Genomic DNA, 72,089 nt, shown 5'->3' on the forward strand with positions numbered 1-72,089 from the left:
GTGGTATGTTGGGAGTTGATTTAGGAAATATCATCTTGTAATAAATTCTAATAAATGAATGTAGGCTTAGTGGGCTTTCTAATGAATGGTTCATAGGATACAACACTTGTTCAAGATTTTGCAAATGAGGTTAGAAGTAATGGATTTTAACCAAGGAGGAAACTTTGTAGTTAAACATACTCAAGCTATAATAGTATTGGGATGGGTGACATCCCAAGAAGTCTCAGTATTTCACCTTTGTTAGCATAACTGAAATACAATGAGCACCAAGTGTTCTATTCATTTTCATGAGAGATGGGTTTGTATGAACTGCTACTCACAAAGCACAAGTCAATGAGTTTGACTCAGATTACTACAATAGCATAATCACAATTAATATTTTTGTTAAAACATAAAATAAAGACATTAAAATAATCAAAAAGTCCTAAAAACTTAATATGATAAGTAGTCAAATTATAAGCGTATATAGAACATATGACTTAAACATCACACACTAAGACTTAATTCCTAGATTAAAAGTTTAAATTAGTCAAAGTTGACTCATTTTTCCAAACTTAATTTCCTCTTAATGTGAAATACCTTCATCACATTCCCAAAACATCTAAACAACAAATTAAAACGTATATCTTACTGAGATAGACACACAGTTTTTTCAAAATCTTTCTTTATTTTTTCACGTTTTAGTTTGCTATATAGCCACTACCTCACATTCCAGTCCATCCTCAAGAACAAAAACAATGATCTCAACCCCCAAAAGTGCAACGAGGCACAGTTACATTTGAAGAAAAAAATATCGTAATTTTTTTTGATGAATAGTGTCCTTTTCTATTAATAAAATATACTTAGATTACAATTCACAAAAATAGGGCTGAGGGATACAAGATCACCCTGCGAGCGAGTTCACACGACCGAAGCCGGACTAAAAACACGGCCACAGCAGGAAACATAAATTATTCATAAAAAAAAAAACAATATAAGGCAACCTCAGGCTGCCAAAGCAGTCCTAGCCGAGGGTGGTGGATCATCTTTGTCTTGAAAATCCCAATCATCTTTAGGATTGGGGGGCGGGCTAGGAACAATCCAACCATTATCAACAACAACAGTAACAGTGACAACCTTCGCATCTTTAACCTCTAGCCGTGGAGGAGAGATCGCCAGGTCTAAGTGAGGCCATTTCCCAAAATGCACACGATGAGTACCAGGAGGAGCCGCCGGTGACCAACTAGAACCACCACGGAGGGGGTGGGGGGAGGCTGAGCGGTACCTCCTTCCGCCATCACCACTACTGGGAGAGTAGTGGCAGGAACCTGGGAGCGCAGGGTGTGCGAGTGGCGGCCGGAGGAGTGGTGCTGAGGATGGCGGCCACGAAGCGTCAGGTCTCCGCTAAGGCATCAGAAGGAACTCTGACAACAGTGCATGGAGCATTGCCCCAGTGATTCAGCTGCAAGTGAGCTAGCTTGAATGCAACTTTGTTAGCTTGCACTTGAATCTGCATAATTACATTAGTACAAATGAATGTCTTAGTGTACATAACAATGTTAACATCCAAAAAACTATGTGTGAATAGAACAACGTGCAGCTTAAATTTAACTCTAGGCTCAGGGAAAATGGGGGAAACATTCCTATTCCGCGATCTGATCCCCGTTTCCGACATTCAAAACAAAAAAATGAAAAGCTTCCGAACAAAAATTGCACGCAAAAAAATAATCTGAACACAAAGCTTCCTAATCAGGTACAGTCTACGAGGCGGAAAACCAGCACGATTTCAAAAGTTGTGTCATTAATCATAAGATTCTTCCCTTTTGAATGTGTTTCAGTCCAAGAAGAAGACGAACTCACGTCTCGTCAGAGGTGACCAAGCTTAAAGCGGAAGCAAAAGGATTTGCATGAATTGTCCCTGCTGCATTCTGACTCTGCGCTTGAAAAGCATGCGGACGGAATTCGATCTTTTCGCCACCGCCATTCGGAACCCTAAGGACACCGCGTGTACATGTACGGCTTTCATTTTCTTCGGTCTGAAATTAGGGTTTGCTCTTGTTTTCTTCTCCTCCTGCGCAATTTTGATTCCTGACAGCGGCGCGGAGCAAAGCGTCAAGGACGTTAATGGCCGTCCGCATGAACATATTTTATTTAGACAAATTTAACCTGATGTGTAGTAAAAATGTGAAATTGGAGAGACTGTGTCTAAAATTGTACAAGATTACAGTTTGTAATGTTCTTCTGTGTGGCAGGAATGTCTCCTTGTCCTTCGCCTGCCCTACTGTCAATGGAAAATGATAAGACGAGTAGACTGTCAAATTTATCTTGCTTCCCCATCAACGATCGGTGCAGTAATCAGAGTTATTCCTGATATTCATATCACAATTTGACTAGCTGTGGAAATTATCTCCTACTTATCAATCAGAGTTATATTTTTAGTAGTACTAACCAATTTAACATTAAAGATATCATGTTTTTACAATTCATAAAAGATTATTTGCTATTTTTTGAGGACACTGCAAGAAATGTTTCTTATCAATATTTTGGATTTGGATCACATTCGGGAATCTATTATCAGCATAATATTAGAGATTAGAAAGCTGCTAACAACTATGGAAGAAAGAAGAAAGGGTCATCTAAGAACCATAACTCAATTTAACATTATATATATATAGATTGAGAATTGTATTCATCTACTAAAAAATAATTTCATCTATCTTAATAAATTAACCATCAATCTAACATTAAGTTTTATTAAATCATAAGTAGAAATTGAATTCTTACCTTAAAATAATTGAATTTTCAATACCTTCTAAAATCTTTTCCAATAAATTAAACTTTGAACCTTACTCTAATACTTAGACAAAACCAAATTGAATTCTAATCTATTTAAAGTCTAAATAAATTAATCCTAATCCGACATCATTTTTTGTGTACCATAGCTCTAATTCTAAATGATATTAAAAATTTAAGATTATTTGAATCATAATCCTAACTTCAATCTTATCCAACTTGAAACCTAACCTCAAAATTTACTCTAACTCTAATTAAACATAATATTAAATTGAAAACTTAATCTAATTATAATTTTATAATTAACCATAATACTTCTCCTTTTCCTTTCATTCAATTACACAAATCACTTCTACTTATATTGCTTGTTGCACAACACTAGTTATTTATTTGTTGATTGTGTATTGGGGATAGGTACTAGTGGTTGCTCTAGTTGATTTGGAACATAAGTATGTAAGGATATATCATATTTTGATAGTTTGTTGTGCTTCTTTGTTGTTATTTCAGATTTAAGAACTTTTAAGTATTGTTTTGGCTTCTAGATAATTACGTCAAACACAAAAAAAAGGTGTATAGATCAATCAACACGTTTAATTTCCAATCAAAACTATACATTATATCTTATGATGAAAGTTCAATATGTATTTAGGTAAGACAATGCAATATTCTTCAAGTTTCTATTATAAATGCACTTCTATTTTTAGTTGTTGGAAATTTAAAAAATTAGAATTTCAATTAAAGCTATACAATGTCTTATGATGAAATTTCAATATGTGTTTAGTTAAGAAAGTCTCTATCTTTGTCTTTCTATTATTAATGCACATTTATTTTTAGTAGTTGGAAATTAAAAAAAATAGATGGATACGACAATCTATGATCATATATAGATATCAATTTATTCATCTCCCATTTCATACTTAAAATTGAATATGTATTTAACAAGTGCTATATAGTGACTTGTATTTGTCGTATAGTTTAATTAAGTAGAGTAGTTAAAATAAAAATTAAATACTTATAGGATAAAAAAGGATTAAAAAAATGTAATAGTTATATAAGAGAAAAAATGAATTAATTTTAACGATAAAACTTAATATTATTTAATTAATATTTTAATATTTGATTAATTTTCATATTCTTACATGAAACTTTTAAATAAGTTTTTAAAAAAGATTATAAAATTATATATATATATATATATATATATATATATATATATATATATATATATATATATATATATATATATTTGAAAAATATATATGTTTTAAAGTATATATATATAAATATTTGAAAAATAACATTTTTTTAATATAAAAATATTTATAATTAAAAATAATTTCTAACTTAATTTCTAATCTATTGACTATTATAACTTAGTTTTATTTTAGTGTGTTGATTATTAAAAGTTATTTAATATGTTTAATGTGCTTGTTATTTTAATATATGTGTGAATCCTAGAATTTCATACCAATCAAATTGATGTAAAATAATTTTAATGATTTTAAAACTTAAAAATTGACATATAAACACTAGAAAAATTAAAAAGTAAAAAGAAAAAAGAAAAATACTTATTTTTGATTAATTGAAATAGGAAATATTAATCACATGTTAAGAGAAAGTGATAAACAATAGTATTATAGTATTAGCCTATAGAAAATACAATAAAACATTGAACAAAGTTATTATTATTATTTTTCTACTCAATGATAACTACCTACAAAATACATCTAAAATATGATGTAAGAGATTATGATAAATATTTAGTAGAGCAAATTTCTTTCTACACTCTAAATAAAGACATGTTATCATCTTGTTGCTTATCAATCTTGACCCAAGTTGTTTATGCATATCAAATGTTTTTTTGACAAATAAAGATGTATCAACGGTAGTGTAAGTCATGAGTAATAAAGAACCTTCTTTGTATCTTACTAATTAAAATTAAATAATATTTTTTTTCAGAATTTTAGTAGGTTGATGGTTCTATTTTTTAGATTAATGTTTTAGCAAATTATGTAATCTTTTAATTGATTCCAAGGAGGATCTAATTCATGATTAAATGATAAAATATTAATTTTAATAACAAGGTTTACTCATTTTTTTTCTTAAATACTATAGGTGCAAATTTCTAAGATTAATAAAATTTAATATAGATACTTAATTTTGGATTTTTTTTTTATTTGAACATAACATAATAGTTTTTGTACTTTGAATTATTTTATTTGTAATTTCTTTAAAGATTTTAATCTTCTTATTTTTCCTATGCTTATATTAAATTTATTTAAAAATTCTTAAGAGGAATATACTTGACACTAGAAAGAAAGTTTCTTACTATGAAAGTTATTTTATTTGTCTATATTAATAGTTTAAACTTTATGTCAATTTTTTTTTTTGTTTCATTTTCTATTGGATTTTTTAGATTATTACGAAAAAGAAGAAATTGGGATATTTTCTAAGACAAAAGAAGACATCTTATTGAGTTTTACAATGTAATCATATTTTATAATATTATTGACTAGATTACTATGATGTTAGAGACCTTCAAAGAAAGGTTTATGAAGGTCATCGATGAAGGTTCAATAATGATGTATTTATATGTGTACTAAATTTTCTCAAATTAGTTCACGATGCAAGAAAAATTGATTGAATTTTTTCTTAACTAAACTACATGAAATTTGAACAATACATTGGCAATGACATACTTATTATTGAATTATGGATAAAGATAATGACATTGAAGTTAAAATCAATACATTAATAAGTGACAATAAAAAGATATATTTTCCCTATATATTGGAACATTTGAGTTAAATGACTACAATGAGAGCAACAACCAAATATGATCCTAAGAATAGTGTTGTATGTGGTTTACTAATATTTTTTATTTATATCACAATGAAGTAACAACAAGAACAATTAAACTTTTAAACAATGTTTTTTTCTCTTCTATATTTCTTTATATCTTTAAATTTGTTCTTAAGGTCACCTTTCTCACACCCCTCTTTTTTCCTTTGGCCCTCTTATTTTTTTTACCTCATAGCACTCTCAATCTTTATCTTGCTTGGTTTGCTAACATTTTCACATTCTCTTGTCTTATCTTGCTCTATTTTTGATGAACTTGTGGTAAAAGTATAAAGTTGTGTCACCTTTCAGGCTGACTTATAATTTGAGTATTTCTATATAAAATCAATTTTGTCCAAACATATGATCTAGATAAATTCATTCTAGCTAAGTTATAAATGGTCTCACACTTTTCCAATTGGAAATGTCTATTAAATGCATGTTTTATACTAGTTTGTATACAATTACTAAAGAAATACAATTATTTCAAAAAAGTGGTGTTTCAATAACTTTTACTATTTTTTTATGAATTTTTTTAATAACATATAAACACCATTTTATAGTTTTCAGAGTCAAGAATATTTTCATATAGCGTTTATAGTGTTTTTAATTATATATAGTATATTGTAATTAAAAAATTCTACAAGCATGTATTTTAACACTCGAAAAGATGTCAATTTTGAGAAAGAAAAAAATATTAAATCATTTCAAAAAAAATTAAAATTTATATGACGTTCTAGAGGAGAGAGTCCTCTTTTAGAATGTATAATTTTTCTCATGGTTAGAATAGGTTTGTTTTAAAAAATGTGGTGGGAGATGAAAACTATTGATTTTAGGTGAGTTGAAATTTGAATAATTACAAAAGAGAAAATATAGATCTAAAGCTAATTTTTATTTTTGATTTTTCTAGCTATATATGTTATCTATAACCGAGTTTGAGATCAAAGGGAAATAAGTTTATTTCCATCTAGTTTTGTGGTGGGAACTAGACCCCTAATTATGAGCATTTTTCAACAGCTAAAAAATTATCTATAAAATTTAGGAAAATATATCAATTCTTATTCCAAATAATTATTAAAAATTATAATACTAAAATTCATCAATTTCTACACATTTCATTAGTTTACTTCATTTTCAAATTCAAAATAATAATACCAATTTTATGTCATTAAAGGTGAACAGTTATACTTTTGTTAGTCTTTTCCTTTACAAAAGGGTGACACAAGTTTGTGCTTTTACCCCTTGATCCAAAACATCAAAAGAAATAAACTATAGCAATGAAACTGCTTGATACATTACCCTCATTGACTTCACAATGGGAAAGAGGGAACTACCAAACCATAAATGGCATGCTTGTAATAATAAAGATAACATTTAATCAAATTTGACTAAAGCAAAAAATTATAATCCTTGCCAAAGATTACAAAAGAATAAAATTCAAAAAAGATAGTCTACCAAACTATAATGATATGCCCACAATAGTAAAAATGATATTTTAGTACTTTTTCAATGTAGGTATCAAGATGAAGTAACTACAACATTTTATGTATTATTTCTATGTCATAGGAGATAAGTTATGTGATCTTCATTTGTAGTACAATTAAGGGCTTCCATTGAGAGATATGGAGATAGTTCTAAATTACTTTAAACTATTTGTTGATCAATATACATTTTCCATGATATCATGGATTAAAAATGTATTTTTCTTTCTTTAATTTGAATTGGAATAGGGGTAAATAATTTATACTTTTGAAAGAGATGTCACAAATTCAAAATCTAGAAGAGTAAAGTATATACTCCTTATTAATAGTACAATTAGATACCTTGCACAAGATGCAACAGTTCTATATCTTTATCGCCATATATGGACCTTGAAACAAATCAATGATATCTTAAACTATAAAACTTCTCCCCTTGTTATTTTTAAATGTTTCTAGAAAATGTACACTTTGGATGTAGTCCACAAAAGTGTGAAATCTTTGAACAACCACATTATTTATGAATTACTATATTTGAAACATTTTAATTGGTTAACATTGTTAATGTGGATTTGTTAACCAATGACTAACCTACCAGATGGTGATGGCATCTGGATGACTGGCTCAACTAAACCACCTTTAGGATTCATTGCATATCCCATAGGATGAATCTAGCTTTTGGAATAAAACCAAGTGAACACCATCTCAAGGAAGAATTCCTCCCATCCTCCAACATGGCACCTTTTGAAAAAAGAAAGAACAAGCCAAGGTGAAGATGCACCAATCTAAGAACACAAGCACCAAAATCAATGTGACAAAAAAGACTTGAACAAGCTTATATTATAAGGAGAAAGAAATCACATGATAAAAATTGTCATTTCCAACACATGCCATACATCCAAGCAACCATAATCCTAGGTATAAATAACATTATTAAACTCATGCCAACATATCAACCATAAACTATAATCAAACTTCCTATTAGATAACTTGTAATAAAGTACAAACATATCCAAAGATTCTTGATACATGGGTCATAATAAATCTGAAAATGAATCTCAAACCATATTGCATCTACCAACAAATGCTTATATCAATGTATATATGATAAGTATATCAAAATATGAAGTACCAAGAATAGACACAATGATCCACATGTGAAAATAAAATGCTACATATTCTATCAAAATATGTCACCATTCTCCAAAATCAAATGAACATAAATATCACCAAATAAACCATAGAATAAAGAGAGATATCCTAGAAACCATAACCTATCTTTCTACCAATACCTCAAGGAAATGACACTATAAAGTATGATCTCAAATAATACCCAAATGCAAATCCATAAAAATACCCAAACTCATACAATCTCCTAGATAAAACAACATATACATCATGTAACACCATCATGGATGTAGGCCTGTCATCACCAAGAATATTAAACTCATAATAACCATTCCCAAAGAAAAAAAAAATGCCAAATGTTATCTTCTAATATCCTCATCGGGATATCAAACTAACAAACCATATGCACAAGGAAATAACCAATGCTAGACATCTCTCAAATTGAAACCTCCATAGCTAACCACTTATGCATAGCTCAAGATCCATGTCTATAAAAGGTAAAGCATAAAACATAATGAAATTGAAAGTAACAATGGGAAATAACTCTCAAGTAGAAAATTATTTACACCAAAAGTGGGAGATGAGAATGTTACCCAAGAAATCCAAGTCATCATAACTCACTTTAAAAAGAATATTTTCTTGAGTCCCTACAAGGTGAAATATCCTCATTTCTTGCTAAAACTATCAACCATCCCAACACAACTCTCTAATCACAAGAGAAATCCAACCTCATCAAAGATTCCATGTATCCACAAGAACCTATAGTTGACCATCCATGCCAAATTCCAAAATCAACATAACACAGTCATGAAGTAACCAAGAAAATGATCTTGTACTAAATACATAGAGAAACAAACCAAAATCAATGCCACTGGAATCAAGAACATACATGACAACATGATCTAACCATCTCCTCTTGGGATATGATACGCTCCATATGAACATATTAAATAACTATATCATGCCAAAAATCTAATGCACAACCAAGAGTTTACTATGACATTTAATAAAAGCATGATAACATCTCAAATAAAAAATTATAAAACCACACCTCAACCAAAGACTCCAAGAGTCCTCCATGGCTCCAAGATGTTAACATGTCTAATCTCATGAAGATAACGATCTCCTACTAATGCATCAAAAAATGTGAAAGACCCTTCTATAGAAACAAGATCTAAGGACTCCTCCAATATTTGAAACACTAAAGAAGACTGTCCAATTGTGAATGCACATCAATATCAACAACTCCCACTAAATGATGATATTGAGTTGTGCATGGAATCATGATAACCATCTCCAAAATAAAGATCCATTAGGACTACACATACAAAACTAAAATGTCTATAACATTAAGTCAAACCAAGATCTCAAAGCCAAGAAGGTTTTGTAGTTCATTGGAAGAAACCACAACTATCTTAGAATTGATGAAAAATGTGATGATGGGTACATAAAATAATGATAAATGTAGATTGATGATATAATTTTATACGGGTAATAGCATAGAGAAGATACCAAATATAATGGTTTTGATATATGACTATCTTTTATTCTATCATTATTGAACTAGATATATATCCAATATAGATGCTAAAATCATTGCACACTCTTTTTAGGTGCTTTCTCATTGTGTCTAAACCCTTCATTGAATCGATATAATAAGATTAGTAGTTAGTGTTGTTCTTATCTTCAAGTTGTTATGAGGGCATGGTTGTGCTTGGTGCTTATGTAATCTATTGTAATCCTTAACATGTTATAGTCTAGTAGAAAAATAGTAGTAGCAACATCCTAGGCAAGTCCTTGCCATAGTTTTCTATATATAGGGCTTATAAATTAGATGCTTTTATTTTTTCTTTTGAAGATCTTTTCTATTATTGTACACATATTGTTTTCACTATACATATGTGTGTACACACACAAAGAGACATGTATGTGTACATGTCTATATAGAGTCTATCTATATATGTATATGTATGTCTATGTCTGTATCTATGTGCATATGCACATACACATACACATACACATACATATGTGTGCGCGCGTAATAAGAACCAACCAAATAAAATACCAAATAGATGAATTACGTATATATAAATACTCCTCATGGATGCATGACTCAAGGAGATAACATGTCTAAAGATTGAGGAAAATGAAATATTTAGTGGTCTGCCAAGTGTTTGATTTCAAAATGAAGATAATTATAATTTTTGGTATATTTAGAAAGGGGTGACGTAGAAAGAGCTTTTTGTTTAATGGTGTAGATGTGATTAAGATTTGTGATGGTAGATATCCCTCATTAAGAAATCTCTTTCACAACTCCATCACACCTTAAGTTGTGTGACAATATTGCTCATGAAGACATTTCCATCCATTCACCAATAAGTAATGATACTCACTCTATTTAACTACCATCACTCAGCTAAGTCTAACTAAGGTCAAGAGTTTAAGTACATTGAATGTATCAGTTGACCCAAATTGACTAAGATAGAAGTGACCTTGACTAAATATAGGTGTTACCTACCATCAATCAAGGATCAAACCAGTGACAATTACGTACTTAAGTCAAGGTAGAACATAATATGAATAGGTACATATATGAAGATAATTAAAAATTCCTAATTTAATCCTAACTAAAATGATTAATTAGGTGTAATGTTATACTTCAGAAAAATCCTAAGGGGAAGTAGGACTATTACACCAACAAAATCCTAAATTACAAGGGCTAACACAAAACTTTTCTTTTTGAGACTTGGAGATCCCTTTCAAGGAATATTTTACAATTATGCATGAGGTAAGCACCACACTTAAAAGAGAAAAACATAAATTCAACTTGTACCAATATATGCTTTGACAACGTTCAATAGTTTTGTGGCATGATTCATCCTCATAAACCCCATTATATGAAACTTCTATTGAGCATTACGTGTAGTATTTATTAGTAGATGTGTTTCATTATAATTTTGAATCAAATGATTGAATTGTGTAATAAATAAAAAATTGAATGTCCCTTGATTAATCTTACTTTAAGGTGAGATGAATCATGTTGAAAAAAATTATTGGTGGTGATAAGTTAACATTAAATAATACATTTTGTATGATTGATATTGTTGACTTTATGTTATGGTAAGAGTAAATTTATAATGCTTTATTTTATAATTATATTATCTATTTACTACAAGTGTTCAATTTTTTTTAGAAGATAAAAATTATTTATATTTATACATTCTGACATTTAACATATGTGATAGTTACAAATTGTACTCACAATTATTTCCAATTATTTGAGGGCTCCCACGAGTAAGTCCAACTTCGAGGGGGAGGATGTGAGACCCCTTGTTCTGCTACTTTTCATATCATGTGAAGTTTGATGCTTATATGATCTTAATTGGTGATTTTCTTTCTTTTTTGTTGTACACATCTATGTGAGAACTCTTAGTCATTTATTTGATTCTTGAGAAAGGTCTTAGTATGTTGCCTAGATATATCATTATATTGTTTTAATTTTGGATATTATGGTAATTGTGATATATTGATCGTAACTTGGGGGTTGATTTAGATGGTAAAATCTTGTACAAAATAAATCCTAATAAATGACTATAGGGTTAAGGGGCTTTCTAATGAACGGTTCATAAGACAACATTTGTTGAAGATTTGCAAATGAGGTTGTTAACCAAGGAGGAAACTTTGTAGTAAGTATGCTCAAGGTAGAGTAGTACTAGGATGGGTGACCTCCTAGAAAGTCAGAGTACTTCATATTTGTGAGCATCACTTAGATGCAATGAACACTAATAATTCTATTCATTTTTAACAAAAAATGAATTCATGTGAATCAATACTTATAAAACACAGACCAATGAATTTGACCCAATACTACAGTAACAAAACAAAACATATATGTGTTTTCTGTGTAGCCGCTACTTCACATTCCAGTCCACCTGCAAGAACAAGAACGGTAACCCCAAAAAGTGCAACGAGGCTCAACTATAATTGAAGGAAAAAGCAGCGTAAATTTAACTCGAGGTTCCAAAAAAACCGGTGAAGCATTCCTGTTCCGCGATCTGATCCCCGTTTCCGACATTCAAAACGAAAAATGAAAAGCTTGCGAACAAAAATTGCACTCAAAAAAATCTTACCAGTAAACTTCCTAACCAGGTATTGTCTGCAAAGCGGAAAACCAGCACGATTTCCGTTGTTGTGTCTTTAATCATAAGATTCTTCCCTTTTGAATGTGTTTCAGTCCAGGACGAACACGAACTCACGCCTGGTCGGAGGTGACCAAAGCTTAAAGCGGAAGCAAAATAATTTCCATGAATTGTCCCTGCTGAATTCTGACTCTGCGCTGCAAAAGCATGCGGACGGAATTCGATCTACGTGTGCGGCTTTCATTTTCTTCGGTTTGAAATTAGGGTTTGTTCTTGTTCTCTTCTCCTTCTGCGCAATTTTGATTCCTGACAGCGGCGCAGAGCGAAGTGTCAAGGACGTTAATGGCCGTCCGTATGAACATATTATAGACAAATATTACCTGGAATGTAGTAAAAATGTGACCTTGGAGATATGGAGTCTGAAATCGTAGAAGATTACAGTTCGTAATGTTCTTCTGTGTGTCAGGAATGTCTCCTTGACCCTCGGCTGGCCTACGTAAATGGAAAATGATATGACGAGTAGACTGTCAAATTTATCTTGCTTGTAGTAGGCAAGAGCGGTGGAGAAATCAGAGTTATATTTTTGAGTGGTATTAACCAATTTAACATTATATATATATATATATATCATTGGATGGTTCACAAGAGAAACTATATATGTATATAGTTTTTTTATTGATTGTGTATTAGGTAGTAGTGGTGGTTATAGTTAATATGGAACATAGGTATGAAAAGATATATCAAATTTTGATAATTTGTTGTGTGATTTTAGAAGAGCTTATATCTATTGTTTTGATGTCTAGATGATTAAAATAAATGTAAAAAGGTTTATTGTTTTTTGAATTAGGAATAAACTTGTATTAATCTAATTTCATCTCACGCAATAGAGTAGGTGTAGAGATTTATGATGGAAGTGCAATATGCATTTATTTAAGATAGTGTATGGCTTTGTGCTTTTATTCTTAATGCACCTTTATTTTTAGTTGGTGGAAAATTTTAAAATTAGATGGATAGATATATATATCAAATTACTCATCTCTCCTTTCATACTTAATTGAAGATGTAATTTAATAAAACATCGAACAAAGTTTACAAAATACATCTAACATGATGTAGGAGACTAGGATAAATATTTATTGTAGCAAATTTCTTTCTACACTCTAAATAAAAGCAAGGAATCATCTTGTTGCTTATTAATATTAACCAAGGTTGTGGCTATGAAAATTCTTTGTTTATTGTTAATTTATTCTAATAAATTATTGTGCATTACAAATATTTTCTAATATACGACCTTCCTTGTTTCTTATTGATTAAAATTAAATATTAAACAAATTGAAAATTTTTAGTAGATTGATGGCCTTGTTTTTAAAGATTAATGTTGCACCAAATTATGTAATCTTTCAATTGATTCCAAGGAGGTTCTAACTCACAATTTAAGTATAAAATATTAATTTTGATGACAAAATTTGCTCAAATTTTCTTAAAAACTATAGGTGCAAACTTATGAGACTTAATTTTGGTTAAAAAAAAAAGGTTTTGCACTTTGAATTATTTTATTTGTAATGTCTTTGAAGATTTTGATCTTCTTATTTTTACTAGGCTTATATTAATTTTTTTGGTTTTCTTAGGAGGAATATACTCGATTCAAGAAATAAATTTTCTTACTATGACAATTATTTTAACTTTCTCTTTTAATAGTTTGAACTTTAGGTCAATTTTTTGGGTTTATTTTTTTGTTGATTTTTTTGGATTATTAGGAAAAAGAAGATATTAGAAAATTTTCTAAGATAAAAGAAGACATTTTATTATTTTTACAATGCAACCACATTTCATAATATTATTGACTAGATTACTATAAAGTTAGAGACCCTCAAAGAAAGGTTTATGAAGATCATTGATGAAGGTTCAATACTGATGTATACATAGGTGTACTAAATTTGCTCAAATTCATTCACATGATGCAAGCAAATTGATTGAATTTTTTCTTAACTAAACTACATGAAATCTGAATGACCCTATTGTAACTACATATTTATTATTGAGTTTTGGAAAAAACTAGTAACATTGAAGTTAAAATCCATACATTAACAAGAGACAAAAAAGGAATTTTTTGAACATTTGAGTTAAATGCCTACAATGAGAGCAACAAGCAAAGATGCTTATAAGAATAATGTTGTATGTGGTTTAGCGCTATTTTCTATTTGTATCACAATGAAGTAACAAGAACAATTTGACTTAATTTTTTTTGTTTTCCTCTTCTATATTCCTTTATATTTTAAATTTTTTTCTTGAAGTCACCTTTCTCACACCCCATTTTTTTCCCTTTGGCCCTCTTAGTTTTTGTACCTACTAGCACTCTCAACCTTTATCTTGCTTGGTTTGCTAATATTTTCACAATTCTCTTGTCTTATCCTGCTCATTTTTTAATGAGCTTGATCCAAAACATAAAAGGAAATAAACAATAGCAATGTCGTGCCACTCTATACATTACCCTCAATTGGAAAGAGGGAACTACCAAACCATAAATGATATGCTTGTAATAATAAAGAAAATATTTATTCAAATTTAATTGAAGCAAAAAAATCTAATCCTTGCCAAAGTGAATTGTAGATTACAAAAGAATAAAATTTTAAAAAATGGACTACCCAACCATAATGATATGCCCACAATAGTCAAAAAGAACTCTCTCTCTCTCTCTCTCTCTCTCTCTCTCTCTATCTATCTATCTATATATATATATATATGATGAAACAACTACAACATTGTATATATCATTTGTATGTTATAGGAGGTAAGTTATGTGTTCTTTGTTTGTAGTACAATTAAGTTTCTCTATTGAGAGATATGGAGATAGTTCTAAATTGCTTTAAAACTATTTGTTGATCAATACATTTTGCATTTTGCATGGTATTATAAATTATAAATGTATTTTTCTTTCTTTAGTCCGAATTTTGTATTCTTGGAAGAGATGTTACTACTTCAAAATCTAGAAAAGTAAAGTATACATCCTTTGTTTGTAGTACAATTAGATACCCCACACAAAATACGATAAATGCGTATCTTGTTACCATACATAGACCTTGAAACAAATCATTGATATGTTAAACTATAAAAACTCATCCCCTTGAATGTTTCTAGAAGATGTACTCTTTGGATGTAGTCCACAAAAGTGTGAAATCTTTGAACAGCCACATTATTTGTGCATAACTACATTTGAACCATTTTAATCGACTAACAACAACGTTAACGTGGATGTGTTAACCAACGACTAACCGACCAGATGGTGATGGCATCTGGATGACTGGCTCAACTAAACCACCCTTCGGTAAACTGCTTCACTTCCTTCTCTTCTCAACAAGAGAGAAGGTTGAGTTTTGCGTGGGGGAAAGATGAGTGCATGCGCATGGTAAGGCTCCATCACTCTCTTTGTCCTCTCCCCTCTCGGAAAATGTTTTTAATCCATTTTTCTGGTTGTAGTTTGTTAGGGGATTAGGTTCCCCAGGCCAAGTGCGCGTGCAACTGCTAGTCTCTGCATCATTCCATTTCGATTTTCACCACAATGACTCCATTCGACTGACTCGCCTTGGAAAAACCCACCAAGCATATTCTCCTCCCTTGTCTCTATCTTCATGTTGACGACGGTACAAAGTACAAACCAGTTCCTCTGCCTTTGCCCATCGTATTCAAATTCCATTCCAGTAAATTCAATTTGCTTGGCTAGTTGGTAATGGTGAGCCCGTAAAATGAAATGGGATTTGGGATTAAATCCTGAGGTTGCTTGTGTAAAATACTTGTTTCTTCTCCTCCAAGCTTCGTCATCTTAGAATAAGCACAGTTTTGGCAACTTCTCATGGTGGTAGAGTGAGTTTGAACCCAAATCCTTGTCCGTTCCCCGTCGCTGCCCTGTCAATTTTGGGCAGCGTTGAGAAGATTTCGCTCATTCCAATTCATTCCTCGTCTTCGTAATGTTGGATTGTCGAATCAATTGGAATTAAAAAACCCCCAATTTCTTCTTTCTTCGGAGTTCCACTCCATTGAAGGTGCCTTGGAATGCACACGAGATACAAATGGAGAAATTGCATGGGTTGCCCGCCAACTGGTCCGTTTCATGAACGTTTTTTTTAAGTGAATTGGTTTGATGTGTACTGGAAGAAGAAGATACTGATTGTGATGCCGTACCATAACTGCGAGATTTCATCTACGCAAGTAGATGACCGACTAGTGCCATTTACGCTGAGATGACCAGGGGTTAGAAATGAAAATGTTGGGGCGCGAGGGAGTGGAGAGTTTGGTGATGATGGAAGATGAGAAGTATCTTGAATGGAAGAGCACGTCATTGGGTGCTCTGTTGCAGTGGCAGTCGAGCGGTTTCAACACACCTCGAGCGTTGCAGGATTCGAGACGGGTGTCAAGAAGCGGGAAAATCCATGCTAACAGAATTGTTCCCCTTACTTTTTCACCTGATCATATTGGTAATGGAGTTGCTCCGCTTGCTGTTCATCTCGAGAAGAGCTTATCCGCGGCAGAGCATGCAATTCAAGGGCTCAGATTCATCAGCAGGGCTACTGGTGATAAGGAATGGCTTCAGGTCGAAACCAGATTTGACAAACTTGCCGGTCCTGATGGGAAGCTGGCTCGCAAGGACTTTGGATCATGCATTGGTGGGTGGTTTGTGATAGAAATTTTGATTGCGAATGGGTGCATTCATGATTCTGTTTTGCAAATTGAGCAGAGTAATTGTTGCGGTTTGTAGGCATTGAGTAGACGAATTGTTGTGGTTTGTAGGTATGCGGGATTCGAAGCAATTCGCGTTGGAATTGTTCGATGCCCTTTCGAGAAGAAGGGCGCCAGAGCAGTTGCAGAGCATTTCCAAGCAGGTCTTGCATGAGTACTGGTGTCGAATCACCGACGGAAGCTTCCAGTCGCGGATGCAGATTTTCTTCGACCTGTAAGTTTGCATTGCATCTACTCCAGATGAAATTTCATGAATTTTGTTACAAATTATGTTATGCCCATTTGCCCAATTTCTTGAATGAAATCACAGGTGCGATAAAGATTCGGACGGCCGTATCGCAGAAGCAGAGGTGAAGGAGGTGAGTGCTAATAAATTAAAAATTGAAGTTCTGGAATGGTGCAGATTCGTTCCAAACAGTTTGGAGTGAATCGACGCCATTCATGAAGCAATCCTATTCCCCCCAAAATTGTATGTTCATGTCTATGTCGTGGAAAGCTTTACTGAAACAGAGTGGGTTTTCTCAGGTGATTCTGCTGAGTGCATCTGCAAATAAGCTTTCAATATTAGAGGAACAAGCCGAAGAATATGCAGCCTTGATCATGGAAGAGCTCGACAGCGACAATCAGGGCTACATCGGGGTAAAACTGAAAGCTAAATCGTCGAATTTCAGCAGTCAACTTTTGAATTCTTAAGAAGAAATTTGTATTTTCCGCGGTTATAGCTTTGCTTTTAAATTCATTTTTGTTTTGTTTTTTTCAGTTGTCGGAGCTGGAAAGCTTGTTCAAAGGGGGTTTCGGACATGAACGTAACCAGAGCTACAGCCAGTCTCTAGGGCCCCCGAAAATGAGGCGGGGTGTTAACAACACGCTAAGGAAAGCGAGCGTTGTGGCCCGAAGTCAATGGAAACGTGCATGGATTCTTACGCTATGGCTCCTTACCTGCGCTGCACTCTTCTGGTGGAAATTTGTGCAGTACAAGCAAAGGGCCTCATTTGAAGTGATGGGGTATTGTGTATGTACAGCAAAAGGCGCCGCTGAGACTTTGAAGCTCAACATGGCTCTCATTCTCCTCCCAGTCTGCAGAAATACTATCACCTGGCTCAGATCTTCCTCTCTCGCTTCGCTCGTTCCCTTCAATGACAACATTCATTTTCATAAGGTGGTCTCTACAGAAATTTTGTTCAAAAACTCTCCCAGCTTTTTTTGTCGACATCCAAAAACTCTTTCAGCTTTTTCTACATTTGATTGTGTACAATCAATATTTCGAATCACACTCAATGATTCTTCGATAAGTTGAGAAGAGCTAGAAGAAACCACCATCTTTGTTTCTCCTCTAGCTCTTCTTATCTTAAGATCGATCAATTCGAAACATTGATGCAACCATACTGCTCAAAATCAAATCCAGGAAAAACTGCATCCTCTTAGACTATTATAGATTGTAAAAATCTCTTCACATTGATTAACGCTAATTTATCTCTAATATAAATAGATTTTGATCATGAAACAATACACTTTAAATTTTGAATGGGGGGGTATTGCCTTGTTCACTAGCTTGAGGCTCACAGAAGGTAACTGATAATAGTGGTTGTGTGATTGCAGGTAATTGCTCTGGGTATAGTTGTGGGAGTGATCCTGCATGGTGGAAGCCACCTTGCATGTGACTTTCCACGTATAGTTAAAGCTGATCATTTGTTATTTTTAGACACCATAGCTATGGACTTTGGTGGACAGCAACCTTCCTACTGGGAGATTATGATGACACCAGAAGTGCTGACAGGCATATGCATGGTGTTGCTCATGAGCATAGCATTCTTACTGGCCACCCCTTTATCGAGAAGAAACATTCTCTCTCTGCCATGGCCTCTGCATAGATTCACAGGATTCAATGCTTTTTGGTATTCACACCATTTGTTCATCATTGTCTACATTCTCCTCATCCTTCACTCCATTCTTCTCTTTCTCGCTCATGATTGGATTCAGAAATCGGTAAATACCTCTGTGTTTCTTGGCCTCTCTGCTAATCAGACAAGAAATAATAGAATATAGAATAGGAGAATTTAAAAGTTACGAGGTCAGAAATAGTATATGGAATAGTAGACGGTATTTTTGTAGCTTTTAGAAATAAATGATTGACTTTGTTAAAAGTATCATAAGAAAAAGTAAACATTTTTCTTTACAGACATGGATGTATCTTGCGGTCCCAGTACTACTTTATGGAGGCGAACGTGCATTGCGCGCCCTGAGGGCAAGACGATACAAAGTGCAAATTTTAAAGGTGGGATCAGACCTGTTTTTGTTTTGTTTTGTTTTTTTAATGAAAATAATTTCTTTTCATAGAAGTATTTATATATAGTTCGTAATTTAATTACTGATATGAAACTATATTTCAATTGTAAACATCATATTTTTCTAATCTTAGTCTTTTCTTTAACGTATGATGTTTAAGAGTGACCGAAATATGAATCTACACTCGTGAATACCTCCATATCTCATATAAAAACACTTCAATTTTATGTGGGCATTAACAAGATGATCTGTTCAGGCAACCGCTTATCCTGGAGGAGTGTTATCTCTACGCATGAAGAAGCCAGATGGATTCCATTACAGAAGTGGCATGTATATTTACATCCAATGCCCAGAAATTTCTCCTTTGGAATGGTATATGCCGAGCAGCTAACCTTTCATTACAGTCCATTTATACATTTTCATGCATACATATTGAACTGTACATTGTTATTACAGGCATCCATTTTCTTTGACAAGTGCACCGGGAGATGAGTATTTGAGCGTACACATTAGAAGTCTAGGAGATTGGACTGGTCAAATTCGGAATTTATTTGAGGAGGCAAGTCCCCTGGCCCACATTTGCGTGTGATGTTTACGTTGAGGTGTGCACCCAGCTTAAATATCACGCGTGTCTGCTATCAAACTTGCATGTTTAAGTAGCATAAATTCCTATGTCATGCATTTCACGTGATCATTGTCACACATGTTTGCATTTTGCAGGCCACAGGCATGAACGAGGCATTTGATTCTATCACAGAAGCTTCCACAACGCCGAGGTTAGGAAGCATGGGATTTCTTGGTCTGTAATATACTTGAGGGGCATTGAATTTAATGGGCTATTCTTAAATATTACATACTAATGGAATCCCTTTTAATTATTTATTACTTTTAGTTGAGGAATGAAACCTTAGCCTTAGCGTGATTTGCACTTAATGCATTATTACTGATTCTCCAGACTATATATTGATGGTCCTTATGGATCAGCAGCACAAGATTACAGCAACTATGAAGTGATGCTTCTGATAGGACTTGGCATAGGCGCTACTCCTTTCATCAGCATCCTCAAGAACATTGCCAATAACTTCAACAATCCTCCTGCTTACCATGTAATCATATTGTGTAAATCTACAAGTATTCTTTTCTGAATGCACTGGTGTAAATATATATATCTTAAAAAGAATGTCTGAGAGATATGGTTCGGATATGTTATGTTTTTTCTTTTGAAATGGAATACCAAAAATTAATGTCATCATGTTCTATATTACTGATATTGTATAACACCTCTCAACGTTAATGACATGAGATGATATTACATGCAGACTGATGATGTAGAACAAGGAAGGAAAACTGGATCAAATGCCTATTTTTATTGGGTAACAAGAGAGCAGAGCTCATTTGAATGGTTTAAAAGCATCATGAATGAAGTTGCAGAATTAGATCCCAAGGTAGCCTAATTACTTAGTAATTGGATAAAAGTTGCAGGTATAATTTGCTAATTCTACCATTTATAACCATTGAATGATGTGCATATATTTCATAAATATGTATGCCATTGCAGTCTGTGATAGAAATGCACAATTATCTGACTAGTGTTTACGAGGAAGGGGATGCTCGGTCTGCCTTGATAACAATGGTGCAGGCTCTACACCATGCAAAAAGAGGAGTAGACATCTTCTCTGGAACGCCGGTAATAAATTGTGCAATCAAGCATCACTCCATATATATTTTATGGAGGATTTCTTATCTCTAAAATTATTATCAGATACCGTTATAAAACGCAAGGCTTAAAGTGAACCTCAGTCACTGACATTTAAAAACTTAAACTTATCATTTATTTTCAAAACTTAATTTTATTTTTGGTTTGCAGGTAAGAACACATTTTGCAAGGCCCAACTGGCACAAAGTCTTCTCTAGATTAGCCATGAGACACCAAGGCACAAGAATCGGTAAAAGCTCTACCTTTGATATCATATTTTAAAACTTTATCGTCGAATTATTAATGTGTATCAATGTCGGTTTTGCAGGAGTCTTTTATTGTGGGCCAACTGTTCTGGCTAAAGAACTGAATATGTTGTGTAAGAAATTCACGCGAATATCAAGCACCCAATTCATTTTCCATAAAGAACATTACTAAATTCTGTGGATTCTTTACATTTTTAGCCTTGTTTCCCAGATCGTAGCACGAGATGATTGAATTTTTTTTTGCCCAATTTGAACAAGAAGACATTACTCTTGCAACAATCCTCGCATACCAACATCCTTGTGCCAAAAAGCAGCGAAATATCTCATAGTTCTGGGAACTTGCAACATATAAAACAAAATTTCTAGTGGCAGCTTTCAAATTGAGAAGGCTGCAAACATAAATTACCCAGAATATAGCGGAAGACAGGATGCAGATGCAGCCATTAAAGCACTGGATTTGACGCACAACATTCTCCTGGCTCTGTATCCCAAATATGCTGATCGTTTTAGGGAACAATATGTTCTAAGCTCATTGGTTGCATAGCCTTTCCTCGCAATGGCTGCTGCAAAAATATTGTTAATGTAATGTAATGCACAAACCGTGCTTAATATTAAAAGAATAAAATACATGTATTTCAGGTTTTATGATTGGCAAACACACACAAATATATATATTTAGTGTAGTTTTGAAAATAAACTTTGAAGTGATGTAAATTTAGTTAAAAATATAAAAGGATCAAACTGGTTTTAAATAAGGAAATAATTATTAAATGATATAATATGATTTTAAAAATAAATATTTATTTTATAGATCAATAAGTTTATAAGAACAAGTAATAACAACTATTAATTAATATTAATTGAATTAATTTATATAGTGCATTTGGTCATCTTGTTGATTATTAAGACTATCTTGTTACAAACAAATTATAGATTCTTTTTGGATTTATTTGTCATTTTTGAAAGGTTGGTCTCACTAACATCGGAGTGCACATAAAAAAGCCATGACCAACACACAAGAATGGTGATCCCATCGTATTAACTTTGAAAGTTCCAACAAGAATTATCATTGTGTCTATGCCTTTGGCCCTTGACATGGAGAAAAACCACAATGTAGTAAAGAAGGATGAAAGTTCCAACAAGTACTACCATAGTGTCTCTGCCTTTGGTCCTTGGCATGGAGAACAACCACAATGTAGTAAAGAAGGATGAACTCAAGCAATAAAGAGTGTACTTTTCCAATGATTTAAAGGGTGTGAAGATGGGCTAGCTCAAGAGCCAATTTATTTGCTTGAATTTTAACTTCTAGGAAAAAGTCTCACCAGAAAGATATGGAGCAAATATAAAAAGGCTTGCCAACTAAATCATTAGATCAAATAAATAAATATTTCTATCTTTCCACCTTACATAAAAATTCTCCATTCAAACATAATCCAAAAAAAATTGCAAAACTTGATAAATAACTCAAACTTCACTTTAACAACAGAACAAATTAAACATCAACAACATGTGAGTACATAAAATATCCTCAAACAAAGAAATGTATAGTCAAGACTATAGAATACAATCAATATATTTTACTAGCATAACTATATATAGGAATATAGGTAAAGTTTGCTAAAAGATATATATTTGTTTATTAATTCACTTAAAATAATAATATTATTATGTCTTATTAATATTAAATTTGTCTTGTGTTATGATATTAAAATTTATTACAATATGATTATACTATTATTGTTTAATATAATTTTTTTATTATATGTTTAATGTTTCCATTAAACTCTTCACAATAGTTCAAAACTTTGTTGGAAAATTGAAATAAAAAAATTGTTTAGAGACTATTGCACATTTCTCTTCATGAAGAAATGAATGAAAAACTTAACAAAGAAAATGAACCCTAACCTCCTCCATCAATCTAGAGGCCTCTACCTCTAACACAAGATACCTTGATGAAGCAAATAGAAAGTGGAAAAACTAAATTAGAATATGCAGTGTCTCGAGAGCTCACACCCCATTTTGGCCACTTAGCCCAAAGTGAATCCCATCTTTTTTCTTTTGTTCCTTCTTGGTGGAACTCTTATGGTTGGTATAGTTAGATATCTAGTGAGTCAAATTGTAGGTTCACATGCTCCCAAGAGTTAGATACTAGTAGGGCTCACCATTGGTCTCTCCACCCCTTCCTTTTTTCCCCTCTATTTCCTTTTATTTTGCCTTATTTTGTTTTTAATTTTAGTTTTAGGAGTTAGTTTTTTCCCTTTTTGGACTTTTGTAGTATTAGGGTTCTTGGAAACCTAACATCTTCAAAGGTCCAAAATTTCGACCTCTCAAGGAGACTAAGGCATAAGCCTCAAGATTTCAGGTTATCTAGGTTCTTTAGACCCTAACACTCTGACACCCCAACTACCCTGACCTTTGGGGTCAATGGGGTGACAATGACTGACATCACCCTACTTGAATGCCTATAAAAGGGTTATTTTCTTCCTTGTCCTTTTATTTTTGTTGTCATTAAAAGCCTAGTTTTTTTCCCTTGCAGACCTTGAATGTTTGAAAGTACCTCCTAGACCAATATGTCTCACCTTAGAAACATCTATAATGACATCATTGGAGTCATCAAACATTGAAATATCAAAATACAAGTCGATGCATGATGCCTCAATCTCCATGTTAGGCAAGCACACACATTAGGGCTTTAAGGTTTTTGGGCTCTAAAATGCCAAAAGGAGTCTCACAGTCCAAAGGTCTAAAGCTTTTCCTCCCCCCTTCATAAAGAATATGCTTTTAGGCTTCAAACTTTGGCCCTCTATAGGTCCAAAAAGTAGAAGGGATGTAGGTTTTTGCAAGGTTTTGGCTACTCTTCTTCAATTATTGTTTTATTTTCTAAAATTTTAGACTATATATTAATAGGGTTAACTTTAGTGGTGAATATTGATCAATTGGAAAATTTCGCACATTGACATACTTGAATTTGGCAAATTATTTCAACATATGGGGATGGGTGTGTGACCCAAACTTTATAAAAATTGGGTCACACCTTCGAGCCCATCACCCAACGATTAATGCAATCGGCTCCACTTTTTACGTGATATAGCTAATCAGATTTATTTTTTGCACATGACAAGTTCAAAACAATCACCTATAATGTCTGAAGGAAATTTTTTTGGATGGTCAAAATTCACCCATGGTTTTATAAGGTTTTCTTTAGAGGAGGGACAAAATTTCCCTGTTATTTTGTGGACACATGTCACAAACCAAAACCATTTTTTCCAACTCTATTATTCATGAAAACATATTGGATGAACTATAATCACTTCAAACATGACATAAGATGTGTTTTAATCACAAGTGCTTCACCAAATATTTTGTATACAGTATAAGCTTCCCACCAAATTTGCTAAAAGAGATTGGTATAAATGCATTCATCGATCAGTGTTAGCTTACACAATTGAGGTTAGTTGATTTTCTCAATTCTAGTCAATAGCGAAGTCTCAATTTCACAAACTACTGAGAGCATTGACAAATGGTGAGTACAATTGATGTAAAGGTGAGTAGCTTAGACCTCTCTCTCTCTCTCTCTCTCTCTCTCTCTCTATCTATATATATATATATATATATATATATATATGTTATTTTGAGTTTATTCCTATTTGATGGTTACAAGTTAGACTATTAGTGGTCAATGATCACCTAGAAGACCTTAGACATGATGACATTGTTGAAATTTGATTGAAAAAGAGGGAGATTGTTGAAGAAGACTATGTGTTTCAATCATTGCTTTGTCATTGATGTCAAACCTACTATTTTCTGATAAGACAACTACTTATAAGATTCATGTACTATCACTTAGTTGATTGATGAGGGGGATTTGATTAATAAGATGTAACAAAAGCACCTAGAGGAAAGGTTGAGTTATGATTATGTAATGAAGTGCAAGGATTAGTTAAGACAATGATGACATGATGAATTGATGATCTACTTAAGGTTACAAAATGACTAGCTACACTTAGAAAGTTTAGAAGAATAAGTTAAAAAAAGTTTGTTTGCCAAGCTTGATTGAGTGGATAGTAGGTGCCGAGCAAAGTTAGTGCAAGTCAAGTAGAAAGTCAGTTGGAGCTAAGTAAAAGAAAAATCTAGTGGATGCCAAGCAAAACAGTTGATGCTAGGTAAAGTTTAGTTGATGCCAAGTGATTTTATAGTTGATGCCAAGCAACATAGTATGTGCCAAGCATTAGAAAGTTGATAATGCCAAGCTAGTGCATTATGATAAAGATTGAAGATTCATTGAATCTAAGCCGACAAGTTTTTTTCTTGGAACTTGTGAACCAGGAGGAACATAAGATTGATGAGCTAGTGGCATAGAATTTGATGTAAATTGGTTTTAGGCAAACTCAAATGGATTCTAGGAGAAGTTTCTAGAAAAGACAAGATATGGGGTAGATATATTGTATCCTACCTATTCCATCCAAAACCCTGAATTTGGATGATGGATAATGAGTGGAAAATATTATAATTTCCTATTTATAGGAATGTTTGGTCATGAAGCAAGAGAGGTTGATGTCATGTGCGAGAACCTAAGGAGGAGAAGGAATTAAGGGTTTTGCTTCATCAAGTGACCCAAGAGAAGAGTCTGCAATGACATATTAAGCAAAAAGTCTTAAGGAGATGAATGCTTGAAGGGTGAACAAGTTGTTAGAGCTACAAAGTATATAAGCCAAGCATAATTGAGGACTGAACAAAGATCTATAATCTGCAAGTGAAGTTGTAAGTTGTATAAGATCAAAGCTCTACTGTTACTAGAGCTATAAAAATTGTATCAGTCTAGGGTAAATCCTTTGGAGTAAGGTTGACCTAACAATCATTGGAAAATCTTTTAACAGGGTGGCATTCCAAGTGAATGGCCTAAAGTCCTCTAACAAGGCTCACTTTTAATAGGGTGATAGAAATACCTTAAGTAGGTCACATTTAACAGTGTGTATTGCAACTTTTAATAGTGTTGGCCTTTCATAGGGCATCACTTTAGAAGAGTGAAAAGGAGTAGCATGTTACTGGCGGTTTTTTCCAAATTGGGTTTCCATGTAAATCATTATGTCAAGTGTACTAATGAATGTGTTGTGTTTCATGCTTTATATTTTTGCAAATTGATTTGATAGTAACATTCAAGTTTTAGTAAATACACAATGGATGCATGCATGGGTATGAATGTTTTAAGGGTTCACTAAATTGTGAAAAGTTTTATTTATACATTTGGACCTTGGATAACTAATTCACCCCCCCTCTCAGTTATTCTAAAGTAATTCCAACAATTAGTATCAGAGCCATCTACTTAAGAGGACTAGTTTTAAGGTACTAGAAGGACAAAGATCGAGATGTCTAAAAGAGAAGTACCCAAGCTCAATAGAGATAACTTTCCTACATGACAAAGTTTGATGAAGCTACAACTTGGAGGATTTGGAGATCATGCGTGCAATATACCATTATAGTGGAACATGTTGATCCAACAAGAGCCCTAACTGCTAAAGATATGAAGAAGAAAAAGGAACACAATCAGGTGATGTTGGAGATTGCCTCTACCCTAAGCTATGCCAAATTTGATGATATCAAAGGCTATGACACTGCAAAGAATATGTGGGATGCCTTGAACACCATCTATGGAGGAGAAAAAAATGTTCAAAGAGCCAAATCTAAGAGTCTTAGAGGTAATTTTGATGATATAAGAGTGGAAGAAGGTGAAAATATTGCTCAATATGTTGCTAGGGTAAAAGAAGTTGTTAGTGCAATAAGAGGAGCTACTAGCCACATAGATGGTGATACTGTGTTAAGTAAAGTCTTGAGAACATTACTTCTTGTTTATGCTATTAGAGTTTCTGCAATCCAAGAATTGAGATGTATTCTAGGAAATAATCTAACTCTTGGAGGTTTGGTAGGTAGACTCACTACTTTTGAGCTATCTAACTTTGACAATTACAAACTAGAGAGTCTTAAGTTTTCTTTCAAAGCTAAGTTGTTATTGAAGGATTCTAATGAGGTGAATCATAAGAAAAAGAAAAGAAAGATAAAGTATGTATCTAGTGACAGTGATACAGATGAGGAAGATGTTGAACAATTGGAAGCATTACTGGCAAGAAGATTTCATAGAGGTAAAGGCAAGTTCAAAGGTAAGTTACCCATCATTTGTTTCAATTGCAATGAAGTTGGCCATATTGCTACAAGATGTGCACAAAAGAAGAACTACATAGAAAGAAACAAGTACAAAAACAAAAGGGAAGATGACAATAGAGATTACAAAGACAAAGGCAAGAAGTCATGCTACATTGCTAATGAACATGATGATGAAGTGGTATATATTGCAATGAAGGATAAATCTGATGAAGATGAGGCAATTGCACTTGTGACTTGTGTGAACAAGAATGATAGATGGATCATTGATAGTGGATGCCCACATCACATGACTGGAGATAAAAGTAAGTTCATTACCTTAACTTGTTATGATGGAAATAGTGTAAGATTTGGTAATGACACACCATGCCTAATAAAAGGAAAAGTTTCTATCAAACTCATAGACAAGATTTCATGTGACAATGCTTACTATGTTGAAGGACTAAATTATAACTTGTTAAGTGTGTCACAATTGAATAATTTGGGATGCAAGGTTGAATTTGGAAACAAAACTACCAAGATATATGACACAAATGGGAAATTGATTGGAAAAGGTGATCAAACTAGAAGTAATCTATTCTATCTAGATATAGAAGATGCTACTTATTTTTTCGCAAAATTTAATGATGTATGGTTTTGGCACAAGAGATCATGTCATGTTAATTTTGATAACTTGGTTAGTATCAGTAACATGAAGAGAGTTAGAGGATTGCCTAAGTTGAAGAAAGCTAATAATATAGTGTGCACACAATGTTAGCTAGGCAAAATGTCAAAGTCAAGCTTTAAGAGTAAAGCTTATACCTCTAAAGAAATACTAGAGATTTTTCACATTGACTTGTGTGGACCAATTGAAGTGCAAAGCTATAGAGGAGATAAGTACATAATGCTATTTGTTGATGATTACTCTAGAATGATGACAATCATGTTTCTAAAATAAAAATCTAATGCTTTTCAAATGTTCAAGTGGTATTTGGCAAGAGTTGAGAAAGAAACAAGCAAGAATCTGAAATGCTTCAAATTAGATAGAGGAGGAGAATTCACTTCAAATGAGTTTGAGATGTTCTGTAGTGACAAAGGAATCAAAAGATAGACATATGCACTCAAGACCCCTCCACAAAATGGGATTATTGAAAGGAGAAATAGGTCAATAATGTACTATGCTAGAACACTTATGATGGAGAAGAATGTTGCTCTTAAATACTGGAGAGAAGTTGTCACTAGTACATTTGACCCCATTTTTCGACCAATATTGGTCAAAATTTTGTCTTAGGTTGGTCAAAATTTTGACCAAAAAATTGGTCAAAGTTTTTCTCGTCAAAATTTTGACCAACTTATTGGTTGGTAAAAATTTCAACCAATCTGTTGGTCAAAAAATTTCCAGAGCCTTGGTGTAATTTCTACCTGAAATTGGTCAAAATTTTGACCAATGCTTGGTAGAAAAATTTCGGGCATTGGTCAACATTTTGACCAATGCTTGGTTGAAAAATTCCAAGAATTGGTTGAAAGTTCAACCAATCCTTGGTCGAGAACTTCCAGGCATTGGTCAAAATTTTGACCAATGCGTGGTAGGAAACTAGTAGGCATTGGTTGAAATTTTGACCACTGCTTGGTAGGAAATTGCCAACCATTGGTGAAAATTTTGAGATTTTCTTTTGAGGCATTCTATAAAATAGTTCACATGCCTTGCTTATGATTTGACATTTTGCATGCATCTTGCACTCTCTCATCCTGATGATGGATTACAGAGAGTGATTTGAAATGATGATGCTAAAAAACACACACAATCAAATCCAAAATGAACTTGCATTACAAATGGATTGTGAAAATCTGATATTGTTAATTTTGCATGCATGTCTACCAGGACAATCACAACTTAAACATATATATAATAGATATATTCCACAATCCATTTGTAATGCAAATTCATTTCAGATTTGATTGTGAGTGTTTTTTACCATCATCGTTTCAAATCACTCTTTGTAATCCATCATTAGCTGGATGAGAGAGTGCAAGAAGCATGCAAAATGTCAAATCATAAGTAAGGTATGTGAATTGTTTTCTAGAATGCCTCAAAGAAGCTAAGAATATTGAAATACTTACAAGGGTGTGAGGCACTTCATATTTGTTGATCACATAATATGGTAAAAAATTTTGGTCAAAAATTGTGGTCAAATGTACTAGTGACATACGTTTGTAATGTTTGTAATATGTCACATCTAATTGCACCAAGACAAGGGGAATTTTGGGTGTGAGAGCCTCAAATATAAATTCTATCATAGAAATGGTTCTATCTTGCTAACAAGAGTGTTACCTAATAGCTTTATCTCACAACTAGACACATGATACTCCAAAATATTTTGGGAGTTCAAATTCATACATTATATCTTATAGAAATCTTAGTTGGTATGACAAGGGCCATGATCTAACTAATCCAGGTGAGCCCTTTAGTAGTTCCTTTTCAAATAGCCATGAGCCTCAATGGCATGCATCTTCATAGCACATGGATCCTATAGTTCGCTACTAGTTAGAATATTTATTTCATTGGTTTTCATCAAATGATTTGGTTGCAAAGAAGGCGTACAATCCTGCAATTCATATAATCAAGAATGGCCATGGCATGCATTAACTCTTACTATACGTATTGTAATACTTGTTTTAAGAACCTTTAGCTTAGGAACCACACTTCTCTTTGATGGATTTGCTAAGCAAGATAAAACACTTACACAAGATTTGTTGAAGAAATGTACTGTCAAATAGAAAGACACATGAACTTTGAGAAACAAAAATTTGTATCAAATAGATAACAGAAATCTAAAATTTGTATCAATACCATGCTATTTTGAGAAACAAAGGTAGAAGATGCTATGTATATGAAATTTTCTACCATAGTAAATGTAGAGAGGAGGTGACAAAGGAATTCCTAGACCTAGAATTTGTGATCCCTAATATTGTTGTAGTAAACATTCTCACATTCCTAGAATTCCAAAACTGATAGAAAAATGTCAAAATTTGCTTTGATGTCCTTATTCTCAATGGCCATGCTGTAGAAGCTCTAAAATATTGCTTTGCATACAAAGTAAACGTTAAGTTCTTCCATACCACAAATGTTGGTTTCATATATGATTTGGACAAAGACTATATAAGAAATGTGTTAAGAAAGAGACTACAAAACTAAACAAGCAGAAGCCAATGCGTAAATATAGGTTTGGTAAATAGAAAAAATTGAACTTATAATTGGATCAACATGAATATGTACACAAGTCCAAACCCTCACCTATCCTACAGTTTAGCAAATCTCCAAAAAATGAAGAGACAAGTAAATTGATTCATAGAGCTGACACATCCACCTAAAAGGATATATTTATTGGCAAAGCTATTCACAATCCAAAAAACCATATCCAAATCTTAATTGTGGATAGAAAGGAATGTTTGCAAGCAGTTGCCTATTCTGATCCCTAGATTCTTGGCTCAAAACACACAATAATATACATGTGGAATATAGACAGGAAAAATAATATAGGTCACAACTAGAAAAGAGTTTAGAGATGGTAAAGTTGATACTAAAGTCAACCAAACAAAAAATAATGTGAAATCATAATGGAAGAGTGAACAATGGGTAATGTACGGTATGCAAAAAGGGAGATTGGAAAACTTGGAAGACAATGACCAGAAAGGAAATTCAACACTAGTGAATAGCAAAATCAAATTTCTTATAATAGTCATGAGTGAAGCCATAAGTAAATGAGTGGTTGCAACCTATTCCTAAAATACATGTAACCTCATAAACTTCCATACAACTGAGTAACATCATAAAATTCCACATAGCTCGGTAACATCATAAATCTTACAAGGCCTTATGATAGAATGTGAGCTTCCTTCTCAAAGTTATTATAATGAGATTAAACAATATTTATACTCATAAACTCATAAAATTAGAAACCGATATTTCAAATATAATATAATTACGCTATGGGATGTGTGTGCACCTATGCAATAATTTGATACTATTGACAATCAAGAAAATGACAACAAACAAAATGAGCATAAAAATAACTCTCCTACTACTCACCTTTTTATTGGCTTCCTCCTAGCCTCCTTGTTTTCTATCTTCGCAATTCCTTGGCTTCCCCCTTGAAATCACCATTTAAACATGTTGAAATCATTCATATAAATATTAAAAAGAGTAAAAATTATTTAAATTTCAAAATTTACAAGGAAACTCACATTTATTATAATTTTCTAGTTAATATGAGCTAGAATGAGAAAGCACACTTTCAGAGGTAATAATGATGAATTCAATCTAAAATACAAACGAAAATAATTTTTAGACTTTGCAATAAAAGATTTTATTTATTTTCAAAAAGCTACACACATATAGATTATATCATTGCAAAATGATGTAGAGTTGACAGGTAAATGTCAGAAATGAAAAAATTCCAAGCCCTAGAGAGAAAGGTTGTCTCAAATTCTTCTCATGACTAAATGAGGAAGGGTATAGTTCAAGGTGACATTGACATAGGATCGTTAATCCATTGGAAATTCCTTAGGCACTTTGTAGAAAAAATCCAACTTAATGACCTAGTAATATGCAAGCTTTGTGAAGAGTTCACTTGATATGGTTCCCAATGAGAGGTGCATAGGTTGTGGTTAGGCATTATACTAGTTTTTAAATTTCATACACAATTGGTTGAGAGAATAAACCAAAGATAATAATATGCGTGAGTAGGTGCAAAATGCAAGCCTGATAAAAAATCACCTTCGGTAAATGAGGGCTTTAAGCCCTAGACAAGGATGATAACTAAACATACCAATTTAATGTCATCAAGAGCAATCACAAATGAATCTATTAAAAATGAAAAATGAATGAGTAGTGTGGAAGCTTACATATATGACCATGGAGCTTTAGAACCTTGAAATTTTTTGGCCCAAAATGGCACAGCAAGAGCCAAGTACAAAGTAGTTTCTCTATTAGAGTACATGAACAAGCCAAAGAAGCTAACAAAGTTTTTTAAGGTGCATCAAATTGAGATACAATGACAGAAAAATATGATAAGTACAATGAGGAATAAGCTCCATCTCTTCCTTCATAGAAGAGGAAGGAGAGGAACCTCACCCAAAGTGAATGCAACCTTAACAATTGTGCCATTTGATAGAGCCAAGACCTCTCCTATGTGCAAATGCTATAATGCATCTTCTAGTATAGCTCATGGAAGGGAGAAGTCTATCTACATGCCCTATCCCATCCTATTGACAATGAAAGACCTCCATTTGCAATAGGATCACTTGCGACATTAGGTTTAGAAACAAGGTGAGCAACCTTTGCTTATCGATCCTCGAATCATTATGCAAACAAACTTTCTTCTTCCTCCTCATTAAGAGGCTACACTAGTCACCCCCTACTTCTGCTCAACTAGTTGACTTCACCACCCTTTCATTGTTATCCTCCTCCTCTCCAACCTACAACATTTCCCTTCTCAATGGAAACTCAAAGCACTATTTCCTGCTCAACCTACTTTTCTCAGCATGGATAATATTTATTTTGACCATTAGATTTACATGATGTTCTTCATTAGTAGATAAGAACCCATCAGGCATGAGCATGAATGATTCACTCAGCACTTATTATATCTTGATAGTGCTCATAGGATGAAAGTTAATCCATCTTAATAATACACCGATTTAAAGGCTATGCAATCAAGCTCAACTTGTTGCACTATATTCAAAACGTTAGCAAGTGTTTTTCCTTATAGTTATACCTTATACAACTCCATGGCTTATTCCCTTATTTGTTTACATGAAGTGGAGTGTTTTCAATCTATCAACATAAATATGACATTTTATATGCATTCAACTACGTAATTTTAGAGTCAATCTTTACTGACCATATTTCATGAGTAGTGTTTAATCATGTTACTATTCCAATAATGTTTTGTTATTTTGTGTACAGATGAAATCAAAGAATGAAAATATCTCAGTTAAAGACATGGGAACAATTATGGGTGAAAAGTGGAAGGTTTTGAATGTAGAAGAGAAGAAATGATACAATGATAAATATGAGGCTAAAAAGGAAGCATGCCTGTAGGTAGTTCTCCAGGTTGTGTAATCTTGTTTTTGCATAAGATCCTTAAAGGACTAGAGCTAACCTCCTAAGAACTTTGAAGTTTGTTGGATAGAAGAAGTGAAAAAGTGAAGCACAAAAGCTTCTTTGTGATGAACAACAACATAATTTAGCGTACAATAAATATAATATGCAAAATATGTTGGCTACTTTTCTTGTTATCTAAAGACTACCTCATCAGGTACCTTATGCCAGTAATTTGTTTGACTTTCCTTTGTTCTACAAAAGTAGCAATAGAATGAGGAAGGCACACTGACCCTAACAAACCAAAGAAGTCCCCAACATCATTCCTATTTTCTAGGTTTGAGCTCTCTGATTGCTAATCAACTTATTTTCTTAGTTGATTAACTTTCACTCATTAGCATTCAGTTTACTAATTTAGATCTTATTTCTATTTTAATAGCAATAGGACAAGGGAAATGCTAGCAAATGAAAGGCCCAAAATTTAACAACATAGCCAACAATGCACTCTTTTCTATTTAATGCAAGGTAATGATTTTGGGAAGGTAATAAAATACATCAGTATGTCTTTTATAGTTCCTCATTTTTTTATCTTTCAGGAATTGAAGATGCAGGTAGGGAAATATGGGATGATCACGTAGTAAATGTAACTGTGTTTGCTTTTGATCCACCTTTCCTTTTTGGCTAAGATCATCCATGGTCCTTGATTTTGTGATCCCAAATCTTCCTTAATAATTTGTTTTCTCTATATTTTCTAATATCTTATTTGTTTCTTTCATAATTTTTAAAGCTGATAATTTTAAATAACATTCAATAATGATATGATAGACTGCTACACTAATGAAAATGTCAAGTATGATTCTTTGTCAATATTAATATACTATATTCATAAATGACTATTGTCATATTTCTCTTTCATTTTTTAAAGATATTTATTTTTATAGAAAGCTCTAGAAAGCCTAGAAGAACATAGAAAAAGAAGTTTGTGACATTGATGACAATTTCAAGATCATACTTCATTACTATGCACCCTTGAAGAATTGATGAGCATGGAAGACAAGAAAGCAATATGAACAACAATAGAAACTTCAAAGATATATTTTAAATGAAAAGTCATGACAAAACATTATGTAATTTTGAATGATAATTTTTGATATATCTAGCTTGTCATTATTCTCCCCTATGATGGAGTTGTTTCCATCAATATTTCTTCCTTTTTAACTATTGGGTTTATTCCTCCATTCTTCTTATTGTTGGCTAGATTCCAATCATTTTATCCTTTTTCTTTATAAGTTTTATCTCCCTCGGTCCATATCACCATCTTTGATTTGCATCCATCAAGTTGGACAAATAAGTGATCTCCTAGCTGTATAGGTTGGCCTAGCTCCGAATTAATCACCCATTAGCCATAGGTTGAGTTCTAGATTGTCCTTTGACTTTTGTTTCTTTGGATTATTATCAAAAGCTATTATATTTCTCATTTCTCCATCTTCCACCTGATTAGATTCCTTATCTTTCTAGTGGGAATCTCCCTCATCCCATTTATGTTTTCTACTGAGTTCCTTCTTAAGTTAGCTTTGTTTTCGTTAAAGGACTAATTTGTGTATCAGCTTTATTTTCTTTAAAAGACCTATTTGTGTATCTTTGTATAGTCTTCTCCTTCACTTAAGGATCTAAAAATTCCTTAGTTTTAGAGCATTCTACTTCATCCTTATTTAGGTTTTTGCTACCTTCTACTAGAGATTTTTCCTTCCAAACATTTTTGGGTTCTTTGACTAATCTTTCTCTTAAGTTTATACTTTGGTTGTTCATGGGGGCAATGCTTTGCCCAGAGGCTCGATTTTATTTTAGATTAAGTAAGAAAATGGAAGTGATTCAAACTCAACAACTTGAGGCCATTTACCAAGTTTGGAGTGAAGAAATATGCTCAGAGGTAGATCAATTTCTAGATAAAAATTAACATAATCTAGTATAGATACAATCCTAGATTTGTCTATAGAAAGGAGCTCCCCAAAATTAACTTTCCATGCCCTTGAAAAGATATTCATTCCAATATTTTAGAGGGAGTCCAACAAGTCTAGCCCAGATAGGAATAAAGAAGAAATAAGATTCATATAGGCCCATGTTCATAGACCATTTTTGCAAGGCAATGGAGACCTTATCCATCATTGATGGACAACTGCAAAGAACATTAGATTGGTCCTCATCGTTCAAAAACTCAAATGAGAAGAAACCTTTGGCCATTGCCACAACCTCTACTTGTCCCTTTCAATACTAGTTTTTCTTAATGAAGCTTCTAACCACATCAATATTCAGTTAAGAATGAACAAATTTTCCAACAAGAGTCAGAACATTTGGACATGTGATGAGACAGTTTTAGACCAGCTCCCTTTTCACCCCTTTTCTATAAATTAAGGGCACTATTATTGAGAAGGCCACCTATTCCTAGAACAAAGATATAAGTCCTTCTATAGGTTCATTTTTGAATCTAGAACCTACACCTTTTGTTTTACAAAATTGATGATAATCTCACTTCATAAATTTTGGCATATATTACTTTTGATCTTGATCTACCAAACTTTTATAATTCTATATAAGATTAAGCCCAAGGTAAAAAAAATTGATAACTAGTGGGGAAGTTTTATTCAAACTTATTTTTCACCAATTTTCTAAAAGTAAGGGTTCCTAGTTTTTCTAAAAGATTTTTATTAATATTAAATTAAAATTTTGTTCATGGAACCACCATCTTCCTTGAAAATTAATTGATTGAAAAAATAATACTTGAATTTATCATCTCACTATTAAATTTGCCATCTCCTCCATCATTTGTTGATCTTACCAAACTTTTGTAATCCCACAGAGAGATTAATCCAGCTCCAATAATATCTAATCTTGAATTCCTATCCAGCTCTGGCAATCTCTAGTCTAATTTCTTTTTCACCACTTACTAAAAAGTAAGGGCTTCTATAGTACTCCAGCTAGCTCTTGAGACTACAATTTCTATATATGTAGATCTTTGTTTTACTTTTCAAGTATGAAAAATACTTGAATTTACCATTTGGCTGTTAGAAAAGAGGTTCATTTGTCAATCTACATTTCCACTCTTTGTTAGCTTGGATGATTGTGGAAATGACTATAATAAATTCACCATCTCTTTGATCTCCTCTAGCAGTTGATCTTGATCTAGCAAACTTTTTTAATTGCACTTTGAACAACTCCTAGTGTGTTTCTTAATTTCTTCAAGCGAGGTTACTTTTTGTGTTTGTGGGTGTTTCAAATCTAGGAGATGTTTGAAATTGAATCTCAAATGGAGGTTTTGATCTCTCATCTTTGATTGGAGACATTTAATTTGTTTTCAAAAAAATTGAAGAGCACTGTGAGAGAAATGCAGAGGAGAGAGACATCAATCCCTCTAGGGTTTTGATTTCATTTTTTCTGGCTAGGGTTTTGTTCATTACTACTACACAATTTTCTATGGTGATAGGAACATCTGGATTCTTAGTTTGAATCGTGCTTCAATAATAGAGGTAAGTTTAAATGCTTTGTTCTTGTGAATATTGAATTTTTTTATTTGTGTTGAAACCCTAGAATTGAGTTAGGCATGATGGCCTTTTGTAAATACTATGTGGGCATGGTTTAGTGTGATAGGTGATGTTATAGAGTCTAGAAGAGTTAGTAAAGTTTATGCAGTAGGTTGATTAAGCAAATTGGGTGCTCATACATAGGAAATCATCATTTGGCAATGGAGAGTGATATACATGAGGCCGAATTTCTAAAGAGATTGCAGAGAAAAAGTTTGTTGAAAACGATCTAATGGGTGTGCCATAATCTGCTCCTAGTTTAAGTTTATTATGTTCAATACCAATCTCATTTTGTTTGCCCTTATTGAGATTGAAAACTATGGCAAAAAATTAGATGAAGAAAACACAAGAAAAAGATGGAGGAGCAAAAAATGGTAGAAAAATGTGATAACTACCTTGATTCCTCACCTCTTCCTTGATTCTTGCCTCTTCTCCTAAATTGCTTGTGTAGCTCCTGCATGTGCTTCGTGTTAAACAAAACAATGAAATAGGCTGAAATTCCCTTTTTCATTTTAACATGTTCAGCTCGTGTTGGTTGAAATTTTGACCAACATGTGCATGGATTTTTAAAAAAGGATATTTTTCCTTCCATCTTCTGACCAATCTAAAACATTTTAATAGATGGTCAAAAATTTTGGTTTAAAAATGGGGTCAAATGTACTAGTGTGTAAGTACTATTGTATATACCTTGAACCATGTGCAAGTCAAGAAAGGTACTCATTCAACACCTTTTGAACTATGGTATGGATATCCAGCTAATGTAAAATACTTTAAGGTATTTAGAAGCAAGTGTTACATTCTTAACAATGTTAGGAATGGAAAGTTTGATGCAAAAAGTAAAGAAGGTATATTCCTTGGATACTCCACAAGAAGCAAAGCTTATAAGTGTTTAAATACTACACTAAAAAACTTGTGGAAAGTACAAATGTGAATTTTGATGAATTTATATAAGTACATGTGGTTGAACCTATGAAAGAACTAGAAGAATAAAAATCATTTGTATAATTTTATGAAGGAATGTCTATTGAAGAAGATGTTGCAAATCAATTTATAAATCAACATCAAGTTTTAGTAACTGACGAGTCACATCTTGTAAATGTCAAGTTGCATTCGGGAACTGAGCTACATTTAAATGTTGAGTTGCAAAATGAAGAATATGCAAATTCTAATTCTAAGATTAGTACACATGAAAGAGATACTAAGATACTTGACAGAGATGTACACAGTGACTCTAAAGATGAAAGACAAAGTGTAGGAATAAGAGCTAAGCCAAGATTGTTTAAGTATGTTAAAAGACATTATTCTATTGATCAAATCATTGGACATAGATGCTAGGCCAATAACAAGAAATAGATTGAGAAGTGAATCATTTTTGTTAAGCATGAAGGAGCCCAAAATAGTAAAAGTTGCATTAGAAAATGACTGGTACAAGGCCATGGAAGAAGAGATTCAATAGATAGAGAAAAACAAAAGATGGAGTCTAGTTCCGAGACCAGAAGACAAGAATGTGATTGGTACCAAGTGGATATTCAGAAACAAGTTAGATGAGAATGGTGAAGTCAGAAGAAATAAAGCAAGATTAGTTTGCAAGGGATATGCACAAGAAGAAGAAATTGACTATGGGGAGACATTTGCTCCTATTGCAAGAATGGAAGGAGTAAGAACTCTACTTGCTTATGCTGCATACAAAGGTTTCAAAGTTTTTCAGATGGATATTAAATCTATATTTTTGAATGACATACTAGAAGAGGAAGTCTACATAGAACAATTAGAAGGATTTGTTGATGATAACAATAAGAACATGGTATGTAGACTACACAAAGCCCTATATGGATTGAAACAAGCACCAAGAGCATGCTATGAGAGACTTCATACTTATCTTGTGAAGATTGGATTTGAAAGGATTGATGATAACAACAATTTGTACATAAAGGCAAAAAAAGGAAAAGGTATTTTGCTAACTAAAATTTTTGTTGATGATCATATTTGGAGGTCAAGATGCTTTATGTAAAGATTTTGCAAATTAGATGAAGCAAGAATTATGTTTGGAGAAATTAATTTTTTTGTGGGATTGCAAGTTTATCAGATGAAGTATGGTATATACATCACTCAATCAAAGTATGTCAAAGAGATGTTGAAGGTATTTGGATTAGAGGATTCCAAACCACTAAGTACACCTATGGTGATAGGACACAAGTTGCCAAAGAATGATGATTTAGCTGAAGTGAATCAAACATTGTATAGGTCTATGATTGAAAAATTGCAATATGTAGTACATAGCAGACTTAATATTGCATTGTCTATAGGGATAGTTGTAAGATTCTCTGCTAATCCCAGGGAGAATCACTTAATGGCTGTGAAGAGGATAATGAGATACTTGAAAGGAAAAAAAGAGTTTGGTCTATACTACAAGAAGAATGAAAGGTAGGATCTGACTAGGTTGGAAACATTGATGATAGAAAGAGCACTAGTGGAGGAGCATTTTTCTTAGGCAAGAGACTAGTTACATGGACAAGCAAGAAACATAGTTGTACTTCACAATCTACTGCTGAAGTAGATTATGTTGCTACTATTATAAATTGCACAAACATTGTATGGATCAAACAACTACTCAAAGGAATGAAGGAAGAAATCACATAACTAGTAATACTTTATTGTGATAATACAAGTGCTATCAATATATCAAAGAATCTAGTGATGTACACAAAGACAAAGCACATTGCAATCAAGTATCATTATGTAAGAGAATTAGTTCAAGACAAAGAGGTAACGATGGGATCATGTTAACTCAAAGGAGAAAATTGTTGATATCTTCACAAAACCATTACCTAAGGATGGTTATGAGTATCTAAGAGGTAAACTAGGGTGATACCCCTATCAAAAGCTTTTTAAGAAACAAAAGGAGTGCCTTGCATCAAACAAGTTGATGTTCATATAATACAAAATTGATGTAGTGGATCTTACTTTAGGAACTACCTAAAGTAATCATAGAGCTAAAAATTCAAATCAGTCACAAGCATGGTGACAGAGGGAGAAATTGAGGAATATGCAAAGCTTAGATTTACATATTTTAAGGATGAATTTTTTTTTGGTATACATCTTTGGCATTGTTGTCAAAGAGGGAGAAAGTACATTAAACTGATCAACATCACAATAAGAGTTTTACTAATCAAGTGCAAGAGATAAGTGAAAAAGAGAAAGATATCAAGAATTGAGTTAAAACAAGGAGGGAGACATTGATCAAAGAGCCAAAAAGATCACATAAAAGGGAGATACTTTGTTGATCAATCTAGTATAAAAGAAAGAGGGAGATACAAGAAGAACCTTAGAGGGAGTTTTAAGAAAGAGTTTTGTAACCTAATCAGAAGATGGAAGTTGTTAATAGAGGAATACAAGTTTTCTCTTTGGTATTACCTTACTATTTTAACATAGTCAGTTTGGTTGAACAAGATGCTCATCATTTGATTGACTTGGTTGATCAGTTTGATTTGCCATCAATGCCAAAGAGGGAGATTGTTGAAATTTGATTGAAAAAGACAGAGATTGTTGAAGAAGACTATGTGTTTCAATCATTATTTTGTCGCTGATGTCAAACCTACTATTTTCTAGTAAGATAATTGCTTATAAGATTCAAGTACTATCACTTAGTTGATTGATGAGGAGGATTTGATCAATAAGATGTAACAAAAGCATCTAGAGGAAAGGTTGAGTTATGATTATGTAATGAAGTACAAGGATCAGTTAAGAAAATGATGACATGACTAATTGATGATCTACTCAAAGTTGTAAAATGCTTGGCTACACTTAGAAAGTTCAGAAGAATAAGTAAAGAAAGTTTGTCTGCCAAGCTTGATCAAGTGGATAGTAGGTGCCAAGAAAAGTTAGTGCAAGCCAAGCAAAAAGTCAGTTAAAGCTGAGTAAAAGCAAAATCTAGTGGATGCTAAGCAATAGTTGATGCCGACCAACTGTAAACTTTAGTTGATGCCAAGTGATTTTACAGTTGATGTTGAGCAACACAGTATGTGCCAAGCATTAGAAGGTTGATAATGTCGAGCTTCTACATTATGATAAAGATCAAAGATTTGCCAAGTCTAAGCTGACGAGTTTATTTTCTTGGAACTTGTTGAACTAGGAGGAAGATAAAATTGATGAGTTAGTGGAAAAAAATTTGATGTAAACCATTTTTAGGCAAATTCAAATGGATTCTAGGAGAAGTTTCTATAAAAGACAAGATATGGGGTAGATACATTGTATCCTACCTAATCTATCCAAAACCCTAAATTTGGATGATGGATAATGAGCGAGAAAATATTATGATTTGCTATTTATAGGAATGCTTGGTTATGAAGCAAGAGAGGTTGATGTCATGTATGAGAACCTAAGGAGTAGAAGGAATTAAGGGTTTTTCTTCATCAAGTGACCCAAGAGAAGAGTTTGAATGTCATATTAAGCAAGAAGGCTTAAGGAGATGAATGATTGAAGGGTGAAAAAATTGTCAGAGCTAAAAATTATGAAAGCCAAGTAGAATGTTGGACTGAATAGAGATCTGTAATCTGCAAGTGAAGTTGTAAGTTGTATCAGATCAAAGCTCTACTATTACTCTCTAATAATTGTATTAGTCTAGGGCAAATCCTTTGGAGTAACGTTGACCAAACAATCATTGGAAAATCCTTTAACAAGGTGGAATTCCAAGTGAATGGCCTAAAGTCCTCTAACAAGGCTCACTTTTAACAGGGTGATATAAATCCCTTAACTGGGTCACATTTAACAGTGTGTATTGTAACCTTTAATAGGGTTGATCTTTCATAGGGCAGCACTTTCGAAGAGTGAAAAGGAATAGCATGGTACTGGTGGTTTTTACCAAATTGGGTTTCCATGTAAATCATTGTGTCAAGTGTGTTGATGAATGTGTTGTGTTTCATGCTTTACATTTCTACAAATTGATTTGATAGTAACATTCAAGTTTTAGTAAATACATAATGGATGCATGCATGGGTATGAATGTTTAAAGGGTTCAATAAATTGCGAAAAGTTTTATTTATACATCTAGACCTTGGATAACTAATTCCCCCCTAGTTATTCTAAAGTAATTCCAATAGGCATCTATATTTTGTGTTGTTGGTTGTACAACCAATGAATAAGATTTTAATGAATATATGTAATAATCTATTGTCACTTCTTCAACAAGTTGATATTTTTTATGGCATCCTATATTTCTTTGGAGATGTCAAACATGAACAAGAGTAAGATTTCTACATGTGGAGAAATCTAAGAAAGGCTAGAAAATGCAGAACCTCATCATCATATTTTAGGGGTGAAAAGTTTGGGGCCAAAATCAAGAATCTAAATCATCAAAAGTACATTTACAAGATTCCCAACCACTGCCACATACTGAAGAATTTGGTGAACCTAATATCTTTGATCACAATGAACTTGAAGAATATTTTTAGGTAAATACCTGGAGTATCCAAAATGACATAATCAAATTGGATAAGAATTCCAAATATGATGATGGTGCATGGCTAGGGAAAGGAAAAAAGATATACAAAGAAACAAATGATACAAAAATAAATAAATTGAGAAGTGGGATCATTGATTAGGAATTTTCAAATAGAATGGGCCTCAAAGTATCCATTCATTGAACACATGGACAATCTAATTAAAGGAAAGCTTCTAGTAGAATATAGATGTAAGATATGCACAAGGATAAATAAAAAGGAAAAGAGGTTTTAGCTAAAACTTGAGACCATAGAGAATCATATGGGTAAAGTTTGTGAGAAAAACATCATAGATGAAGTGGAAAAATCAATAATAAGATGAAAAATGAAGGAGGAATGAAAAAATGTCAAGAATATAGAAATATTTGAATTTTGGGAGAAAATACAGTTGAAGTCTGCTGAAGTATAAGGCTCAATTGAAGCTTTTCTTGTAAATTTAACAGAAGTAGAACAAATGGGGAAAGCTCTTGACTTAAGTGTTGTCTTTTCATTTTTTAGCAAATGGTGTTATTTGAAATACTGCTCATCATTGAATGCTTTATTACACTTCCTAAAAGTTTGTAACTATTCAAAGAGTCATTGTTTAGTAAAGAACGGATGGGAATGGACAAGCTGTCTTGCTAAGGTTGAAAAAGAAGATGTGAAGGCAAAAATTAAAGAGCCAAATTTTATGGCATTGTCTTTAGATGAGGCTACTATTAAGTTTGTCGTTATAGTTAGTTTGATTTGATCATGAGTTTCATTATTGATGGTAAATCATCATTAGATAAATATTCTTTTATATACAATTATTATTATTATATATAATATATATATTATATATATTATATTACATTATATATAATAATGCATATATTATACATATGGTTATTTATATTATTAATATACTAACTAATGATGTTTAAACCTTGGAGACATGTCTCTTCTCCTCCTCTCATACTTATATGAGATCCAAATTTGCATTTGGAACATATCGATAACAATGACAATAATGTATAAATGAATAATAAGAGATTGGTGCTCAATATTTGGATTGCTTCAATGCAATGGAAGCCAATGCAAATCAAGTTGTGTGTTTAGATTGTTGATATGTGATATTGGAGTTTCAGTAGTGAACAAGAAATGGTCGTAATTATATCAGAAACCACTAGCCCAGAATAACTACGCAGAGTTTCTCACCATTAAATGGCTTGATTGCAAGTTGGAAGAAGGTCTCCACTATCCTCTATCACTAGTAAGCACCACAGAGAGGGGGTATGGTCTAGATGTCAAATTGTATTAAGTGGTTGGAAGGATGTAAGTTCAAGTTGCAGGACATATTCCTTATACATGTAATCCATAATCCATATGGATAGTACCAAAGTGGGTTTTTGTAACCAACAACATGCTCAATTTAAGTGCAAGAAATATAAAAAATGGTTTTGCTAAAAGGGAAATAGAAACTTTAAGACCATTATAAGTTACATGGCAAGCTAATGTCAAAATCTATGGTTCTTTGGAACATATAAGAGATATCCACAAAGATCTTGTGCAAAATGAGCATAGGTTAAAGAAAATTTTAATTGGGATCCTTGTTCAAGAGTATGTTGAGAGGAGAGTCCATTTCCTTAAGTTGTGGCCATGCTTATTCTATTGGATACACATTTAATTGTGGTGGTTCCCAATGGAAATAGTTTCTTTCCCCAGGAAGACATTGAAATTACATGGATCCTGAGCATACTGACCCCAATTATTATTGCTAGATTGTAGGAGTGATAGCGAAGAAGGGATTGCAAAGAGAAATAAGGTCATAGGATTCCATGATAAGCTCCATACATGATTCTAGTCCAAGCTATCTTCTATGCTGCTTATATCTCATAGAGAACTATGATTGGAGACCCCAAGTAAACATTCACCTTAGTTATAAAGCAACCATTTAAAAATATCATCATGATCAATATGTGCACATATATACAAATTTTGGGGGATTGATGTTTGCAAGAGCAAAAAATATTGTCCCTCCTTCAATTTGGGGGAATGACTTAAACATCACACACTAACCTCAATTCCCAGAGCAAAAGTGTTAAATAGTCAAAGTTGATTTTTTTTTTCCAGCTTAATTCTTCCCTTAGTATGTGATGTTTAAGGGTGGCCTAATTTGGGAGTAAAAAGCTATATCCACATTGATAATTGCAAATATGATATGACTTTGGAGGGATTGAGATTGTGCAAGTGATCTAATATATATGGAACATGTGTTCCTCAAAGACGTGATTGTTGAGACAAAAGACATTGTTAACTCTTTTATTTGTACCCGACCTACATAGATGGCCACCATAGACATGTATATAGAATGTGAATCATAAACATTAATTGCAAATAGCTTCGTAGAATTCTCTTGCTTACATTATGTCTCACAAAATGTGAAAATTGGAAGAATCATCAAAGAATGGATTTGTAGTTAAACTCTTGAAACTATTAAACTGAATGTGATGTACACAAATAAAACCATGTTATTGTAAGGGCATACTCTCTTGGTATTTTAGATTGTATATGAAGATAATTTGGGAATATACACCTACTAAGGAAGATCAAGAACATAGCATATTTGATACAAATATTGGCATTGCCACCACCTAATATAATGATAGAGTCTTGGACAACATACAAGTAAATCAACAAGGACAATGCATATATGTTTTTGCCAATAATCACTGTGCCTAACCTACATGGAAATAATAAGCCTATGTACTCAAAACACACACCAATAAAGAGGTAAGGAGGGACAACTGAATATTTGATGGGGGTTTGTAGGACCAAGACATTACCAAAGTCATCGTTTAGGGTCTATTTAACTACAGGAATAAGAATATGGGAATAGGAATACATAGTCTAGAATTGTTATTGTAGAATAGAAAACAAGAATATGTATTCCTATTCTTGTTTGGTTTAGTAAAATTTTTTTGGACAATTTACAGACCAAAAAACTTATGTTTTCTAAAATAAATAAAATTGGAATAGGAATACATATTCCAATTCCAACTATTTAGGTGGAATTGAAAATGCTCATTTTTTGGGCCAAAAATGGAATACGTAAATTCCTATTCAAAATTCCAATTTGGTGCACCCAAATGGAGGATTTAAAATTTTAAGAATTTACATATGTCTGTTCCACTCATATTCCCATTGCCAAACGGACCCTTAAAGTCATGTTGACACATATTAAGAGTGATATACAAGAAGGTTGAGTGAAAAATTTGCAAATAATGAACACATCAATTCATAGAGTCTTCTCTCCATTTAGTATTGGTCGATGTGAAACTAACAATGTTCACACCATGACACTTGGGAAGGTCATATCTTCATTGGCATATTGAAGTACCGAGAGTAGATTATTTTAATAAGAGACTTGTGCTAAAAGATGTAAGGGAATAAAAACTAACCCCATACACATTAAACAATAATAATGATGCCTACAGTTATAAGGACCAAAGGTAAAGATGGGTATAAGGTATGCTTTCCTCATTTATGTGATATGTATATTATAATTGAAAGTAAATTGGATAACTATATATATAAAATATTTTTTTAAGAAATGATTGATGCTTATGAGATCAATATAATGTCTTATAAGAAGGGTGAAAGAAATTCAATGTTACATGCATAATTACTACATCAGTCGTGATGAGAAAAATCAAGGATGTTGTAAAGTATTTATTTTCCTTGATCATTAAAATTGTTTATTCATTGTAGCTCTACATGCACTAGAAGAGCTATGTGTCTTGATATTTTCCTCCAAGAATGTTCTTGTAGGAAAAGGAGGATTAATAATAGATTCAGAGGGAGTCTAACACTTTGTTAAAGGGAAGTTTATTTTAAAAGCTTAAAAGATTGATGTTCAAAGGGATTCTGACACATCCCTTAGAGAAAGCAGATAGAGGATATTGTTTTGTCAACCTTCAGTGGTATTGATCATATTAATTTAGAGGGGGTAAACTAATGTTGTGATGAAATCTTCAGATGATTGATAAATTGTAACAGTCTAGAGGATTGTAATTCATGTAACTATGTGAATGGGCCTACCCCTTGTGTACATCATAAGAAAGTGGTGACTTTAATTGAACCATCTACGAGTCTCTCTTTGATAAATGAAACTTGATGTATGAGTTGTAGAGTCATTCAAGCAGCACAATCATGATCAATCAAGATATTGGTGTATACTGGACGAGTTTGTGTTCACTTCTAATATTAAGCTAAATGAATGTTTGGACATTCAATGGATAAAAAGAGAAAGTTAGAACTTAGAAAGGAGTAACAACAATAGGTAATTTTTTTTGGGCATGCATACATATTTCTATTTTACATACTTTTGTTTTCCAACCTTATCTACTAACTATTGTTAAAATCAAGGATAATGCAACATCTTGAAAAATAAAATTGAATTAGTAAAGAGTTCTCCAATAGAATATCAAGGCATAGATGACATGATGCTTGCTAAAAAATTGGGGTGTTGGAGCATATGAAGCTTTAGTAATGCAAGGCCACAAGGATTATCTTGTGAAAAGATAAAAAAATTTTGTGCACCTTACGTTATTGGGATTCATTGCATATCCCATAGGATGAGTCTAGCTTTTGGAATTTTTAGCAATTATTTTCAAGTAAACAAAGTCAAGATTTTAACCAAAGAGATCTACCAACAATTATGTCAAAGTTTGAAACAATTCATGTAATTTCAATAGTTTTCCAAAGGAATAACTCACTACTACATTTGGACTCAAATTGCAATGGCAAGCCATTGCAATTGTGATGGCCACCCATCACCCAAACGACAGTACAAGGAATTGGATCCCATCAAACTCTTGCTATCACAAATTGCAACAAAAAGTGTGTTTGTCGCAATTGCGATGGAAAAATTTGTTGTAACTTGGAAGATCACAAGGGAAATGGTTCATTTTCATGCCATCATAATTGTGATAGTAGACTATCACAAATATGATGGCTATCCATTGGTGTAGGCCATTGGAAGAGTGATGGGTATGCAATAATGATGCTGTGGGAGTGATGACTATCCATCATAACATGCCATCGTAATAATGGTTTGCTGAATTATTAATTTTTTTTTTTGGGTAGAAAACATTAAATAAGTATTCCCAAATTCCCTAATTTAATATTCTCTATTAATTAGGGCCAACCATGTGAAAGTGGAAGCTCATTTGGCCCCACCCCCCCGCCCTCGAACTTCTAGATTCTTCGTTAACATCTAAAATATTTAATAAATGATAAATATTTAAAGTACATGGATGTCCTCATCACCTCCTCCTACTCTCAAGAAAAGTCCATCTTCATTGCTTACAAGCAATTCATCATAATTCTTTAGTGATTCTCATCTAACATGGGTACATCCAGGAATGTCCTCATCATGTCCTACATAAAATGAATCCAGTATTATAAAATTCCCCCTAAGAAATAATAGTTCAAGTGAAATAAACACATGAAAAATGAGAGAGAAAAAGAGGACTCTACTTACCAATACGCGTTGCCATCGCATATGTGGCCATGCTACGTGTTGAGTGAATCTTATTGTTTTTCTATTGTGGCAAGATCTCTCTATTTATATACATACATACATAAATACATAGACACACACATATGTATATACATACATACATACATATATAGAGATCACAAGGGCACGGCAACAAAATCCTAGATCTCTACTGATCTCCACAATCCACAAGATCTCTCTATATATATACATACATAGACACACAAACATATGTGTGTGTATGTATATATGCATATACACGCCAACATATGTATATATGTATATATATGTATATATGTATATATATGTGTATATATATATATACATACGTATATACATATATATATACATACACACACACATACACACACACACACGTATATATATATATATATATGTATATACATACATACATACATACATACATATACACATACATACATACATACATACATATACACATACATACATACATACATACATACATACATCTACATATGTAATTTTATCACATTGGAAAACTGTATTTGATCCTGCTATGATATGTTTTTGTAAACTTTTTTGCAAACTCTGCCCATTTTTCCTGGTCTACATTATTTTTGTGCAAGATCTTGAGGTAAGTCACTTAGCATGGGTTCAGTGAGTTTTATTGTTTTATTATTTGGATTTTGGAATATGTATGTAGCTGGATCAATTTTTCTATTTTGCCAAGATCACTCTGTATATATAAATACATAGGCACACACATATTTATGTGTATGTATTTATATATACACTCATACATATGCATATATATGTATATACATAGATACATACATATACATAAATAATAGTAATATATATACTACATCTACATGTTCTTTCCCATTGCTTATAAGAGTGTTTCAAGGTTGGGAACTACTTCAACACCCTATGCATGGTTTAGAGGTAATGTCATTGTGGTAGTGAGAATAACTTTAATGAAGAGTTGAGTGTAAGGAGTTAGTAACCTAAACCTATGCTACAAATTCTTGGGAAGGAAGAGACCCTAAACCTATGCTATGTTTTTTGGAGACCTGGGAGAAGTTACTACTAGCTTTAGTACTTCATAACATTCTAGATCATATAGTGATGCCCAGATTAACAACATCAGTAGATACTTGGGATCCTCATAGGGAGACTGTACCAATACATGCATGGTTACATCCTTGGGTTCCATTGTTGGGATGGCATGTGGAGCTTCTATATCCAACCATTTGTTATAAATTGGGCAATGCGCTTCATGCCTAGCATGTAAGTGATGCATATGCATATGCAATTTTATCATCTTGGAAAATTGTATTTGATCCTGCTAGCTGGGAACAACTGATTGTTCATTTTATTGTACCTAATATAATGATAGTTCTATAAGAATTTGTAATCAACCAAGATAATAAAAAACTAGACCAATTTAACTGGGTTATGACTTGGGCATGTGTTATTCCCATTTATCATATGGTTGCAATGTTGGAAGTAGCATTTTTTCCAAAGTGGTAGTAGGTTTTGTATCATTGGCTTTGTCCAAGTCCTGATTGAAATGAAATAATAAAGTGTTTTTTAGGGTGGAAAGGACTATTTCACCTTGAGCTTCTTGGTAATGAGAGGATAAGAAGTTAGCTAAATATAGCCCTTCAAATGATAAATCAAGCTATAGAGGGTATGACTATGGAACAACTTGGGGCTAGATAGAATGTAAGCTATCTTAGGGTGATGGAGCAGTGCCAATTTGAGGCACCTTGGCAACAACAACATATGGTCAACATCAAGCCTCAGCTTCCATGGGCAGTGGTATTCACCTAAATAATTCCTTGGGTGCACCTTAGTTGAGTTTGAAGGACATGATTGAAATATATGCACAAGAACATGACATCCAATTTTTTCCTAAAGTGGGATGCATGCATGATGGTCTTCAAGTTTATGGCTTTGGAACTCTCACTATCTATCTAGATTTTGTAAAATAACAAGTGTTTGCATAATCTAGAGATAGATGGGTGATTGCATCATTGGAGCAACTAGTTGAGATGCACTCTAATCGAACTAGAGGAAATCATTGATAAACCAAACATATAATAAAGAGGAAACTTGAAACCTTGAATGTTGACATCATGAAATGAAAGCTATCAAGGATCAAACACCTATGCTAGAGTTGTAGCACAATGTGAAGTTGATTTTAGATACAAAAAAAAAAAAAACATGACATAAATCATTCCCCATTTGTTTTGATTGTGGAGAGCTGTGCATGAAAGAGGGTGGAGAGCTCCAAATGTTGGTGGAGAGCTCTAAGCTCTTAATATTGGTGGAGATTTCATTTTCATTCCCTTGTGATTGCTACATTTCATTTCCATGCCATTATGATCTCTACATCTCATTGGGTGCCCTTGGTGGAGATTAGTGGATATCTAGGATTTTGTTGTCGTGCCCTTGTGCTCGCTGCATTTCATTGCCATGCCCTTGTAATATTTTCATTTTTCTATCATGCCCTTGCTCTACAATTTTTTTACCATGTCATGCCCTTGTGATCTCTGTGTCCTTCCTCTACAATTTTCTTCAAGGTGAGAAGAGGTACCTAAGTAAATGTTCTTTTCTTTTCCTTCTAAACATGCATATCTGTATATTAGTAATTAGAGAAGCTTCTATTTATGTATATGTATGTGTGTGTCTATATATATATATATATATATAAACATCCACACACATATGTGTGTCTATGTATATATGCATGAGCTTCTCTTTATGTCTATGTATGTGTATATATACATACACACATGTGTGTGTCTATGTATGTATGTATATATACAAAGATCTCTCTATTTATATATACATACATACATAGACACACACATATCTTTGTGTATGTATATATATATACACATATATACATATATACATATGTATAGATATGTACACACACACACATACATATATAGAGATCACAAGGGCATGGCAATGAGATGCAAAGATCACAAGGGCACGACAATGAAATGTAGAGATGCAAAGATACATATATGCATACATACATATATACATACATACATATACACATACATACATATATACACACATACACACATAAATACATACATCTGCATATGCAATTTTATCACCTTGGAACATTGTATTTGATCTTTACTCAATCACCAAAAGATAACATAATTTTTAAGTACATATTTCTACATACTTAGTTTGGTATGAATAGTTTTGATTGAATTTGTCTGAGGAGAGTGAGTCTACTCATGATGATAATGGTTCCATGTATTGGGTCTTTAGAGGAGAGAGACATACAGAAGATTAGATGTTATTTCTAGCTCAAATATTGTCAATTTTATGTTCACAACTCAAATGCTCTCCCATGGCCTAAGCTAAAACCCTCATTATTGCATCCAAAATTATAGAATAAAATACAATTTTTTTGGATTCCACTAAGCATTGTGTCAATAAATTCAAGAAATTCTACTACCATGAAAATTAACTTATATTGATTCCATAGGTTAGGCCCTAACACCAGTCAAAAGGTAAATTGTTGTCAAAGAATGTGCTAAAAAAAGCATCTTGAGTACATATTTAGAATGAACATAGATATTGGAAAAAATGAATAAAACATATAATCCTCTTATACATAATCAGAATAATGTCAAAGATGAACTCAAGAATTTGAGCAGTTGACTAATCCAAATCTGGTCTTTCAATTACCACACTCTATCCATCATTATCATTTTATCAAACTACATAGAAATTTCAGAGATTTATCCAAATAATAAATTACACTCATACAGAAAGCTCATGCTGTGATTAAATAAACTAATACATAGTCTAATTTTAAGCAAATTGATAGTCTTAAATGTATATGATTAAATAAAATAAACAAGACTACTAGCTATAGCTATATAATTATAGTATTATTGATTATGTTAAATAAAATGTTCAATAAAACAATTATGAAGTAACATAAATGGATGATCTGCTTGATCCTATTATGACTTAATCTGAATGCATCTGATCATTACTTGGACGATATTATGCATGAGATCCTTACTCAATTGCCAAGAGATAATATAATATATAAGTACAAATTTTTACATACTTAGCTTGGTATGAATAGTTTTGATTGAATTCAAGGATAATTGCTTGTGTGAATTCAAGACATGAATGGTTAATTTAATTTAGCACAAGTACTATGCAAGTATGCATGTAAATTAGTTCACATAGTGAATATATATATATATATACATATGCATACAATCATCATAATCAGTTATCCTTGAATCTAACCAAAGCTATTATATATGAACAAGATGTTTAGAAAGAAAAAAAATAACATTTGCATAGGTACCTCTTCTCCCCTTGAAGAGAATCATAGAGAAAGGGCACAAAGATCACAAGGGCATGACACAACAACAAAATGAAGCGATCACAAGGGAATGACAACACAATCCTAGATCTCTACTGATCTCCACCAACATTCAGAGCTCTCCACCCTTTTTTGCGCATAGCTCTCCACAATCAATCAAAAAAAATGGGGAATGATTAATGTCATATTTTATTTTCTTTTTTGTTTATAATCCATAATCAATAATCCACAAGATCTCTCTCTCTCTCTCTCTCTATACATAGATACATACATGCATACATACATAGACACAAAAATATGTTTGTGTATGTATATATACAAATATATATTCATATACACATGTATATATATATGTATATACATACATACACATACATACATAAATACATACATACATATACATACATACATACATATATATAGATGCATACATATATACATACATACATGAAAACAACAATGTACTTTCTAAGAATTTACAATTGTTCAAAAAAATTAATATTTCACAAGAAAATGCACTTGAAGAACTGTTAGCTTAGAAGCAAGAACATGGTGTTGAAATAGTACTGAAAGTGCTTGACATGAGAGGTCCACAAGTGACAATGTTGACCAATATTAAAATATTGAATGATGAAATGAAAGCTATTAATGATCAAATACCTATGCTAGAGTTACAACAGAAGTTGATTTTTGATATGGTAGAGGAAAATATTTAGAAGTTTGATAATCAAAATTTAAAGCATGATAGAGAAGGAGAAGGAAAATCTTTAGAAAGAGGAGAAGGAGCGGCTTTAGAAAGAGACTATACAATAGAAACAATAGCTAGACAACATAGAGGATATTATGGGAGCCACTTGATAGAATCTAGGAAAGTGTTGCAATAGGTACTATGACATTGGAATCAATTGCAAGTGTCTTTGAGAATTTATAGTCCAAATATCGAGAGGACTGCAAGTTTTGCAATTTGTCATGTACTGCATTTGCATTTTCTTATAAGAGTATTCCAAGTATTGGTATAGTCTCCCTACAATGATCCCAAGTATCAAATGATTATTAGAGTGTTTCAAGCTTGGGAACCACTTTAAGATCCTTTGCATGCTTTAGAGGTAATAATATGATGCAGGAAAAGGATGAATAAGTAGGGCCAAAGGCTCACTTACCTATCCAAACCACCCTGCAAGAGTTAACACAATAGAAGAAAACACAAGGAACAACAACCAAAGGAGGGAGAAGAGTGAAATACTTTTATTGATTCATCAAAACATCTTCATACATGCCCAGCTGTAAGGCCTTCTAGGTTACAGTGAATTACAAATGCATTCCCATTCAAAGGTCCAACTGCAAATTTGCACATTTAGTTCTACTCTCTAATCCTCTTCCCAAAAAATTACCTAAATCTAAGTCTAAACACTCTATATTTACTTACCAAAATGGCTTATAGATTATTCTAGAACATTACATAAGAGGAGGGCCGACCCAACAATGATCTAGACACATCCCAAGAAAAGATCTTAACATAAATGTCATGATCAAAATAAATCTTGCAAGTCAGCTTGTACAAATCACATCCAAATACTGACACTCAACATACACTGGATAACTCAACACATGAAGAGTCACTCGAAATACACTAGATAACTTGACACATGAAGAGTCACTCGACATATACTGGATAACTTGGCACATGAAGAGTCAATTAGCATACATTGGGTAACTCGATACATGAAGGAATTTCTACAATAACTCGACACATGAACGAATTGCTATAGTAGCTCAGCACATGAAGGAACTACTAGGCACATGAAGGAATTACTAGGCACATGAAGGAGTTGAACTGCTAGGCACACGAAGGACTGCTAGGCACATGAAGAATTTCTAGGCACATGAAAGACTATTAAGCACATAAAGGAACTACTAGGCACATGAAGGACTGCTAGGCACATGAAGGACTGCTAGGCACATGAAGGATTTTCTAGGCACCAACTTGCAGAATGAAAAAAATGAGTAGGATAACAAGGCAACCTAGCATGCTCCTGCATCAAACAACTAGGGTTGAAAGAAATGATTCTCCTGAATCATTGAGATGTCCCAACCTGAGCTGAATCCAACTCAAATTGAGAAATCCATGAAGCATCTTCAATAGGTCTATTCTTCCACTTTACCAAATATTCAAAGTAATCTTTTCCTCTTGTACTCTTTCCAACTCTTTCATCTAATATCTGTTCAACTTCTTCAATCTTCTTCTTAGGATAATCATCTGATACAAGAACTTCATCCTCTGACTCATGATACTTATACAAATCAGCAATATTGAATATAGGAGATATATCCATGTCATCAGGTAACTCAACTTCATAAACATTACCACTGTCAAACTTCTTCAAGATCGTACAAGGTCCAAATTTCTTCATCTTCAACTTATTGTATGTTCCAACTGGGAATCTTCCTTTCTTTAGATGAACCATCACCTCATCACCAACTTGAAAATCATGGTGTCTTATAGACTAATCAACAATCTCCTTATACTTCTGATTACTTTGTTCTAACCTCAACTTCACTTCCTTATGCAAAGACTCCATAAAATCAAAAAATTCTTCTCCTGCAACACTTCTCTTTTCTTCACCAGCAACATCTCTCAAATCTAATATACCTCTAGGATGCATTCCAGTAAAAATCTCAAAAGGTGTCTTCCCTGTACTCCTATTTACATAATTATTATATGCAAATTTAGCTTGTGCCAATACCATCTCCAAATTACTTGGCTTATTCCCAACTAAACATCTTAGCAAATTGCCCAAGCTTCTATTCACAACCTCTGTTTGTCCATCTGTTTGTGGAGGGAATGTAGAATTGAAGTTTAGCTCAGTACCCATCTTCTTCCATAAAGTCTTTCAAAAGTAACCAACAAACTTACTATCTCTATCTAAAATAATACTTCTTGGTAATCCATGCAATCTCACAATATTTTTAAAAAAAAGTTCAGCAATATGCTCAACATTTGATGTCTTCTTACATGGTATGAAATGAGCCATCTTAAAAAATCTCTCCACTACAACAAATATGGAATCATGCCCTTTCATTGTTTTAGGCAATCCAAGAACAAAATCCATACTAATGTCAGTCCAAGGTTACTCAGGAATAGAAATAGGTGTATATAAATCAGTATTTTGACTCACTCCCTTTGCAACTTGACAAACTTCACAACTCTTTACAGATTTTTGAATATCCTTATACATTTGTGGCCAATAATACTTCTCTTTCAGTAAACTCAATGTCCTATCAATTCCAAAATGTCCAGCTAATCCACCACTGTGTTTTTCCTTAATCAAATTCAACCTCATAGAACTTTTAGGAATACACAACTAAATGCCTTTGAATAACATACCTTCTTGAATGAAATATTCATCATACTTACTTATGTGATCTATCAAATTTGGCACTCTGCACTCTCTCCATGCCTTAGTAAAATCAGGATCAACATCATACAACTCTTTCATTTCATCAAAACCAAGAATTTCAACCTTCATTTCAGTCAATAGAGAATATCTTCTACTCAATGCATCAACAACTCTATTAGTAGCTCCACTCTTGTGCTTAATAACAAATGTGAAACTTTGTAAGTACTCAACCCACTTCATATGTCTCTAATTTAGTTTATGTTGACTTCCCAAGTATTGTAAAGCTTTATGATCAGTATACAGTACAAACTCCTTAAGAATCAAATAATTTCTCCACTTCTTCAATGCTTGAACAATGGCATAAAATTCTTGATCATACACATAATACTTCCTTTTAGCATCATTCAACTTTTCACTAAAGAAAGCAACAAGCTTACCTTCTTGACTTAATATAGCTCCTATTGCATTACCACTTGCATCACATTCAACTTGAAATTCTTTGTTAAAATTAGGTAAAGCTAATATAGGTAATTCAACAACCTTTTGTTTCAAAGTCTCAAAACTCTTATTAGCTCCGTGTGTCCACTTGAATTCCTTTTTATCTCCCCTTATTGTCTCAGTCGTAGCATTACAAATAGCATTGAAATTCTTTATAAACTTTCTATAAAAACTAGCCAAACCATGAAATGATCTTACCTCACCCACATTCTTAGGTGTAGGCCATTCCAAAATTGCTTTAACCTTCTCAGGATCCATCTTTAATCCATCAGTTGAAACCACAAATCCCAAATACACAATCTCCTCTTGCATAAAAGAACACTTTTTTAGATTAATCAAAAACTTTTCCTCTTTCAACCTTTGTAATACTTGTCTAATATGCTCAAGATGTTCTTCCTTAGTCTGATTGAATATCAAAATATCATCCAGATAAACAATCACAAACTTACCCAAAAATCTTTTCAGAACTTCATTCGTCAACCTCATGAAAGTACTAGGTGTATTAGTCAAACCAAAAGGCATAACCAACCATTCACACAAACCATCTTTTGTCTTGAAAGTAGTCTTCCATTCACCACCTTCTTTGATTCTAATATGATGATAGCCACTCTTCAAATCAATCTTGGTAAAATACTTTGCTCCACTCAAACAATCTATTATGTCATACATCCTTAGCATAGGAAACCTATATTTCATTGTTATCTTGTTAATAGCTTTGGAATTAGTGCACATTCTCCACTCTCCATTCTTTTTAGGTGCTAATACAGTAGGTACAACACATGGACTCAAGCTTTCTTTGATCAAACCTTTTTGCAACAACTCATGCACTTGTCTATTAAGTTCTTCATTCTCTGTAGGTGTCAATCTATATGGTGCTTTTTTTGGCAAACTAGCTCTAGGAATCAAATCCATACAATGATTTATGCTTCTTACTAGAGGTAAACCATCAGAAATATCATCAACAATAATGTCTTTATACTCATTTAGCAATTTTGTAATTTCTATTGGTACTTAGCTATCACCATCTGCTATCACCTGGTCATTACTAGCTTTTGCTGCTAGACCATTACTACCAACACTCGGTCCTCTAGGAACTATGGCAGAATAGACTTGATTCTTTTTCATTTCCTTTTCAATTTTTTTCCCATTAACATGCAAATTTTTACGGTAGTACAATTAACCTCATCTAGACTTTCAATCAAAGGTAGCAATGTTTGTTTCTTCCCATTTACCCAAAGAGTATATTGATTCAATCTTCCATCATGTACAACATATCTATCATATTGCAAAGGTCTACCCAACAAAATATGACAACAATCCATGGGCATAATATCACACAAAACTTCATCAAAGTAATGTCCAATTTTGAACTTCACAAGGCATTGCTCACTTACCAATATCTTATGCTCATCTTTGATCCATGAAACATGATAAGGTTTGGGATGTTTCAACCTTTGCAGCTACAACTTGGTAACCAGCTCTTCTAATGCCATATTTGTAGAACATCCATTGTCAATGATCACTTTGTAGCATTTTCTAGCCATCTTACATCTTGTCTTGAAAAGACTTCTTAAAATATGTTCCTCATCACTTCCCTTATTACATAAGGTTCTTCTCACCATCAGATTTTCTCTAGCCTCAGGTCCACTTGGTGAACCCTCATCATTTTCTTGAATCACAACATTTCTATTACCTTGCCTACTTTTAGAGGATTTACATTCAAAAGATCTATGTCGCTCTTTACCACATCTAAAAAAATTACCATGAAATCCACCTCTAGAATAGGAATTACCTCTTCCTCGATAAGGATTAGTGCCTCCTTGATAAGAATTACCACTTTTTCATTGGGTCTTGCGTCTATCATCATTCTTCCATTTAGATTTACCTTTATCCTACATAAAACTATCAGATCTGCCACTTTCTCCATAAAATCTACCTCTACCTCTCTGGAATCTACCACCTCTACCTCTTTTTCTTTGTTCATGCTTCTTTGTCAAGATCTCTTCAAATTTTAAGGCATATTGATATGCTTCTTCTATACTTTCCAACTTCACAAAAATTATTTCATCTTGAATTCTAGATCTCAATCCATTAATGTACCTTACAATTTTCTCAACATCATCACCCACATGTCCAGATTTGATGTCCAATCTATAGAACTCCTCGGTATATTCTTTCATAGTCATGTATTTTTGTTTCAAATTTTGCATCTTTCTTAGTAGGCTAACTTGGTAATTAGCAAGGAGGAATTTTTTCTTTACCTTGTTCACCATCTTTAGCCAAGTTCTGATCTTCTCCTTTCTTCTTCTTTGTCTATCAGTTTGCAAATGTTCCCACCATAGTGATGCATGACCTTTCAGCCTAGTGAATGCAATCTTCGCCTTTCTATTATTAGGAGTTTTTTTATACTCAAAGAACTCCTCCATATCTGAGATCCAATCCAACACAGCATTGGTATCTGATTTTCTATCATAAGGAACAACTTCTACAATAGGCTTTGAATTTTCCCTAAACAACACTCGCAACAATCTTTTCTCATCTTGATCTTCTTCAGGTTATAGATTATGGTTTGGTGCTGCTGCTTCATCATCACTTATATCATCAATATGTGCTCCTCTTCTCTGGGCTATCTCCACAACATCTAATCTAGCTGCAATTTGTCTCAACTGATCCAATATAACATCATCAACATTTCTTCTACCACATACCATCTTTACAAATCAAGTTCCTACAAGATAGTAACCCTCTACAAGTTATAGGTCAAATCTGTAGATTTGCCACCCTACAACCAAATCTGAATCAGGGTTCTACACAATCTAATCTCCACAAGGATGAATCTCAAAATCTGATACCAAATGATTCAGGCAAAGGATGAATAACTAGGGCCAAAGGCTCACCTAGCTATCCAAACCACCCTACAAGAGTTAACACAATGGAAGCAAACACAAGGAACAACAACCAAAGGAGGAAGAAGAGTGAAATACTTTTATTGATACATCAAAATATCTTCATATATGCCCAGCTATAAGGTCTTCTAGGTTATGCCCAATTACAAATGCATTCCCATTCAAAGATCAAATTGCAAATTCACACATTCAATTCTGCTCTCTAATCCTCTTCCCAAAAACTTGCCTAACTCTAAGCCTAAAAACCCTACATATACTTGCCAAAATGACTTAAAAATTGTTCTAGAACATTACGTAAGAGGAGGGTTGACCCAAAAATGGTTTGGACACATCCCAAGAAAAGATCTTAACATAAATGTTCACAATCCAAATAAATCTTGCAAGTCAGCTTGTAGAAATCACGACCAAATACTAACACTCAGCATACACTAGATAACTCAGCACATGAAGAGTCACTTGGCATACACTAGATAACTTTCCACATGAAGAGTCACTCGGCATACACTAGATAACTTGGCATATGAAGAGTCACTCAGCATACATTGGGTAACTCAGAAAGTGAAGGAATTGCTACAGTAACTTGACACATGAAGGAATTGCTAAAGTAACTCGACATATGAAGGAACTGCTAGGCACATGAAGGACTGCTAGGCACATGAAGGACTAATAGGTAGATGAAGGACTCCTAGGCACATGAAGGAATTTCTAGGCACATGAAGGACTATTATGCAAATGAAGGACTGCTAGGCACATGAAGGAACTACTAGGCACATGAAGGATTTGCTAGGCACCAACTTGCAGAATGAACAAAAATGAGCAGGATAACAAGGCAACCCAAGATGCTCTTGCATCATAATATTATGGTAGAGGCTTCTATAAGGGAATGAGCCTCATGATTATGGCATTTACATAGAAGGAGAACTTTCTTCTTCAACTCCTTACACTCAACTCTTCATTGAAGTTATTCTTCAATTCCTTACATATGCAATTTTATCACCTTGGAAAACTATATTTGATCTTACTAGCTACGAACAACTAATTGTTCATTTTATTGTACCTAATCTAATGACTATTCTACAAGAATTTTTAATCAACCTAGAAAATCAAAAACTAGACCCATTTGATTGGGCTATGGCTAGTTTCTTCTAAAAATATCTGCTATGATATGTTTTTGTAAAATTCTTTGCAAACTCTACCCATTTTTCCTAGTCTGCATTATTTTTGTGCAGAATCTTAAAGTAAGTCACTCAACACAGGTTGAGTTAGTTTTATTATTTTATTATTTGGATTCTAGAATATGTATGTAGTTGGATATATCTTGTTGTTGTGCTAAGATGTAATAAGAACCTTCAAAATATCTATAAGATATACATGTTCACAAGAGAATATAAAGACATACCTATTAAGAAGGAAAAGAAATGAGCATTTATACAACCCTTGAAGAAAATCATAGAGCAAGGGAATGATAAAAAAATTCTAGAGCAATGGCATGACACAACAAAAAAATTATAGAGCATGGGCATAGAGATCACAAGGGCATGACATGGAAACAAAATCATAGAGAAAGGGCATGACATGGAAACAAAATTGTAGAGAAAAGGGCATGACAATGAAATTGTAGAGCAAGGGCACAACAACAAAATTATAGAGCAAGGGCATGACCATGAAACATAGAGATCATAGCAAAAAAATCATAGAGAAAGGGCACAACAATGAAATGCATAGATCACAACAATGAAATGGATCAATCACAAGGGCATGACAATGTTCAAAGTTCTCTATCCTCTTTTGTGCATAACTCTCCACAATTAGAAAAAATGGGGAATGATTTATGTCATGTTTTCTTTTCTTTTTTTAATTTTATAGTCATGTAGACATCGCAATTACAATGCCAACATTAGTATTGCAATGACATCAAGGACAATTGGAAAAAAAAAATGAAAATCACCAAAAATTACATCGTCATTGCAAATTGACCCCAACTATTGTAGTGATTGATGGAAAAAAGATTCTTAAGGAAAATTATATTAAATAGATCTCTTTGGATGGACTATTACATTTACTTTTTTTGAATATCCATCATTGTTTGGTATAGTGGAGTCAAATCATGACAAGGATGACATACAACAATATCTTGAACTACTTCAAAAGGTAAGTAATTTAGAGACACTCTTAATGTTAGTAGTTATTCTTCCCATGCTAGAGGAAATGAGGAATATAATGGACAAAACCCAACAAAGAGCTATGTATATTGCAAAATATAATGCATTGTGAAAAATGACATACGTGACCCTTGATAATCTCTATAAATATCCAACATCATTTTGTGATGATGCAAAATGTTTTGAGTAGATGAGACTCATATATTTGGATAATCCTAATAATGTTTTATAGATCAATACAAACAGGGAGCTATGTGTCAATATACATGGCATTGAGATACCAATGTACTATTATAGTAAGATAGAGTCAGAGGAATGAGAAAAGAGACCCAAGAAGTGAAAATTAAGTGTTACAAAGGAAGTCTTTCCCAAGATTGTTGAGTTTGTAACCAATTATGTGAAGTAAGTTTCTTATGATCTTTCCATGTGGATTTAAAAAAGACTTCCCTCAGCCAAATTACTTGATGCCATGTCTATTGTGCCTCCCAACTATCAGAGTCTCAAAAGTTTGAAAGACTTTAGAGATAAGCTATTGATATTTGATAAATAAAGTTTGCAAAACCAAAGTAATCAATGGGGTAACTGAAATGGAATTTTAGATGAATCTCATTTGAGAGAGAAATCACATCAATTTACATTACAATTAAGGAACAATATGATCTTATGTGGAATAATTGAGAAGAAGGATTGGTAACTAGACTTTGTAGAAATTTGGCTTAGAGAAAAATGTTGATGGAGGATGAGAGAGTTTTCAGTACTATATGGTTCCTATAGTCAAAGATAAGAAACAAACTAGAGAAAAATTTGGAAAATTTCTTGAGGCTACAAAATCTAGGTATGAAGTCCATAATTTCCCTTATGAAAGGGCATTGAATTTGTGGAGGGAGAAATATCAAAGAAAAGGGATGGGAAATACTTCAAAACAAATTAGGAGTTTGATAAACAATGATATCACTATCAGTAACTCAAGTAATAATATCGATACTAGTAGTGTTGATATTGAAGTTGAGAATCTTGAGATGCAAGTAAGTGGAGGTATGAAGACTAAAGAAAACATAATGAATAATGAAGGATGTTCTAAACTTAATGGTGAAGAATTATAAGATTTTGATGATGACATGATGTGGAAACTCTTATAGCTATAGAAGTTGTAGGTCCTAGCATCTAGGTATTTATTGAACTTATTACTACAATCCACTTTCTCGATTATGGACACTATTCTTTGTATCTCATCATCTATCATGCATAATATGTTATAACATTTTATAATGTTAAAAAAATGTGCATGTTTTATGACGCCATCAATCATTCAAAACTAACCATTAATATTTATTTGTATTTTCATAATTAAGCTCATATGATACATTATTATGGTACAATTGTCAATCCTTATATTTTGAGTAATTTTTTGAAAATTTAGCAATGCATATTGATTCTCATTAATTTATTTACACATAATAATTGATACAATTCAGTGAATTTATTTTTCAAAAGTTAAATTGCATATCTAATTTCATAATTGTAAGTTATAACCCTTAGAGTTAGAAAATGACCTCGAATTCCCTTTTATAGAAATAAGGGAGAAACATAAGCTTCAGATCATTTTGCCTCATGGGAAGAGTAACATAAAATTCAATATCATAAATATTTTTGCATTTGAGAGGTCTATTCAGAAAATTAGCATCTAAATTCTTCTACATTTATCATGTTAAAGAAACCATTAGAAATATAAATAAAATATTGATTATAGAGATTATTAATAGTACTTTTACATACTATGATTGATCAATTAAGACATGATTATGCCATATTTTTAGGATGTTCCATTCTACTTTGGCTAGAAGTTCAACATTTGTTATGTTATAGTAAATGGCCTACAACTTCGTCAGAGATTCATATTTGGAAGATTTACTTGAAATACATGTTTTATCCAATAGTGCATTCATATTTTCCAATGTTTTGATGCAATTTACAATGCCTTTGGGAGTTGTGTCCTGAGGAAACTTGACTACTTTAGACCTCATTGCGTCCTCTAACTCTTTTAGGTAAGCTTCCCTTTCAACAAATTTCATTGATGAGTTAGTAGGAAAATGATTCATAAAACCAAGACTTTGCATTTTTTTTCTTTTTGATTCATCTTGGTGAGATTTCTCCCAAAAAAGTTTAAATATTCCTCTCCTTCCCTTAGTTTATGATATTTTTGTATAATAGTTGTTGTCTCTATTGTTATAGGAATGTAGTCATCAATTCCATTTCTTGCCAAATAACTATTGGGTCAAGTCATCGTAATGATTCCCACTTTTCATCATGAAGAAATCAAATGAAACATGGGAATTTCAATTTTTAGATGCTTCGAATGAATCCACCACATGGATTTTCACAAAGTTGTATGGCTAGGGCTTCACAAGAGGCCCGATGAGGCCATTGGCCACATAGGGCTTTGTGCAAAGCCCAGGGTTTTGTGTAAAGCCATTAGGGCTTTGTTCGAAGCCCTTAAAAACTATTTTGTCACTCAAAATGACTTTTTAACAGTCAAGTTACCATTTTTCATTTCCTTTTTATGGCTATGATTTCTTGGAAGGTCTTAGGGAAAACTCTATGATGTCTTTAGTTGCATCATCATTCCCACCTACCATTTGCAACCTTCTTGAAGAATTCAACATATTAGATATGTTCATTTTTTTCATTTTTGTGTTTTTAATGAATATTTAATTATTTTTAATGAATGTTTAGTTGTTTTTTGTGAATGTTTAGTAATTTTTAATTAATATTTAGTTGTGATATTGCTATCAGGATTTAACTGTGTGATTTTTGAGTCAAACTCATTGACCCATGTTTCATGAGTAGTGATTCAACATGAATCCATCTCTCATGAGAATAAATGGAACACTTAGCACTCATTGGATCTAGGTGATGCTCACAAGGGTGAAGCACCGGGACTTCCCGAGAGGTCACCCATCCCAGTACTACTCTAGCCTGAGCGCGCTTAACTACGAAGTTTCCTCCATGGTTAAACCCAAAGCTTGCAACCCCATTTGCAAGCTTTCTTTTTATGAATGTTTAGTAGTTTTTAATGAAAGTGTAGCTGTTTTTAATGAATATTTAGTTAATTTTTTATGGGTATTTAGTTATTTTTAGTATACATTAATTAGTTTTATGTTTATATGTTGTATTTTAGTTTATATGTTAGAAAATATTGAAAAAACATAGTTAAAATTGTAGTTGGTAGAAATAATATGTTTAGAAATATAAAATGCTAGGTAGATAGACAATAAAAATAAAAAATAGGACTAGGTAGATGTAGACAACAAAAGACAATTAAAACTCTAGATGAAAAAAAAAAAAACTTAGGATATCTAGAAAACTCTCTCTCTCTCTCTCTCTCTCTCTCTCTCTCTCTCTCTCTCTCTCTCTCTCTCTCTCTCACTCACTCACTCACTCACACACACACACACACATCTTGATCTCTCTCTAATTACTCTCTCTTCTCGCTTCTCACTTTCTCTCTCCTTTCTCTCTTCTTACTTTCTTTCTCCTCACTTTTTCTCTCCTCATTTTCTCTCTTGTTACTTTGTCTCTCGTCACTCTCTCTCTTCTTTTTCTCTCTGTCTCCTCACTCTCTCTTCTCACTTTCTCTCCTCACTTTCAATCCCTCTTCTCACTTTCTCTCTTCTCACTTTCTCCCTCCTCACTCTCTCTTCTTAGTTTCTCTCTCCTCACTCTCTCTTCTCATTTTTTCTCTCCTCACTATCTCTCTCTCTCTCCCCACTCTTTCTCTTCTCACTTTCTCTCCTCATTCTAGATCCCTCTTCTCACTTTCTCTCTCCTCACACTTTCTCTCCTCTCTCTCTCTCTCACACTCTCCCTCTTTTTACTTTCTCTCTCCTCTCTCTCTCCCTCCCTCCCTCTTTTTACACACTCTCTCCTCATTCGCTCTCTCTCCTCACACTCTCTCTCACTTTATCTCTCCTCACACTCTCTCTTCTCACTTTCTCTCTTCTCTCAATTTATCTCTCTCTCCTCACACACACTCTCTCTCCTCATTCTCTCTCTCACTTCTCACTTTCTCTCTCTTTACTCTCTCTGCTTACTTTCTTTCTCCCCACTCTCTCTTCTCTTTCTCTCCTCACTCTCTCTCCTCACTTTCTCTCTCCTCACTCTCTCTCCTCACTTTCTCTTTCCTCACTCTCTTCTCACTTTGTCTTCTTAGTTTCTATCTCCACACTCTCTCTTCTCACTTTTTCTCTCCTCACTCTCTCTTCTCTTTCTCTCTATTCTTACTTTCTCTCTCCCCACTCTCTCTCTTCTCACTTTCTCTCCTTATTCTAGATCCCTCTTCTCACTCTCTCTCCTCTCTCCTCTCCCTCCCTCCCTCCCTTGTCACTCTCTCTTTCACTTTCTCTCTCTCTCTCTCTCTCTCTCTCTCTCTCTCTCTCTCTCTCTCCTCACTCTCTCTGCCTCTCTCTTCTCACTTTTTCTCTCCTCCCACTTTATCTCTCTTTCTCTCTCCTCACCTCCTTCTCTCTCTATCTCCCTCTCTCTCTCTCACTTTCTTGCTCCCCTCTCTCTCCTTACTCTCTCTCTTCTCTCTCCTCAATCTAGATACTTTGCTCACTTTCTCTCTCCTCACACTCTCTCTTCTCACTTTTTCTATCCTCTCACTTTCTCTCCTCACTTTCTCTCTCCCTCTTCTCACATTCTCTCTCCTCTCACTCTCTCTCACATTACCCTCTCTTCACTTTATTTGTCCTCTCTCTCTCCCTCTCTCTCCTATATTTAATTTATTTTGATTAACACCTAATATGACCTATGAACACTTTAGACTGCTAATAAGACCTAATAGGACCTTATACATGACCTCTTAGGACTTAAAAATACTTATAAGACTTAATAGGACCCCTTATGACCTTAGATTATTGATACAACCTATCATGACCACTTGAATACATGTTCTTGTAATTATATGGCATCCCCTTATTGACCCCTTATGTTCTTGTAATATTAAATTAACATTTAGTTTGTACATGTTACTCATAGATGGCATCCCACAATCATGGACAACCTTAGCCTCAACCTTAGGATCAGGGATAGGGAGAGGGTTAGAGAAAGGGACATGATCAAAGGTAGGGATGTGCCACTTGTCTTGCCTTGCTTTCTTGATATTATGACTATTTTCTAGTTTTTGACCATATAAGAGATTGCTAGACTGAGATCAACTATTTAGAGATCTCAAAATCATCTATACATAAGTATCTATCAACAAATTTTGACTAGTCTTGAGGAGCTTATTGATAGGCTTAGATCATAGACTGCATTTGCACCACAATCTATAGATAGGACTTTTGCTAAGCTGCATAGATCTCAGTTGGTATATCCTTAGAGTAGGTTCAGAGTCTAGTTTCTAAGGAGATTATCAAACAAGAGGTCTTCCCATTTTATGAGGGGAAAACCAAGGTTAGGACATATCAGGTTACTAGATGTGTTGTGCCACATATTGCTTGTATAATATACCCTCGATTCCTAGCAGCACATGGTTAGCTAAATTCCATTATATTTCTCCCAAGAGTTGTATGCAGAGATCTGTTTGGGGCACCATGTGAACTATTTAGATATTCTAGGATATAATGGTTAGGGACGTGATAGAGTTTGTGATCATGATGTGTACCATGAGCCAACTCATCATGTTCCTCATCATCGTGTCCTAGTGGGATCTAAAACCCTAGTAGTGACCACTGATGGATGCTACTACAAATAGAGTTGTTATTTCTTCTCATAGGGAAGCAGTTGATCAGATAGGACACATTGCATCTAAAGTTAGGAGCATTACATTGGATAGTTTGGGTAGATATATTTTGAGTAGACCCAGTCAATGCATATACACTGACCACTGATGAGATCTATAGAGTTGCATGTATTCCTACCCTAGGAGATATATGTGGCCTAATTAGAGAGCATAGACATATGGAGATGGCCTTGTATCTTCTAGATGTCCTTTTACAAGCATATTCATACATCACAGATACACATAGGATGCCTTCACATAGTGTCATAGAGATAGTTTCATAGAGGCCTATATTTCAAGCAACCCATGACATGCCATTAGGTCATGCACACTAGAGTACACAACACTTTGCATAGGACTTCGACATTGAGCACTTGACACAACACTCTAGCACTTAGTAGTCTATTGCAGCACCAACTGAGGGGACCTTAGGAGTTAGTCCATGTGTTTCTATTTCTACAGATGGACTTGAAGTGCTTGATCAATAGCTATGAGATTTGAGTTAGATTCATATTCCCACATAAATAGGATCATACATGGACAAACTATTTTAGTTTACTAAATCTACACCACTTCCATCCTAGCTTGTTACTCCTTTACACTCCTCACTATAGAAGAGTATTGAGATTATTGGAGATGGAGTTTTTTTTGATGAAACCATTGTACATGTCATTGATGAACCTCTTGCTCTTCAGACCTAGGTACCTCTTTTAAAGTTCATTTTTACAATACCAAATTTCTATTCACAGGTATATATTTATGTATTGAGATTTCCAAATGAGTTATATTTTGTAGGCACAAGTAGCAAAGCATTCTTCTTCCAGTGTGGACTCTGATTGTAGTTGGAGGAGAGAAGTTATTGATGCGACACCTACTACTTGTGCGGCCACAAAGATGATGGATGTGATACCCACTAGTGCTCAGGTGATTTTTGAATAGAAATTTAAATTAATTCAACACTAGATACTTACACTTGCATCAATGCATTTAAATTTGTACAAATATTTGAAACTAGTTCCAATGTATAAATACGTGTATATGTCTAATGAACTATTGTATTTTAATTTGTAGGGCTCATTTGATACTCCATAGACACATGATCCTCATGAATCTTGATCAAAGGGTCGCTCTATTCATATGCATTTGGATGGGACACATACATGTGTTTAAGTACTTTATCATTGATTTTTTCGTGACATGTAAATTTGTGATTTGACATTTATATATATGCATTGATCTTTGCACATGTGTTTATGATTCATTTATGATTAGACACATGATTGGTTCAATTTATGATTACACATGTGATACATGTTTATAGTTTATAGTCCATGTGATATATGTATTTAGTTTATGGTTATATGTAAAAGATTGGTTAAATTTATGATTAGACATGTGATATATTTATATTTCTAGTTTATGATTAGATGTACATGATTCAACATTAACATGCATGATGAAAATTATTTAAAGATACATGATTGATGAAAATGTATACACACACATATTATTGAAAAGAGATTGTTTGAAGTGTGGAACCTATAATGGAACAATCATTATTTTTTCAATGATGTCAAACCTCCTACTTGCTCATAAGACAACTATTTTTTTGGTCTGAATGTTATCATTTGTTTGATTGATGAAGGGGATTTGAAAGATAAGATAACAAGAATACCTTAAGAAAGGTTGCGTTATTTGAAGTATAAAAGGAGCACTAAATCCAAGTAAGACATTAATGATAGTATGTATTGTTGATCTACTTAAGGCTAAAGTAAATGGTTACTTAAGCTAAGCCTAGAAGAAGAGTTTTCATAAAAAGTGTCTACCAAGCCTAGCTGAGAAAATAGTGCAAGCCAAGAAAACTTAGTTAAGGTCAAGAAAAATTTAGCTTGTGTCAAGCAATAGAAAAATATAGCATTTGTCAAGCATTAGGTAAATAACAATAGTGATGAAGCAAGGAAGAGTTAGTTGATGCCGAGAAACCCAATGTTCACCAAGCATCAGAAGACTATTATTGTTGAGTGAATAGTGTAGATGTTGAGTGATAGCAAAAAGATTTTAATTGAAGATTTGATGAATCTAATTTGATAAAGTTGATTTCTTGAATTATGTGAAGCATGTGGAAGATTTATATAATGAGTTGGTGGCACAAAATTCAAGATAAACCATTTTGAGGTGAATCAATGAGGATTGTAGAAGAAGTTTCTAGAAAGGACTAAATGAAAAAGTGGGTAGATTAATTGAATCTTACCTACCCCTAAAATGGATGATTGTGGTTAAGTGGCAAAAGACCTAAATTCTCTATTTGTAGAGATAACAGGCTAGAAGCAAGAGTTGTCATGTGCAAGAACCTAAGGAAGATAAGAAGTCTAGGGTATTGCTTCATATGGTGGCCAAATAGAAGAGCCTACATTTAGCATATAAAGAAAGAAGGCTTAAGAGGATGAATGCTTGAAGGGTGAACAAGTTGTTAGAGATAAAGAGTATGAATGCTAAGAAGAATGGAGGATCGAACTAGAGATCTATAATCTACATGTGAGTTGTGTTTTATTATCAGATCAAGTCCTATTGTTGCTTTCTAACAATTGTATCAGTCTAGATAAATCCCTTGAATTAAGGTTGACCTAGTAGTCATTTGTGAATCCTTTAATTGGGTGATATTCTAATGGAATATTCTAAAGTCCTCTAACAAGTCTCAATCCTAATAGGGTGATTGAAATCTTTTAACCAGGTCACATTTAATAGTGTGTATTGTAAACTTTAACAAGGTTTTCCTTTAACAGGGCATCACTTTATAAGAGTGAAAATTGGTAGCATGTTATTGATGGTTTTTCCCAAATTGGGTTTCCACCTAAAATCCTTGTGTCAAATTGTTTGAATGAGTTTTTCATATTTCATGCTTACATTTCTACAAAGTTATTTTGATGTAGGATACTAACCTACTAAGTTAGGGTATGGGATGTTCTAATAGATGCATGCATGATATGGTTTTATGGATATGAATCTATTAAGTAATGAAAATTTTTATTTATACATTTGGACCTTGGATAACTGATTCACCCCCCTCTCAGTTATTCTAAACATTCCAAAAATTGGTATCAAAGCTATTGGTTCTTGTAAGGAAATAGTTTGAAGGTACTAAAAGCTAAAGATCAAGATGTACAGAAAGGAGGTGCCCAAACTGAACAAGGAAAGCTTTCTTGCATGAATTTTTTTGATGAAGCTACATCTAGGAGGACTTGGAGAGTATGCACAATATACCATTAATACTGACCATGTTGATCTTGTTGGAACCCCTACTACTACTGATTGAAAAAAGAATAAAGAACACAATCAGGCAATGTTAGAGCTTGCATATACCCTAAGCTACTTAGAATTTGATGAAACTAAAGGATGTAATTCTACTAAGATGTAGGATATTGTAGAGATGATCTATGGAGGATACAAGAATGTTTTGAGAGCCAAAGTTGAAAGTCTAAGAGGAAAGTTCAATGATATGAGAATGCAAGAAGGTGAGACTATAGTCTAGTATTGTATAAGAACAAAATATGTTGTGAATGCTAGTAGATGAGAAAATGGTGTTATTGAAGATGAGACTGTGATAAAAAAAGTATTGAGAACCTTGCTACCTAGCTATGCTATTAGATTCTCTACCATACGAGAACTAATGTGTGTTCCTAATAGTAATCTAACCATTGAAGGACTGATAGGTAGAGCCACCACTTTTGAATTTTCTAATTTTTATAATTTCAAAACTGAAAATGTTGAATCTTCTTTCAAATCTAAGTTGACACTAAAACAACCTAAAGATAAGAAGTTCAGAAAAATGTCAAACATATTTCTAGTGATAGTGACACAGATGAAGATGATTTAGAAGAGCTTGAAGCATTGCTGGTGAGGAGATTTCACAGAGGCAAAGGGAAATATGAAGGTAAGTTACCTATCATGTGTTTCAATTGTAATGAGGTTGGTCATATTGTTGCAAGGAGGCTAGAGGAGAAGAACAATAGAAGTGGAGATAAATATAGAGGTAAAAGAGATGAGAAAAAAAAACTATAAAGACAAAGGAAAGAAGGCTTGCTACATTGATGAAGAGGAATAAAAAGATGGATTTGATGACCATGATGATGAAGTTGTGTATGTTTCTATGAAATATGATTTTGAAAAAGATGAGGCAACTACATTAATTTATTATGTGAACAAAAGTGATGGATGGATCTTTAATAGTGGATGTTTACATCACATGACTAGAGACAAAAGTAAGTTCATTACCCTTGAGTATTACAATGGACATATTGTTAGTTTTGGTAATGAGGCACCCTATCTGATAAAAGGTAAAGGATCAATAAGACTAATAGAAAAGATCATGTGACAATGTTTAATATGTAGAAGGACTTAATTATAACTTTTTGAGTGTGTCACAATTGGATAGTTCAAGTTGTAAAGTTAAATTTGATAACAAGAAGGCTAAGATCTATTACATTGATGGAAAGCTAATTAAAAATGGAGATTAGACTAGAGGCAATCTATTTTATCTTGACATGAGTGATGCTACTTGTCTTGTTGTAGATTTTTATGATGTGTGGCTATGGTACAAGAGGTTATGTCATGTTAACTTTGATAACTTAGTCAGTATCAATAACATGAAAAGAGTTAGAGGTTTGCCAAAACTGAAGAAACCTAATAATGTGACTTGCAAACAATGTCACTTAGGCAAGATGAAAAAATCTAGTTTCAAAATTAAAACTCACTCCTTAAAAGAAATTCTAGAATTAGTTCATACTAATTTATGTGGACCAATT

General features: G+C 33.1%; 1 protein-coding gene across 1 annotated transcript; it reads left to right on the forward strand.

The window, feature by feature from the left end:
* The first annotated feature begins 15,585 nt into the window (after positions 1-15,585).
* On the forward strand, positions 15,586-22,094 carry LOC149567226 (respiratory burst oxidase homolog protein A-like). Its single transcript, XM_089820403.1, has 15 exons — positions 15,586-17,016; positions 17,141-17,303; positions 17,400-17,448; positions 17,615-17,728; positions 17,850-18,248; positions 18,689-19,075; positions 19,269-19,364; positions 19,632-19,747; positions 19,832-19,934; positions 20,096-20,151; positions 20,331-20,481; positions 20,695-20,820; positions 20,934-21,062; positions 21,243-21,321; positions 21,400-22,094. Exons 1-15 carry the CDS (start codon positions 16,611-16,613, stop codon positions 21,507-21,509), a joined length of 2,484 nt encoding a protein of 827 aa, XP_089676529.1. The 5' UTR covers positions 15,586-16,610; the 3' UTR covers positions 21,510-22,094.
* The last annotated feature ends 49,995 nt before the right edge of the window (positions 22,095-72,089 follow it).

The sequence above is a fragment of the Cupressus sempervirens genome, chromosome 3 (genome assembly GCF_028749045.1).
Source record: "Cupressus sempervirens isolate cs-2001-9-10 chromosome 3, ASM2874904v1, whole genome shotgun sequence".
NCBI lineage: Eukaryota > Viridiplantae > Streptophyta > Pinopsida > Cupressales > Cupressaceae > Cupressus > Cupressus sempervirens.

Excerpts from the sequence above, each read along its gene's own strand:
- LOC149567226 (XM_089820403.1), top strand. The coding sequence starts at position 16,611 with ATGAAAATGTTGGGGCGCGAGGGAGTGGAGAGTTTGGTGATGATGGAA. Across the intron at positions 17,304-17,399 it reads ATGCAGATTTTCTTCGACCT|GTGCGATAAAGATTCGGACG; the intron begins GTAAGTTTGCAT and ends ATGAAATCACAG. Across the intron at positions 18,249-18,688 it reads ACAACATTCATTTTCATAAG|GTAATTGCTCTGGGTATAGT; the intron begins GTGGTCTCTACA and ends GTGTGATTGCAG.